A 72,089-nucleotide genomic window follows, 5' to 3' on the forward strand; every position below is an offset into this window, starting at 1 on the left:
TGCAGCGGGCGGCGGTAGAAGCCGTTGGCCGCCGCCCCATCTCCGGGGAATCGCTCGCCTATCGTCGCGGCTGGGCTTGGGGAGAGAGGGGAGGAACGTCGGCGGTGGCTGCGCACGGGGAGAGAGAGGCAGAGCACGGCGGCTGTGGGCGGGTGTGGCCGGAGGCGAGGGGGAGGCGTTGCTTTTATAGCCGGGCGCCGTGTGTACGCGTGGCGGGAGGGGGCCTCGCCGCGCCTCTCGTGAGGAAGCGCCGCCCGTGAAGAATCAATGGAAGGCTGACCGGCGGCAACCTTGGCATTGATTCCCCGCGGGAAACTGAGGCGTTGTGAGGACGACGAGGGGAGTGTCGCTGACTCGGTGGGCCCGCAGTTCGTTCAGCCAAAATCGCTTGCCCCGGCGCCCCCGGGCGCCCTCAGCGCGCGGGGTTCGGTCAGGGTCCGCCGGCGCCAGTTTCGGCCCAAACCGGCGAAAAACAGGCTCCTGGGGACGCGACTGGGCCGATTTTTGGGCGCCGACGCGAAAAAATTGCCCGGGGGGCATGTTGGGGGTGTGACTGGAGATGCTCTTAGGACCAGTTTGTGTGTTTGGCCTTTTTTTTTTTGAGAATTCGGCTATGTTTAACAGGAACTGCACCGCTCCGTCCTCTTGGTGGTTGTGCTCGTCTAATTTTTCTCGTATGGATCGGGTACAACACAGTAGCCCGCCAGCAAGTAGCTCTGGGCTGGCTAAGCCAATTTTTTATATTTCATATAAAACTACTCACAATTCTTTTTAAATTCGAATTTAGAAAAATATTAAAAAATGTTCATTTTAAAAAGATGTTAAAAAATTCTAAAATATGTACCATGATTTTATATTTTTCAGTCATAAGTTAATTTTAAAAACAACATGTGGGTGCGTGCCACAGGCGAAACAGGGTTTGCCCTAAGTTGGTTGTTCGGTGCTCTTGGTTATTTCGAGTTTGTTTGATTGTTGCAATTTTATTATTCTTTTTGTTTGAACACAGTACAATCAAAGTCGTACACATATACAAGCATACACTTACCCCATGAACGTACGCACGAACGCCCTATCTTTATGAGCATCTTTGAAAGACTGAACTAACATAGTATCTTGAGACTTTAAGGAAGTCACCATAGGCGTCTCGTAGTCGACGAGAAAGTCTCCTCTCACTGAACGAACATCCCCGAAAGCCTGAAATAAATTTAGAAATAATGCGAGCATCAATGTCAAGTCTAAGACTTGAATCTTTGTGGGCCGAGGATACCACTGTTCTCTTAACCATCCAACCGCATGTTGGTTCGCCCAGTTCTCTCTATTCAGGGGAAAGATGGTATATGCACTTGGTTGAAAAAATTAAGCCCAACTCAACCCATCATCACCGATGCAAGGATCTGACAATCTAAAATCGCATACACATTGCTCCACTGTAGCCAGGTGCAACAGGGCACACACTTCATCTAGTGTCATATTTATGTATGAGAGACAATTTTATCTGTACACGTGTGCTCCTGAAGATAGCCAGTTCACCATTCCGTCAAATTTTGGTTTGTGAAAATGTCAGTTACTAACTCAGACTGCAATCCTTAGTATTAAACTTATGGACCACACAACGGTGTAACATCCACATCGCAGCTGAAAGTTTATACATTGCCATGTTGATTTCATGATTTGATCATGACTATGTGCGCGAGAAGGCGCACGCCAAATCATAAGCAAGCATGCAACTTAGGAAAAGTAATTTTCAGCCGGTATGTTGGCGTATATAATGCTGCTGATGCAGCCCCGTTCTGCAGGATCTGCAGTTTGGCCAATATGGCACATGCACGGGGTGATCAGTATTTTAGCACGATCAAAGGATAAAGGAAATTTAGACAGGACCCAACTTGGGTTAAACCATCTTTATTCAACTCATATAATGTCTGATCGAACTAAACATGAATAGAAATGAACTAAAAAGGGTTAGGTGTAAAAGGAACATAGCAGTTGGATGTTCCATGGATTCAGCTCGACGACACCGACCTTGTTATCTCGAACCCGGTATGCTCTGTCGTGCAACACTTCGTCGATGATGAACGGACCCAACAACGACGACTTGAGTTTGTGGTCCTCCTTGTCTGAATGAGACGTAAGACGAGGTCGCGAATGTTGCGCCTCAGTGGCTGAAACCAGTTGCCACAACCTGGTTACCGACGCCTCCTATTCCCATTGGCCTGCCCATAAGACTCTTTGGCCTTTCTCATGTATCACGTACTTGATGAACTAACTTAGTTCTACAAAACAAGTTAAAAGAAAGTGAAACAAATGCACCATGTTATCTACTCCCGTTAAAACAAAGGGGCGTATATAATGGGGGAGGGTGATTAATATTCACATGGGTGATGGTAGGTGGAGCACTTATTTTTCTTATCTATATGTGATGAATTCCCCTTAAGTGACAATAGGTTTGTCATTAAATAATGTAGGGTGAACACATTAGAAAAGCCTATGATGATGCGGTAAATGGCTAACGTGCTACGTACTACACCATACAAAGTAACCACATGTAAGACTGAAGATTGACCGGACCCAGCTACGTGCAAAACAAGAAGTAAATACGTTACCAGCAATTGGGCCAATCCCTAGCAAACGATCGAACCAATATTCAACCATTGAATGGAATGTTTGGATCACTTAGATAAGTAGTGGCAATCTGAGCCCTCTCTTCTCTTCCTTCTTTTCGCCAGGGCTCTCACCCGACCAAATTTGTTTTTAAAAACATTTTGCTCTTGTAACCTTCTTTAACAACGAAGGAGACCCGAATCAGCTTTTCTTGTGCAAGGCCCCTCGCCAGAAATGTTACAATTGAACATATAAACCCTCCTAGACTGCTAGGCAGAACCGCGCCCTCCACGTCGCCCCATATAATCGCTATGCCACCGCTTGTAAATTCTGCACCCCGCCAAGGGCATTTTAGTCTTTTCAGCGGTCCAAGGGCATTTTAGTCTTTTCAGCGGGCAAAAAGGCAGGCAGCGCGGGCAGGAGCGAGACCGCGCAGACTGCGTCTTCTCCACGAACCCTAGCCGCGTCCTCGTCTCCTCCATTCGCGCGCCTCGGCGGTGACCCCATGGCGGGCTGCCGGGTCGGAGCGGTCCCCCGCGTCCCTCCTTCCCCGCTCGGCGCTCTCTACTCCCAGCGCAGCTGCCGCCTCCCTCCGCTCTTCCCATCTCGCCAGAGCCGCCGCACCCGGAGGCGACCGGCGTTGCTCCGTCTCGAGCTGCCCGTTCCCTTCTCTCCCCCGACGACCGGCGCAGGAGAGAGAAAGAGGAGAGGGAGGTGTGGCGGCGGACGGGAGAGGGTCGACCTCGCGGTCGGTGGCTGCTTGATCTGAGAGAAAGAGGAGAGGGAGGTGTGGCGGCAGACGGGGGAGGGCCAACCTCGCGGTCAGTGGCGGCTAGGATCACCGGTGCTGATTTGCTCCTTCATCTTCTGTTGTGCGTTTGCTCACTGTGTTTGTTCCTAGGTGAGCCTCTCTCTTTTTCCCATGCTCTTGACCTGCTCGATAAAATGCTTGTGTGGCTGCAAGCTATTTTCTACCTTGGGTTAGATTCCTTTTGGTTTCTTGACAAACATGTGAACTTCTCCTGAGTGAAAAAAATGAAGGTGAAGAGGAGAGGAGGAATCGCTTCATATGTTTAGGCAACACGAGATTTCTAAAGTTAGTTTACAACTTGTTAGCCAATTTTGGTTGTCTTGCAAAGTAAAAAAAATTCAAGTAAATAGTTTGCTTATTCGGTAAGTAAATCGGTGTTCTGTTCGTCAGGTCCATCTAATCACTTCCTCGTGCATCCAGGTCGGCACCGTTGTTGTCACCGGGCAGAATGGCCATGGGCAGGCTCAGGAATGAATGTTCTAGGGTTGGAGCCGAGGGGGTTGAGCAGCAGCTGAGCTTAGGTGAGTGCTCGGGTTCTATAATTGACTCTTCTATGGGAACAATGTGATCACCTTCACCAAGATCTTGGTGAATGTACGGAGCTAATGTTCAGTTCATTGTCTCAGGCATGAATTTACAGATTCAAGATTTTCTTACACATGGGGCTTTGCAAGTTCATTGTCTCACACATCCTTTATGTTGCAGTATTTTGTTTGGCGGAGGTATGTTCTTGTCTTGCGAGGTTCATCCATTACTTGCTAATGTCTTTCATAATATTCGCCTTTATTGCGTGCACAATGGGTTGGTGGTACCCAGCGGAGGTTGAATTGTTAGTACTTATGCCATTGATTTTGTGTGGTAGTTAGTGTATGCCTGCATGCCTCACTGGAAATATTAGTGCATGATACCATATATACAGTTCAGAAGATATTTCAGACATGCTTATGCTCTTGTTAGACCTTGGGTAAATGGACTGATCCTTGTCTATAAACTCTCTGCTGACATGCTTATGCTCTAACAAGTTCCTCTGCTTTCATTTTGCAGGTTGTCCGATCTAGAAGGTTGCAGCTTCTTTGTTCTCCTACTCAAGAATTGCTTACTTACTTTCTAGCTGACTGCTGCATCATTTACTTTTTCCTCTGTTCAAGGATGTATCGTACACATTGTCACCTTTGTCCTCGGTTCAGATATCGGTGTTGCCTAATTAAAAAATAAACAACAATACCAGTGGTGCCAGTTTGAAGTTTTTTCCTTTCTGAATTGAGTAGTTAAGAGTTCAGTTTTTCTATAGAATCTTCAGGAGTTTAGTTAGGCGTTCTGAAAAGGAGAAGCCGTGTTGATCGGACGACTAAACGCTCAGATCGCTCCTAAAGTTGATATAGTGTTTTCCTTTTGATATGTCTTGCCAAGCAGAGCATTCTTTATAATTTGTTGTGTTGAAAGAAATGTTGTTTGATATGTGCAGTTCAGAGCGACCAATGCAAGGAGGACCAAGATCTGAGATGGTGAGCTCGCCCTCATCTACCTCTTCCACCTTTGCCGCCTATCACGGAGGGGGAGAAGATTACAACATGATTCAGCTTTGACTTCTTTTTTTCTATTTCATCTAGCAACTCTGGTGGCAGAATGAAATTATCCAGTAAACTTAACTGTTTATAAGTGTCTTGGTTGTACTAGAATTTGCAGAATTTTGTCCAAAGTCTAATCAACACTTTGCAAAACTGAAGTTTTTCATTCTGAATTTTGACACCAGGATCAGTTGAGGGTCGAATGCTTCAATGGTTCCAGAAAGCTTCATCCACAATCATGACAAATATTTCCATTGATGTCACAAAGCATACCAAGAATTTGAATTGAGTATGTTTTATCCCAGCTAACCTGTCAGGCTGTCACCTTTTAGCGATGTCATGAAAAAGCAACATGTGACAGTCATTCATTATTAATCTTGTGGTGACATATGCATGTACTATTAGTAGAACACTTTGTAGTAAGTTGTGTGTAAATGCAGAGGGGAGAGGGCGATAGGGAGACTGACGGGGCATAGAGTGCTTCCGTGTTTTGGGTTATTCAGCTGATTGCTCATTTTGGGAGCACTCAATAGCATGTTGCATCTTTAATTTTACTCGGTCATGGCGACGGCACTAACGAGGACATGGCGACAGGTCAAGAGTTCATGTTCTTTCTATACATTTTTGCAGGCTTTGCTCTCCAAGTGCAGAACAATTTCCCACTCCCCATCGATGATGATCTTCTGTATGAACATTTTCATCTGTGCTCCCTATTTTCCTTGCTCCACTAAGAATTAAGCCATTAACTGTTGATTTTAATTGCAGGGGCAGCTCTTTTAGCACCACACAAGCTATTCCGAAAGGTCATTAAGCTTATTGTAGTGCCAACTTCTGTAAAGATGCTTGTCCTGTTTACAGTATGCTCCCTTTGACAAATCAACAGAAGTGTACAAATTCATTTGAATGGATTCGCAAGGTATTTTCATTAGCAATGCCACAAGGCATCAGAAAGCACAAGTAACGAGAACAATTAGTTCAGTTTGCATACCATAGTTTTACTCATCCTAAATTGTGTTAAATTAATCTGCTACAGTATGATGATAACAGAGGGGCACTATTTTTTTATTGTTCCAATTATATAGGGCCCTCTGCAAAGATATTGATATCATTGGGTGTAGATGTTTAGTTGGACAAATATTGTTCGTCAGTTTCTTAGTGCGTGCCTAGGTGTTTCCCCCTTTTACGTTGCTTCATTTTTATAGGATTTCTTGAAATATAATAACTTGCTTCAACAATTGTAGAATGATCATGGTTTCTTTGCATTCCTATACTTTCGTACGATTAAAAATTTCATGGCTATCCTGGTCCCGGGTAAGAAACAGACATCATTGGCATTAGCCAATGCATTTGCGTTAAATGCCCTCCTGGTCGTTCTTCTTTAGTGGGTGTTTGTATTTTCCAAAAAGAAGTTGGTGCACCTCATAGTTGTTTCGTAGCATGACTATTATGTCTAGATTTTGCTGTATAATACAAAACTAAGTAGTTCGCTATATCAGCTGGCTATGTGTGTCGCTTCATAGTTTAAAACTTTAGCTACAAGCCTACAATCATTAGTACCGTTCAGTTTATTTTTTATGGAAAAACAGGGTAGAGCTCTAACGACTACTCTCAGGCTATCTACGAGAGCCAACAGCCAAGATTATCTTTTAAGTAGATCCCGTATCTTTGAACAACGGATTCTGATTCTGTTAGAGATGTTTCAATGCATTTTTTATCAGTTGCGCTACTACATTTTACTACTGATTTGAGCTGCCTTATTCCCAGATAGTGAATATCTAAATTATTGACATTCACTAAAATAAATACACAAGAGTTGTATTAAAGGAAACCACTTATCTTTTTAATTAGAAATTAGAAATGCAGATGCAGTTGACCAATGTTTAGCGTCCTAACAATGTTCAGGTTGCACATGCATACCAGAACACTGAGGGGTGGTCTTACAAATGACAACTACTTTCATGTTAGTAATTTCTTCTGTTTGAGATATTCCACGACCCTGCTTTGCTAGCTCCAGTCATTCAATTTATCATTATATCCACCATATTTTTATGCTCTGCATTCCTAATCTGCCGGTCACAAGAAACTGTAGTATAATGTTAGGTCGCACATTCTTTTTGTTTCATGGTTCAGTAGAGGTCTCACGGTGAGCAGCAACACTAGGTTGCAGTATAATGTCAGCTAATTGCAACATCCTGAGTTATTTTATCAAAGTTTTTCATCTGGAAGCTCGAATATCTTTTGACTTTCAGTACACATCTATTCCGATTTGGTAGAGAAGATCAGAAGAAGCTTTTATATCATATTTTTGTGTGCTTTTTCTGTAGAAAAATTACCATGGGTTGATGGTTTTGAATCCAATTACTATATGATATAATTGACTGCTATTCCTAAGAATTGCTCCTGGACACAGTGCTCAATCTTATCATGTCTCACATACTATTGTGCTGCCTATCTGTATAGTTACTCGGATCATTTCTACAGATGAAAATGTTCATACAGAAGAAAATTTTCATCTGTGCTCCTGGACATTTTTGCAAGCTTTGCTCTCCAAGTGCAGAACAATTTCTATCTGAACACCCATCATTAGTGCGACAGGTCAAGGCTTATCTTGTGGTGTGTCGGCAGCGCGACTGTACGCCACTGTTACTAGGTTGTTTCATTTCTACAGCAACACAGGCAATGCTTATGTATTGCACATATTTTTATTTCTTTTGATTTTGCCTTGGTTGTTATTTATGCCTATAGCCTCATGTATGGGATCCTATTTCAGGGCACCGTTTTCAATGGTTAGTTGAGGTGCTTCTGGTTTTCTGAATGAGTACATAGGTAATGTTGAAGATGCTCTGTCCTTATTTTTTAGATGTTTACTTTGGTTATTGTTCTCATTTTGGTGCTCCTTGGCCTCTTTCTGTCAGTGCAGATCTTCTTTTTAAATAGCACGGATAGAGGACCAGAAAAGAGATACTTTTCTTGTTGGTGCACTTGCAAGTATATGCGGATCTGTACCTTAGATTTCCTTGCCTTTGGCTGGCTGTCCTTTTCTTTTGCTAGGCCATCAAATTGCTTTCAACTCGAGCGGGATTTGTTGCAACCTCCTATTTGTGACGTGGTGCCGCCAAAGGTATCTTTCTCTCTGTCCTGATTCTAATTCTCTGCCATCTCCATCTACATATGCCTGTGATTGCCTACTCTGTTTCTATCCAAACAACATATGTGTGTATGCTGGTGAAGTGAGAGAAAATAAGCGGGAGATAAAGAGTGAGAGACAAAACACTAGGGAGAAAGATAGCTAGACATCAAATGTTGCAGTATATAGGCTGTTAAAATCGATTGTTACTCTCCTGTTAATTAAATGTCCATGTGCTGATTTATGTTCTATGCTTTATATGCATCACATTATATCCTACGACGTTTACCTTTTCCTGTTCATGGAAAATGTCATAGTTGGGAGGGTTAACTGGAAAGCTTGAGTATATCTATCAATCTGATCTGCATAGAATAACTACACAGGACAGAATGTGCTCACATGATATTGATGCATAAATTTTATAATTAAACATAGGTTCAGATTATCTAGAGACCCAGAGTTTAGTAACTCAAGCGCATAAGACTGAATGCTATATCCATGGCAGGCAGTATCTTCTATGCACGTTGGTATGTACATGAGATGGGGGAAATCATGTTTTTAAGAGAGTGAGATGTGGAAGGTACTGTTTAAGAAATCCGGATGCTTGCTTGTAATATGTTTACATTGTTTACTCATGTACATGTTCCTTTTGTAGATGTTCCTTTAGGATTTCTAAAATTGTTTGTTTACTCATGTACATTGTTTGCATCTGTGAATATATTTTTATATTTAGGGATTATCCACTGCCTCTAGAAAGTTGTTTGTTTCATCCAACGCTTTTGTGTGGTTTTGCAACTACTAATTCCTGTTATCTCTATGTTTGTTGGTGTATGGCTGCTGCTTTTGCCTTCATGGGAAATGATTAGGCAGGCTGACTACATAGTAATTGTTAGTACTCTTTGATGATAGAGAAGTGAAGATCTTGTTGTTACTGCAAACTCAGGCTATGTTGTTGAAAATGACATCAGGGGACATGTATATTGAACATGTGTTGATCCACTAATGGCAAATCAGCTACCAGCTGGCTATCAAGACTTTGCTTAGGTGTTATTAGCCGCTACATCCTCCGCTTCATTGAGCCTCGACCCCCCACTCTTCTGAGGTTTCGTCAGGTGATTGCCTGCTTCAATTCTACATTCTGGACAAAGCTTGTAGGGTTAGCGACCTTGGTTGGGTGATTTTGACGATATGATGCATTTCTTAGGAAATAGCTCGAGAAGTGATGTGTGATGTTGCCTGCAAATTGGCTTGTTTTGCTTAGAGCTTTTGGCATATGTGGTGATTTATTACCGGTGGTTAGAATTTAGAAGCCTGCTGCTAGCCTCATGCTTGCTGTCATCATATACACATAGTATAGATGAAGTTGGATGATAATTCTCTCGTATCACTATGTGGGGCCTGAGCCTCATACTAATCTCGCACGGTCAAGTTTATTGCTGCAATTTGATGTTACGATTTATGCTAATGTAAACATGACCAAGCTAGAGGAGAGCTTTGGTTTTTTTTCGTATTTGTTCTGATAGCATAATGTCTCCTAGGTTCGATAATGTCTTCTCTCCAATCTTGTTCCCTTCCCAGCTTCCACCTATCTTCATGAGCAAGTGTAGCTCCATCCATGACAAAGGTATAGATCAGAGAGGTCTGAGGAGGGACAGGGTTGGAAGCTAGGAAGGGAAGTAAACTTCCTGAGCTTCAGTTCTAGGTGAAAAGAGAGTGTTTTTTATTTTGTATTTACTTATTTTTTTCTCCGACCAGAGAATTGTTTTGTTGGACTACGACTGGATTGAAGTTGCTAGCCTGAATGCAAATTTCCTTGAGATGGTTCATCACCAAAATCCTTAAGAGATGTTCGAAGGTGGGTCAGTGAGTGGTGATGATGTTCATGAGAATTCCCACACATTGGTAATTTTTATATGGAGGTGCAGAGTGCCACGATCTCAAATCTAGAGCAATCTTGTGTCAGTGTTCACGTATTGTGATTATCTATGTGGCATTGGGATAGTAAGTTCCCCCGTCCATACAAGGGCGCTATTTACAATATGAGGGAACTTATGATTTATAGGAGCTACAACTTATGATTTATAATGCTGCTATTCCATGGTTATATATAAAATAAAACAAATTAAGTTTTTCCTTTAGGTTTTCATCACAGTTCCTTTTCATGATTCTGTAGCACTGGAATGATTAGTTTGTTCTTCAGTAACTTCTTCTTCAGTATCATAGTTAGTAAACATATGAGGTTTGGCAAGTTAGTATTTACCATTGATGCTTGAAATAAATAGCATGACTGGTGTTGCACCATGTGTGTGTGTAGGTTTTTCCTTTTAGTTTACTTATATATGCCTCTCCTATATTCTAAAACAAATTCGAACTGTTAGTATTTACCTTAATCTCTTCCACATGGAAGATAGGAAAACTACATACGGAAGGATGAGTTCTATAGCGTATCATATTCAGGCATTTGCACTATTTTCTTGATTACCTCACTATGATTATTGTTGTAGACTTTTAGTATATTCCTCACAGGCGAATCCGTATTTTCTTCAAATCTATAGCACACATCTTTTTGCTATAGTCATTTCGCCATGGATGCAACAGTCTAGGAAAACAAGATACCTGTTTGTTTTCATTCATTTGCCTTTTTATGTGAGAAGTGCCTCCATGGGATTAGCAAGGTGTATTTATGCTTACCCCTTTTTAGTGTTTGGTGAAGCCGATGGACTGTGAACATTATGTACCACATATTGTGGCCTTTTGCCTTTTTATTACTTATAATATGTCATGACAATTTATTTTCCTGAGCCATTTAGTCAACTAGCCAGTCAAGGATAGCCAATGGTCTTTTGGCTATTTGTTTGTTCATTTCATTCAACATGCATGTTTCTGGAGTAGTCTTGGCGCAAGACACATAATCAAAGTTGATTTTCTTATAAGCTGATCATCACATAGCTAATTGGTAGTTACACTAGCTGAGCTTGTCCTATGCTCATTGTACAGGATAGATAAAGTGTATGTGATCTTCTTGATGAGGAGAAGTCTTTTTAGAGATTCCAATACAAATTACATACGGATGTATATAGACATATTTTAGAATGTAGATTCACTCATTTTGTTCTATATGTAGTCCGCATTGAAATCTCTAAAAGGACTTATATTTAGGAACGGTGGGAGTTGGATACAATTAAGTATTTAAATTAACCATATGAGCACTATTTCTTTGAGTGCCACAAGGATGTCATCTTTATTCACATGTTATGTGTTATGTGTTCACATCAACTTCTGCCCTTTGTTTTCTGCAGAACACGACAACTGTTCGTCACCTAAAAGGACAGGATGACACCAAAGGAGTTATGATAGCAGCACTTATAGGCATTGAGGAATTGGCAAAGAGATTACGCTTCATAGGTATGAAGTTAGAACAACGGCTGGAACTATGAAAGGCCGTTTCTAATTACCTTTGTTGGATCTGTCTTACCTACAATGCATGTGTGACCCTTGGAGAAGCCACTTTTTGTTTCGTCTGCAGTATACTCCATGTTTAGTTCCAATGATGCCCTAACCCTTTTGTTCCTGCTCTGAAGAATAGGACATGTATAGGCTTCAGATTTTTGTAATCATCTATGTGCTAAACATCCCTTTGTGGTCATGTGTTCTTTATGTAATCAAGTATCTATTCATGATGATATATATGCCCAGCTAATGTTTGAAAAGATCCATCATCTGTATCACCACTGCTGGATAACCACTATAAATCTACTAGCAGTACCGGTCATATAAAATAGCTACCGTTACCGATCATTTGTATTACCACTGCTGGATAACCATTATAAATATATCAGCTAATGTTTCTTTAATTTATTTGATTTAACTTTTTATTTTTTGATTTGACATCTTTTTTAGACAGAATAATTTAATTTAGTTGTTCCAATTCAAATTTACACCATGTTGTTGGGCTTAGAAAAAAGGTAAATAATAAATTAAGTTTTGTTGTGTCGACATGGGCACCAGACACGGTTGCTGATGCCTTGACCTTATCAATCCCCTTCTTCCCTCCGTGTACCAAACCTTCTCTCGCTCACCCTGTCTCTTCCAGACCATCGTCGTTGTTCCTCAACTTCGATTGCAATATCAACACGTCAGTTCCTCAGGTGGATCCTCACTGAATCAGACCGCTTAACAGGCGAACCTTTACCAACATGGTATTATTTCAATTTTGAGTTAGTGTTGTTCCTTAGAGACATGGTCAAAGATTGAGAAATTTTAGATTTGCTTGCATCTTGGTTTGCCCGTGACTGAAATCAATATTTCTTTGTTGCTAACAAGAAAAGATCAGTCGTCTCATGCAGATGCATACCCTGTTGATATGTTACTGCTCATTTCAAAAGTGTTTGATTCATCCTAGCTAATTCAAGTTAACCTGGGTACAACAATAGATAGACATTTATTTATGGACAACAATAGTAGTGAGCAGGCAATGTAAAATGCATTTCTGTTAGTTCGACGAAACTGACGGTACTTTCTTCTTGCTTCTATATTCTGATTTGGCAATTTTATGACCGGTCTCTAAATATTTCAACTTGCATGGTTTGAATTAGTTTCACATGCTAAAGTATATAGTTTGAACATAGGTATTCCTTAATTTTTCATATAAAAGGTTTAGAATTATTACCCTTGGTGCTTACTAAAACTCGAAGTTACTAACAAATGCAAAGGTTTCTGTTACAAAAGGTTTAGAATCATTACCCTTGATGCTTGAATTTGGACCTTGCACCTTACTTGGGTAACATAGAGCCAAATGGCACATTTTCCAAATACACGTTCAAAACACTTCGGGTTTGACATGGTCTCTATCCTCGATCAAACATAAAGTTACTATAAAAGGCAAATATTTTTCAACATGGACATGGTTTCAAATGGGTCTCTGCGCCATTTGGCGCACTGGGTCATCTAGTAGATATAAAAGAGGTATGACACTTTGGTCATTTCCTCTTTAGCATGGCTAGTTCAATGGACAAAGTTGCTCTATTAAAAGGAAGCGGGTTTCAAGGATGTAATTGTAGTTTGATCAAAGCTGGTTGTCTCTCATTTGTGCAAACAAGATGACCTATACTCTCGACGCTAGTTATGTTGATTACCGCACAATACTCCATGAACGGGTGAAAAATGTTTTCCCCGGCGTGCCATATAAAACATATCGCGCGTTATGGGAAGACCATGTTTAGTGAGGTCCTCTCATGAGTGACCAACCATAGATTTTTTTGCATCCAAGTGGAGTCCAAGACGGCTAAACCACCTTTGCCATGGGGTTAATGGTCAAAGTGTTAAAATATGATGTGTAATCTGACTTTGTCAATAAGACACGCTCGGATTCCCACTTCCATGTGAAAACATCACTGGTCTTAGGATTTAGGTGGATCTTAGACAGAGAATTCCAGAATTTAAGCACTTGCACAAAACCCCAGATATTTCACCCATCCCAATGTGGTTTGGTAAAACTTGAAATTGCAAGGATGGCTAACAATGGTCACTAATTGTTTCCTTGTTCTTGTGAAGCAATCACACCGCCAAAGGTTATAATTTCTGCAATGACAAAGATAAAGAGCATGCATCCTAACCGCTCGACGGAGTGACCATTACAACATAAGGCGGAAGAACACGTCGAGGAAAGCTGGCTGCTAGTTTAAACCTCCACATATCAAGTTTCATTGGAAAGATAAACACACCATGATACCGACGAAATAACTTCTAGTATAGATGGGGGAGAAGAAATCTCTAGTTTCGATGCTTCGTAGGTCGTTTTGTTTGGTATTAAATTGGAAGGTAGGTAAACCAATATCTAAGAAACAAGTTTCATGAAGTGGAGGTGATTTTCCCGTAAACGGAGTAAAGTTGATTTTTGGTGTAGTTAGTAGGAAAGCAAATGAACCAGGCACGGACCCCACGTTCTAAGTTCTAGTCACAAGTTCAAAGTTCTAATCCGAAGAGTCAAATAATCCTAATTATCAACTAATTCAACTCTAACCCATCCCTTTTATTTAATTCCTAACTCACCTACTCCCTCCAATCCATATTAATTGTCGCTGATTTTGTACTAAATCAGCGACAATTAATATAGATCGGAGGGAGTACTAAACTTCACTCCCAATAATCCATGTGTATTGAGAGGCTCGCAGCTAGTCATATCCCTAAATTTAAATCCCAATAATTTTATTTTATATTTTATAATTCATTTTAATATTATATTCATTCAAATCTCAACATTTCTGCTACACTCATCTCAACAACATTTAAATGCATAATTTTAAATTTCTTTGATTCAAATTGAGACCACATTTGCGCAAGAAATCCAACCCAAAGCAACAACATAGAAATCCAAAAGGCAACAATATATATCGTAGTTCACCATCATACTACATGCAAACTTGATTAATGTGTTGATCCATCGCAATATCGTGGGCAACCTTAGTCAATGAAAAATATGCAAGAACACCAAGGGTGTTATAGCTAAATGGATCCTTCGATGAATGCTTGCTAAATTCACCCTTGAGTGAATGTTTTCTAAAAATGCCCTTCAATGAATGTGTGCTAAAAAGACCCTCGCCATGGGGGTTTGTGAACTCCCACGCGCATTCGATGGGTTTGTGGAGTTGGGAGTTCCTGTCGTGCGCAGATGTATTTTACTTTGAAATTATCCTACCAATCTATCAATGGTGCGATGGTCTGGCATGACACCAGGGATCGATAATGATCCCTTGATTGTTGCCTACTTATAGAATCTCTGACCTGCCCTTAATCTTAACCCTCCAGAACTAAACCCCCCCGAAATCTAACAATCTTTAGGTATTGGGAGGCTTGTAACTAGTGCAATGCCTCATTTCTAATTGGCAAGCTATTACACTCATCTCAACAACATTTAAATGCATAATTTTAGATTTCTTTGATTCAAATTGAGACCACATTTGCGCAAGAAATCCAACCCAAAGCAGCAACATAGAAATCCAAAAGGCGATAATATACATCATAGTTCACCATCATACTGCATGCAAACTTGATTAATGTGTTGATCCATCGCAGTATCATGGGCAACCTTAGTCTATGAAAAATACGCAAGAACACCAAGGATGTTATAGCTAAATGGATCCTTCGATGAATGCTTGCTAAATACACCCTTGAATGAATGTTTGCTAAAAAGTCCCTTCAATGAATGTGTGCTAAAAAGACCCTCGCCATGGGGGTTTGTGAACTCCCACGCGCATTCGATGGGTTTGTGGAGTTGGGAGTTCCTGTCGTGCGCAGATGTATTTTACTTTGAAATTATCCTACCAATCTATCAATGGTACGATGGTCTGGCATGACACCAGGGATCGATAATGATCCCTTGGTTGTTGCCTACTTATATAATCTCTGACCTGCCCTTAATCTTAACCCTCCAGAACTCAACCATCCTAATGTGGTTTGGTAAAACTTGAAATTGCAAGGATGGCTAACAATGGTCCCTAATTGTTTCCTTGTTCTTGTGAAGCAATCACACCGCCAAAGGTTCTAGTTTCCGCAATGAAAAAGATAAAGAGCATGCATCCTAACCGCTCGACGGAGTGACCATTACAACATAAGGCAAAAGAACACGTCGAGGAAAGCTGGCTGCTAGTTTAAACCTCCACATATCAAGTTTCATTGGAAAGATAAACACACCATGATACCAACGAAATAACTTCTAGTATAGATGGGGAGAAGAAATCTCTAGTTTCGATGCTTGGGAGGTCGTTTTGTTTGGTATTAAATTGAAGGTAAACCAATCTAAGAAACAAGTTTCATGAAGTGGAGGTGATTTTCCCGTAAAAAGGAGTAAAGTTGATTTTTGGTGTAGTTAGTAGGAAAGCAAATGAACCAGGCACGGACCCCACGTTCTAAGTTCTAGTCACAAGTTCAAAGTTCTAATCCGAAGAGTCAAATAATCCTAATTATCAACTAATTCAACTCTAACCCATCCCTTTTATTTAATTCCTAACTCACCTACGCCCTCCAATCCATATTAATTGTCGCTGATTTTATACTGAATCAGCGACAATTAATATGGATCGGAGGGAGTACTAAACTTCACTCCCAATAATCCATCTGCATTGAGAGGCTCGCAACTAGTCATACTAAATTTACTAGTAAGTCACACGTGCCTTGCACGCAAGAGTGAAGTGTGACCCAATATCGACACACCACATTATAATAGACAAACATATACATTTGGAGTCACGCACAAATGAAATTTAAGTTGTAGGTCTAAGTCTCATCACCCTTCCCATTCGAAATCAAATTATAACTACATAATATTTGATGAATGTGGTATATACTGCACAAAACTCATGTGAAACATATAAGAACAGTTGGGTACTCCATTTGCAAAGAAAATTGGACTTTAGAAAGATGTTGCGTTAGCTTTGAACCAAAAAAAAAAGTAAAAATAAATGTCAATTCTTTTGGAAGAAAAAAAAACATGGGAGAACTGAAGTATAGAAGAGTCTAGAACAAATGAGAAGTGTATGTGTTATGTGCGTATTGTACAACGTAAATGATAAAATAATCATTAATTTCCATTCTTTTAACAGAGGAAAACATGAAGAATTGAAGTACGGAAGAATCTAGAACAAAGAAGAAGTGCCTTTATTTTTAGGTTTGTGCCTAAGCACAAGTGTGGAATCTTCTAGATTAGTAACACGTGGCAGAATCCAATATGATGGAAAGAATATCCAACGGTCAAGACTACTCGGATTTGCCACCTCCCAACCGTTGGATCGGTTTCATCCAACAGCCGATATTTAAAGTTATTCACACACTATAGAATGGTATAGAAATCCCAATATTTTTATTTTCTATTTTATAATTCATTTTAATATTATATTTATTCAAATCTCAACATTTCATTTCTGCTACACTCATCTCAACAACATTTAAATGCATAATTTTAAATTTCTTTGATTCAAATTGAGACCACATTTGCGCAAGAAATCCAACCCAAAGTAACAACATAGAAATCCAAAAGGCAACAATATATATCGTAGTTCACCATCATACTGCATGCAAACTTGATTAATATGTTGATCCGTCGCAGTATCGTGGGCGACCTTAGTCTATGAAAAATACGCAAGAACACCAAGGGTGTTATAGCTAAATGGATCCTTCGATGAATGCTTGCTAAATACACACTTGAATGAATGTTTGCTAAAAATGCCCTTCAATGAATGTGTGCTAAAAAGACCCTCGCCATGGGGGTTTGTGAACTCCCACGCGCATTCGATGGGTTTGTGGAGTTGGGAGTTCCTGTCGTGCGCAGATGTATTTTACTTTGAAATTGTCCTACCAATCTATCAATGGTGCGATGGTCTGGCATGACACCAGGGATCGATAATGATCCCTTGGTTGTTGCCTACTTATAGAATCTCTGACCTGCCCTTAATCTTAACCCTCCAGAACTCAACCCCCCCCCCCCCCCCCCCCGAACTCTAACATTCTTTAGGTATTGGGAGGCTTGTAACTAGTGCAATGCCTCATTTCTAATTGGCAGGCTATTTTTTTAATATTCTTTGCTATTTCTCCCACCTTTTGCACACATAAAACCTCATTTCTAATTAATTTAAAAAACATCTGGTCCAAAACTCAAACCACATTTGCGTGAGAAAATTCAACCAAAAGCACAACAAGGAGTATATAGAACATCCAAAAGCAACAACATGGATCATAGCTCATCATCATACCCGCACTAAAACTTGATTGCCGCAATGATCCACCATAGTACCAAATGCAACATAGTCTGTAAATACGAGATAATATCAGGGGTGTTACAGCTAAAAGGACCACACGATGAATGTTTGCCAAAAGCACCCTTTGCCATTGGTTTGCCAACCCCGTCGCGCATTCGGGGGTTTGTGGGGTTTCTGTCGTGTCGTGTGCCGAAGTGAAGAGGCGCCGGAGAAGTGGCAGGCAGACAGACCCGCCATGTGAGTGAGAGTGAGAGCGAGAGCCGGAGAAGCGAGACCACTCCTCTCCTCCGCCCCCGTCCCCCTCCACCATCCGCGGCTCCACACCATGGCCTCCTCCCTCTACTCCGGTCAGCGCCGACCCCGCGACCCGCCCGCTTTCCCCCCCTCTACATTTCCGCCTACTTTTTTCTTGGAATGTCCTTTTTTTTTCCTGGCCAAGCTTCGCCTATGCTCTGTGGACGTGCCCGCGATCCGCCGGCGGGCTCGTCAGGCGGCCGATTCCCGACGCGATCGGCGTTGATCCTGTTCTGCATGTTCTTTTGGGAGGGGGGATTGGCCCCTGCCCCCCGGGTCGGCTGCGAGCTAGGGCTTGTCCTCGAAAAGTCGAAATCGCGGCTATTCTTGCCCACGTCTGCGTGTTTCTGCCCGGTCCGGTCGCGGATTTTAGGCCGTACGATTCGCCATGGTTGGGATTCCTGCAATGTGCGCGTAGAATTTCACCGCCTGGTCGCAAACTAGGGCTCGTCTGTGGGTGGTCTGTCAGTGCAGTACTGTAGTATCGTCACCTTGATGAAATTGATGGGCAAGAAACGAGATAGGTTGCTCTTTTCTCGATGCTCTGTTCGTGACTTCGTGTGCGTGCGGTTATCGTTGCTGCATTGTGTTTCCTCTGCTTTTGGTAGATGGCATTTGCGCATTTACTTGTCAGGATTCACTAATGCACATATGATTTTTACTGTCCATAACCCATTTGAGAAGGGGTAAGGTTAGTCGGTTGCGCGCCGGGTTTCTTTGTCGCATTAGAAGTCGTGTCAGGCAGAATTTGGCTGACCGTTGAATGGATATTGGAGTTACCCAGCACATGATTCATGTTATAACGTGATCTTATTGCAATCATATGATTATTATTATTGATTTTCATCACCATTTGTGGAGAAATGCTATCCATTCCTTCTCAGTTAGTGTAAATTGCCCGGCGAGGACATGATCTCATTGGCTACATCCAGTGAGTAGTGCACAGCACATATTTTTTATGCCTGCATACATGATTAAACTCAGGATAATGCACATTATCACTGAAGACACATAAATAAATCATTTTTGGGCCATGTTTTCTTTTACTTCATAACGCCTTTTTTAGAAGAATAATGTATACTAAAGATGCACTGCACATTACTAATTCTGCTTCAGATAACATGTTCTCCTTTTAGTATAAGACATTATGTCTAGCCCGCAAGCTTATATGTATTTACTGTACCTTTAACTTAAGCCAACCAACTATTATGTTCTTGAAGAGATCTGCGATACTCTTACTGTTTATTTCCTCCACTATATGTTGGATAACATATTGTTGGTTACCAATCTACCACTACTTTGAGAATATTCCAAAAACAATTTGTCAGCAACTGTAACATTTTGGTTCTCCAGGATGTATTGCTGATCCAGATAGATGCCGTTTGCTGAGTGTCGATGCAAAGAGAGAACTTGTCCTTCAATTATCGAAGTGTCCGCATATTGCACTTGGATTGCTACATGAATGGACAAGCCATGATATCAAGCAGATTCTCTTCTCTGTGTTATGTAGAGAGAATAAATATGAAGGGGTATCAAAGAAAATAATGCTAAAGTATCTCTTCCAAGCTGTGAACGGGGAGCCTTCTGGCCGTGGTAAACGTGTATCCAAGTCAGACCCTGAGCAAAACTCAAGCACTCTCCAGTTCTCTCACAAAAAACTGAGAAAGAATGATGCTACACTGCTTCCAGTTATTGTCAGCACTCCAGTAACAGCTGGTGTAAGTGCACCAACAAACAGTGCATGCCAAAATTCAGCTTGCAGGGCTAGTCTTAATCCAGCAGATAAATTTTGCAGACGTTGCTCATGCTGTATCTGTTTTAAGTATGATGACAATAAGGATCCTAGCCTCTGGCTGTCCTGCAATTCAGACCAACCCTTGCAGGGAGAGTCATGTGGTTTGTCATGCCACTTGGAATGTGCACTCGGGGATGAAAGATCCGGAATTCTGCAGAGTGGACAGTCAAAGAAACTTGATGGTTCTTATTACTGCATCCACTGCGGGAAACAAAATGATTTACTTGGGTATTTCTCTGAAACACTTTCCAGTTATATGTTTGTATTCTAATGTTAGAATTACTCAGACGTATCTGTTTCAGTACTTGTGCTCCCAGTCTTACTTGTTAGCTGCAGTATCGCATGAATTTTATTCTTGCAAATCTCAAAATGATTGAAAAATTCAGGATGGTTCAGCTTTTAGCCTAAAATTTACGATATAAATAACCAGTCTAACATATATGTTGTGTAGAGTTGGTACGCGAGTATCGCAATAATGTCTCTTTAGTTGTCGATCTGAGCTGTCTAGATTCAGTACAGTGGTTAAGATAACTATTTGTTTCTGCTACTATAAGATTATTTCTCATTTATATGTTAGGCTTTTCAGTTATGGTAATTAAGTGAAATAAAAAGACGGGGGCCAAATTCCTACTATGCACCCACAGTAACTTTATTTTTTTACTGTCGTATTTTCACCTTGTGTGATTTATACTTGTTTGTAAGCACCCGTGAGGTTGTACTTGTTCGTAATCACCCCGCCCTGATTCATAATTTTACTTGGGGTGCTAGAGTGTCTTCCTTATACCTCTCTGTTTGTGAATAATAGTCAGGATACCCTTGCTATCTATGTTTCCATAAACATAATGTCAAAATGGAAGGAAAGAAACAGTAGTACTTGGCATGGTTGAATAACAAAGTTGGTCGGGGATGAGTTATTTTCTCAGCATTTTATCTGTAAACATCTGAATGATAAAGCGTTTTCAGGAATTTGATTTGTTTTTTCCAGTGGGAAATGGTCCTATCAACCGGAAGACCTAATCTGTATATTAGAGAGTGCAAGCAAGTATAGTTATTAAGGATGACCATGTAATTTCATTTTCTCAGGTGCTGGAAGAAACAACTATTGATAGCAAAAGATGCTCGGAGGTCTGATGTATTGTGCCATCGGATATCTCTTAGTCATAAGCTCCTCGTATCCACTAAGAAGTACTTGGTCCTCCATGAGTTTGTGGATACAGCATTGAAGAAGCTGGAGGGTGAGCTTGGTCCGATTACTGGCCTTGAAGATAAGGGTCGGGGAATTGTTGGTCGTCTTGTTGTAGGTGCTGAAGTTCAGAAGCTTTGCAGCTGCGCCATAGAGACTCTGGAATCTATGTTATCTGGTGCATTAACAGCTGAGTCGCAAACCCAGAGTAAGTTTCCATGCTTCCTTTTTTTTTTCTCATGTATGTATACCTGTAACTGAAATGGATGCTTATGCACATATCACTTGTAACTCAGGTTCTTGTGTGGTACCATCAAATTTCATAAGGCTTGAGGATATATCCCATGAATCTGTCACTGTAGTTTTTGACCTGCATGTATGCCCCATGCTCTCTCAAGGTTTAACTGGCTTTAACCTGTGGCACCGGAAGGCCAGCGAAGAACATTATCCCTCAAACCCAACAGGCATAGTACCGACGCCATCGACAATGCTAGTGGTCAGAGGACTTGCTCCATGTACATCCTATGTCATCAAGGTTGTTGCATTCACCAACTCAAAGGAGATTGGGTCGTGGGAAGTCAGGACAAATACCACTAACTGCCCCAAGGAACCAGATGCAAAAGATTCGATGCCCGTGGATGCTGGAAAAGATCTGAATAACACAAGCGCGAAGACAAATAGCAGTGGTCTGTCGAATCCTTCTTCTCAAGACGTGGAATCGTACAATGACAGTAGCACTTCTGCCGATCTCAGCAGGTCGCCGGAAAGCGACGTTGAATACTGGACAAGTCTTGGAAAGGCACCTCATCGCCGCAATGAAACCGACAGTGACTCACGAGATCTTAAAACAGGTGTTGCTGGGGTAACTAAAGCTGACGAGCTGGAGGAAGCTCCTAGGGGATCGCCATCAGCTCTAGATGACGACGACGACGACGAAGAGGAACCTGGTTCAGCTGCTGAAGCAGCTCTGCCAAAGAGGCCGTCAGAGTTGATGGTGTGTAGCCGGGAAGCTCTGAAGCAAAACCTGGCGACCATCTGCTCAGAGATTGCATCACAGGAGCACACTGGAAGCGAGTCGGTTGCTCCACCCGAACACCGCGGCTCACCGCCACGCGTGACACAGGAAGGGACTGAGAACCGCAAGGGGGTTTCTGCAAGGTGTGTTCAAGCAAAGTCCGATGACCATATTCCTCAAGATGACAGTTCGAAGGCTGAAATGGAGGACCCCGGGAGTCTGTCATGCAAAGGAACCCCTGGGAAACCTGAGAACAGTGGACACAATGATGGTGGACCTTCAGCGCCCCACACGTCTGCTCAAGCGCCTCCTCTTCGGAAGCCCTCGAACTTGCCGCAGCGCCACAAGCAGGGGATCGACATTGTACCGGAGAACGCGCCGGGCTCGCCGGTTCCCATGACAGGGAATGGGAGCAAGCCAAAGAACCATGGCCGTGTTCCTCAGCCTTGCCCTCTGAAACCTGGGCCAGAGCCAGGAAAACCCGAGGACGCCGCGCGCACGGACGCGGACGCCTATGTGTACTGTGTCAAGGTGATCAGGTGGCTGGAATGCGAGGGCTACGTCGAGGCCAGCTTCAGGGTGAAGTTCCTGACGTGGCTGAGCCTGCGGGCGACCCGGCACGAGAAGAGGGTGGTCAGCGTGTTTGTGGACGCCTTCATCGACGATCCTGCGAGCCTCGCCGGCCAGCTAAGGGACACCTTCTCCGAGGCGATCTACAGCAAGAGGCCGCCTATGGCGCCGTAGACGTAGAGTCTCTGCGTGGAACTTCAGCGCTGGGAACGGCGGGAGGTCTTCTTTTTTTGTGAATGGAATGATAAGGGGGGTTGCCATCATCTACTGTTAGATGTATCCCTAGCTCCATACTTCAGTACCAAGTAGCTTATACTGTTAACTAAGGTAACTAACCCTTGCACGTTATGTTTTGTTAACTCCCGCCCTCCCCCTCCTTTGAAAGTTAAACACACCTTAAGCAGCATGAAGCACCAGGAACTTTGCAACCTGGAACGGCGTTTATTTCGAAATCTTGAGGTGAGTGTGTGCTGCTGGTCAAGTTAAAGTTTGATCATTTCTCAAGCTTGATGATTGTCAAGTTTGAATGTGCTGGCTAAAAGCAGCATCAGTGTCATCAGTTCACCCAAGATCCGCAGGACAAATAACTACTAGGTTTGTGCCAGAAAAGCGTCTTGCGTGACGGGGAAAGAGTGGAAAAAGAAAGAGATTCATCAGCTATGGAATCTGACAGGTATCGGTATTGAACAGAGGGGGCTGTTCACAAAGCATCCCATGGATGGTAATGGTGCTTCCCCAGCTGCTGTTCCTACTCCTTTGGCTGGTGCCAAATTCATCAAACGCCCGAGCTGCCCGCCCGGTCACGATTTTTCGACCCAGACGGACGTCTCAAACGGGTCTCAAACGCCTAGGTTGACCGGCACCTTCATATCCAGCCCAAATATGGGGCGCCCGGGCATGCCTGCCACGTCGGACTCGGCCCATGCTGGCCCACCCGACCTCACGTATATTCCTTCCCAGCCGCTCGCCGGACCAAATCCTAGCCATTTCACTCCACTCCTCTCCGCCACCCGAGCTCACCTTCGGCGGGATTCGGCCGTCTCCGGCATGGCAGACAACGGATCTGACGTCGACCAGTCTGGATCCGTCGACTGGGGTGTCATCCCGTGCGGGTTGGAGGAGGCAATGGCGTTCTGCATTGCCTCCGGCGGGATCCCGCCGTCTCCGGCATGGCAGGCACCGGACCTCAAGTGGGGTGTCATCCCGTGCGGGTTGGAGGAGGCATCGTCGGTCCGCATTGCACTCTGCCGCTCACGGGAAGACATCGCCCGACCGATGGACGGATCTGTCGGCTGTGACTCCATAGCGTCGGCTCAACGGGCGCTCGAGTCCTCTGGGCCGAATCATCGCGGCCCTTCTCCTTCCTCATCATTGGTCGGGCAGATTATGAGTCCCACCGGGAATGAGCAGCCCGCCGTGGGAAGGAGAGGATAAGGGCCTCCGAGGCTCGTATCACGGCGGAAATGGCAGCGGCGGAGGCAGCTGATGCGGTGGCGCGGGTGGCTGCAGAGGAGGAAGCCATCCGCGCCCGCGTTGTGAAGAAATGACAGCGGAGGAACACGTGCGCCCTCGCCTGAGAGCAGAATCGGGCGGTCCGTGCCATGGTCGGACTGCCACCGAAGGAGAAGGTGAACAGTGACGGCGAGGACAGCTCTGGCGATGAGCAGATCCGGCTCGATCTGTATTGCGTCTTCGACCGGTACTTTCGCGAGAAGGACGGCAAGGGCGCCGAGAAGGGCAAGGGCAGCCGTGGATGATCTCCACCATAGCCAAACATGTCAAATTTTGGTAGTTCAATGACATGTTTAGTTAGTAATGATGAAGTAGCCGGACGATAGGTGTGCATCGGCGTAGTTGCATGAGTTTGTATCGATTTGAGATATGATAATTGAGGTCCGGATGTGGATTATATTATTTGAGAAATGCCCGATGAGTCTCACGCTAATAGGACTCTGTCTCGGTTGGTGCGGTGGATGGGGATCCCATAAGGCTGGTGGCTGCCGTCGCGTCGCTGTGGGGAGTCTCTCGAGGGATGTGGCTGGCCTGGATTGAGATCAAGGCTAGCGCACAACGTTTGCGCCAGGGGGGCGCGGCTCGGTCTTCTCCGGCGCTGGCGTAGCCGGAGAGCCGCCGGACCTCCTCGCTTGTGACTAATGAGTTAGTTGCGGGATGATGTGTTACGGAACGAGTAAAGAGACTTGCCGGTAACGAGATTGAACTAGGTATCGAGATACCGACGATCAAATCTCGGGCAAGTAACATACCGGTGACAAAGGGAACAACGTATGTTGTTATGCGGTCTGACCGATAAAGATCTTCGTAGAATATGTGGGAGCCAATATGGGCATCCAGGTCCCGCTATTGGTTATTGACCGGAGACGTGTCTCGGTCATGTCTACATAGTTCTCGAACCCGTAGGGTCCGCACGCTTAAAGTTACGATGACAGTTTTATTATGAGTTTATGTATGTTGATGTACCGAAGGAGTTCGGAGTCCCGGATGAGATCGGGGACATGACGAGGAGTCTCGAAATGGTCGAGACGTAAAGATCGATATATTGGACGACTATATTCGGACTTCGGAAAGGTTCCGAGTGATTCGGGTATTTTTCGGAGTACCGGAGAGTTACGGGAATACGTATTGGGCCTTATTGGGCCATACGGGAAAGAAGGAAAAGGGCCTCAAGGGTGGCCGCACCCCTCCCCTTGGTCTGGTCCGAATTGGACTAGGGAAAGGGCCCCCCTTCCTTCCTTCTCTTTTTCCCTTCCTCTTTCCCTATTCCTTATGGGAGGTGGAATCCTACTAGGACTAGGGAGTCCTAGTATGACTCCACACTTGGTGCGCCCCCTCCTAGGGCCGGCTTCCTCCTCCCTTGCTCCTTTATATACGGGAGCAGGGGGCACCCCATGGACAACAATAGATCCTTGAGATCTCTTAGCCGTGTGCGGTGCCCCCCTCCACCATATTACACCTCAATAATACCGTTGCGGAGCTTAGGCGAAGCCCTGCGTCGGTGGAACATCATCATCGTCACCACGCCGTCGTGCTGACGAAACTCTCCCTCAACACTCGGCTGGATCGGAGTTCGAGGGACGTCATCGAGCTGAACGTGTGTAAAACTCGGAGGTGCCGTACGTTCGGTACTTGATCGGTCGGATCGTGAAGACGTACGACTACATCAACCGCGTTGTGATAACGCTTCCGCTGTCGGTCTACGAGGGTACGTGGACAACACTCTCCCCTCTCGTTGCTATGCATCACCATGATCTTGCGTGTGCGTAGGAAATTTTTTGAAATTACTACGTTCCCCATCAGTGGCATCCGAGCCTGGTTTTATGCGTTGAACCGAGTGTGGCTACGCCCGGTCCTTGCGAAGGTTAAAGCAGCACCAACTTGACAAACTATCGTTGTGGTTTTGATGCGTAGGTAAGAACGGTTCTTGCTAAGCCCGTGGCAGCCACGTAAAACATGCAACAACAAAGTAGAGGACGTCTAACTTGTTTTTGCAGGGCATGTTGTGATGTGATATGGTCAAGACATGATGTGATATAATGTGTTGTATGAGATGATCATGTTTTGTAACCGAGTTATCGGCAACTGGCAGGAGCCATATGGTTGTCGCTTTATTGTATGAGATGCAATCGCCATGTAATAGTTTTACTTTATCACTAAGCGCTAGCGATAGTCGTAAAAGCAATAAGTTGGCGAGACGACAACGATGCTACGATGGAGATCAAGGTGTCGCGCCGGTGACGATGGTGATCATGACGGTGCTTCGGAGATGGAGATCACAAGCACGGTGCTTCGGAGATGGAGATCACAAGCACAAGATGATGATGGCCATATCATATCACTTATATTGATTGCATGTGATGTTAATCCTTTATGCATCTTATCTTGCTTTGATTGACGGTAGCATTATAAGATGATCTCTCACTAAAATTTCAAGATAAAAGTGTTCTCCCTGAGTATGCACCGTTGCAAAAGTTCTTCGTGCTGAGACACCACGTGTTAATCGGGTGTGATAGGCTCTACGTTCAAATACAATGGGTGCAAAACAGTTGCACACGCGGAATACTCAGGTTAAACTTGACGAGCCTAGCATATACAGATATGGCCTCGGAACACAGAGACCGAAAGGTCGAGCGTGAATCATATAGTAGATATGATCAACATAGTGATGTTCACCATTGAAACTACTCCATCTCACGTGTTAATCGGATATGGTTTAGTTGCTTTGGATCACGTAATCACTTAGATGATTAGAGGGATGTCTATCTAAGTGGGAGTTCTTAAGTAATATGATTAATTAAACTTAAATTTATCATGAACTTAGTCCAGATAGTATTTTGCAAATTATGTTGTAGATCAATAGCTCGCGTTGTTGCTTCCCTGTTTATTTTTGATATGTTCCTAGAGAAAAATTATGTTGAAAGATGTTAGTAGCAAAGATGCAGATTGGATCCATGATCTAAGGATTATCCTCATTGCTGCACAGAAAAATTATGTCCTTGATGCACTGCTAGGTGACAGACCTATTGCAGGAGGAGATGCAAACGTTATGAACGTTTGGCTAGCTCAATATGATGATTACTTGATAGTTTAGTGCACCATGCTTAACGGCTTAGAATCGGGACTTCAAAGACGTTTTGAACGTCATGGACCATATAAGATGTTCCAGGAGTTGAAGTTAATATTTCAAGCAAATACCCGAGTTGAGAGATATGAAGTCTCCAACAAGTTATAGCTAAAAGATGGAGGAGAATAGCTCAAGCAGTGAGCATATGCTCAGATTGTCTGGGTACTACAATCGCTTGAATCAAGTGGGAGTTAATCTTCCAGATAAAATAGTGATTGACAGAATTCTCTAGTCACCATCACCAAGTTAGTAGAACTTCGTGATGAACTATAGTATGCAAGGGATGACGAAAGTAATTCCCGAGCTCTTCGTGATGCTGAAATCGATGAAGGTAGAAATCAAGAAAAACATCAAGTGTTGATGGTTGACAAGACCACTGGTTTCAAGAAAAAGGCAAAGGGAAGAAGGGGAACTTCAAAAGAACGGCAAGCAAGTTGCTACTCAAGTGAAGAAGCCCAAATCTGTACCTAAGCCTGAGACTAAGTGCTTCTACTGCAAAGGGATTGGTCACTGGAAGCGGAACTACCCCAAGTATTTGGTGGATAAGAAAGATGGCAAAGTGAACAAAGGTATATTGGATATACATGTTATTGATGTGTACTTACTAGTGTTTATAGCAACCCCTCAGTATTTGATACTGGTTCAGTTGCTAAAGAATAGTAACTCGAAAACGGGAGTAGCAGAATAAACAGAGACTAGTAAAAGGCGAGGTGACGATGTGTGTTGGAAGTAGTTCCAAGATTGATATGATCATCATCGCACACTCCCTATACTTTCGGGATTAGTGTTGAAACTAAATAAGTGTTATTTGGTGTTTGCGTTGAGCATGAATATGATTTGATCATGTTTATTGCAATACGGTTATTCATTTAAGTTAGAGAACAATTGTTGTTCTGTTTACATGAATAAAAACCTTTTATGGTCACACACACCAACGAAAATGGTTTGTTGGATCTCGATCGTAGTGATACACATATTCATAATATTGAAGCCAAAAGATGCAAAGTTAATAATGATAGTGCAACTTATTTGTGGCACTGCCATTTGGGTCATATCGGTGTAAAGCGCATGAAGAAACTCCATACTGATGGAATTTTGGAATCACTTGATTTTGAATCACTTGGTACTTGCGAACCGTGCCTTATGGGCAAGATGACCAAAACACCGTTCTCCGGTACTATGGAGAGAGCAACAGATTTGTTGGAAATCATACAAACAGATGTATGTGGTCCGATGAATATTGAGGCTCGTGGCGGATATCGTTATTTTCTCACCTTCACAGATGATTTGAGCAAATATGGGTACATCTACTTAATGAAACATAAGTCTGAAACATTTGAAAAGTTCAAAGAATTTCAGAGTGAAGTTGAAAATCATCGTAACAAGAAAATTAAATTCCTACGATCTGATCGTGGAGGAGAATATTTGAGTTACGAGTTTGGTCTACATTTAAAACAATGTGAAATAGTTTCACTACTCACGCCACCTGGAACACCACAGCATAATGGTGTGTCCGAACGTCATAACCGTACTTTATTGGATATAGTGCAATCTATGATGTCTCTTACCAATTTACCACTATCGTTTTGGGGTTATGCATTAGAGACAGCTACATTCACGTTAAAAAAGGGCACCATCAAAATCCGCTGAGACGACGCCTTATGAACTGTGGTTTGGCAAGAAACCAAAGTTGTCGTTTCTTAAAGTTTGGGGTTGCGATGCTTATGTGAAAAAGTTTCATCCTGATAAGCTCAAACCCAAATCGGAGAAATGTGTCTTCATAGGATACCCAAAGGAGACAGTTGGGTACACCTTCTATCACAGATCCGAAGGCAAGACATTCGTTGCTTAGTATGGATCCTTTCTAGAGAAGGAGTTTCTCTCGAAAGAAGTGAGTGGGAGGAAAGTAGAACTTGATGAGGTAATTGTACCTGCTCCCTTATTGGAAAGTAGTTCATCACAAGAAACGGTTCCTGTGACGTCTATACCAATGAGTGATGAAGTTAATGATGATGATCATGAAACTTCAGATCAAGTTGTTACTAAACCTTGTAGGTCAACCAGAGTAAGATCCGCACCAGAGTGGTACGGTAATCCTGTTCTGGAGGTTATGTTACTAGACCATGACGAACCTACGAACTATGAAGAAGCGATGGTGAGCCCAGATTCCACAAAATGGCTTGAGGCCATGAAATCTGAGATGAGATCCATGTATGAGAACAAAGTGTGGACTTTGGTTGACTTGCCCGATGATCAGCAAGCAATTGAGAATAAATGGATCTTCAAGAGGAAGACGGACGCTGATAGTAGTGTCACTATCTACAAAGCTAGAATTGTCGCAAAAAGGTTTTCGACAAGTTCAAGATGTTGACTACGATGAGAGTTTCTCACTCGTATCTATGCTCAAGTCTGTCCGAATCATGTTAGCAATTGCCGCATTTAATGAAATCTGGCAAAGGGATAAACAAAACTGCATTCCTTAATGGATTTATTAAAGAAGAGTTGTATATGATGCAACCAGAAGGTTTTGTCAATCCTAAAGGTGCTAACAAAATATGCAAGCTCCAGCGATCCATCTATGGACTGGTGCAAGCATCTCGGAGTTGGAATATACGCTTTGATAAGTTGATCAAAGGATATAGTTTTATACAGACTTGCGGTGAAGCCTGTATTTACAAGAAAGTGAGTGGGAGCACTACAACATTTCTGATAAGTATATGTGAATGACATATTGTTGATCGGGAATAATGTAGAATTATTCTGCAAAGCATAAAGGAGTGTTTGAAAGGAGTTTTTCAAGGAAAGACCTCGGTGAAGCTGCTTACATATTGAGCATCAAGATCTATAGAGATAGATCAAGACGCTTGATAAGTTTTTTTTCAATGAGTACATACCTTAACAAGATTTTGAAGTAGTTCAAAATGAAACAGTCAAAGAAAGAGTTCTTGCCTGTGTTACAAGGTATGAAATTGAGTAAGACTCAAAACCCGACCACGGCAAAAGATAGAAAGAGAATGAAAGTCATTCCCTATGCCTTGGCCATAGGTTCTATAAAGTATGCCATGCTGTGTACCAGATCTATTGTATACCCTACACTGATTTTGGCAAAGGGAGTACAATAGTGATCTAGGAAGTAGATCACTGGACAGCGGTCAAAATTATCCTTAGTGGAATAAGGATATGTTTCTCGATTATGGAAGTGACAAAAGGTTCGTCGTAAAGGGTTACGTCGATGCAAGTTTTGACACTAAATCTAGATGACTCTAAGTCTCGGTCTAGATACATATTGAAAGTGGGAGCAATTAGTTAGAGTAGCTCCGTGCAGAGCATTGTAGACATAGAAATTTGCAAAATACTTACGGATCTGAATGTGACAGACCCGTTGACTAAAATTATCTCACAAGCAAAACATGATCACACCTTAGTACTCTTTGGGTGTTAATCACATAGCGATGTAAACTAGATTACTGACTCTAGTAAACCCTTTGGGTGTTGGTCACATGACGATGTGAACTATGGGTGTTAATCACATGGTGATGTGAACTATTGCTGTTAAATCACATGGCGATGTGAACTAGATTATTGACTCTAGTGCAAGTGGGAGACTGAAGGAAATATGCCCTAGAGGCAATAATAAAGTTATTATTTATTTTCTTATATCATGATAAATGTTTATTATTCATGCTAGAATTGTATTAACCGGAAACATAATACATGTGTGAATACATAGACAAACATAGTGTCACTAGTATGCCTCTACTTGACTAGCTCGTTAATCAAAGATGGTTAAGTTTCCTAACCATAGACATGGGTTGTCATTTGATTAACGGGATCACCTCATTAGGAGAATGACGTGATTGACTTGACCCATTCCGTTAGCTTAGCACCCGATCGTTTAGTATGTTGCTACTGCTTTCTTCATGACTTATACATGTTCCTATGACTATGAGATTATGCAACTCCCGTTTACCGGAGGAACACTTTGTGTGCTACCAAACGTTACAACGTAAATGGGTGATTATAAAGGTGCTCTACAGGTGTCTCCAAAGGTACTTGTTGGGTTGGCATATTTCGAGATTAGGATTTGTCACTCCAATTGTCGGAGAGGTATCTCTGGGCCCACTCGGTAATGCACATCACTATAAGCCTTGCAAGCATTGTGACTAATGAGTTAGTTGCGGGATGATGTGTTACGGAACGAGTAAAGAGACTTGCCGGTAACGAGATTGAACTATATCGAGATACCGACGATCAAATCTCGGGCAAGTAACATACCGGTGACAAAGGGAACAACGTATGTTGTTATGCGGTCTGACCGATAAAGATCTTCGTAGAATATGTGGGAGCCAATATGGGCATCCAGGTCCCGCTATTGGTTATTGACCGGAGACGTGTCTCGGTCATGTCTACATAGTTCTCGAACCCGTAGGGTCCGCACGCTTAAAGTTACGATGACAGTTTTATTATGAGTTTATGTATGTTGATGTACCGAAGGAGTTCGGAGTCCCGGATGAGATCGGGGACATGACGAGGAGTCTCGAAATGGTCGAGACGTAAAGATCGATATATTGGACGACTATATTCGGACTTCGGAAAGGTTCCGAGTGATTCGGGTATTTTTCGGAGTACCGGAGAATTACGGGAATACGTATTGGGCCTTATTGGGCCATACGGGAAAGAAGGAAAAAGGCCTCAAGGGTGGCCGCACCCCTCCCCTTGGTCTGGTCCGAATTGGACTAGGGAAAGGCCCCCCCCTTCCTTCCTTCTCTTTTTCCCTTCCTCTTTTCCTATTCTTTATGGGAGGTGAAATCCTACTAGGACTAGGGAGTCCTAGTATGACTCCACACTTGGTGCGCCCCCTCCTAGGGCCGGCTTCCTCCTCCCTTGCTCCTTTATATACGGGGGCAGGGGGCACCCCATGGACAACAATAGATCCTTGAGATCTCTTAGCCGTGTGCGGTGCCCCCCTCCACCATATTACACCTCAATAATACCGTTGCGGAGCTTAGGCGAAGCCCTGCGTCGGTGGAACATCATCATCGTCACCACGCCGTCGTGCTGACGAAACTCTCCCTCAACACTCGGCTGGATCGGAGTTCGAGGGACGTCATCGAGCTGAACGTGTGTAGACTCGGAGGTGTCGTACGTTCGGTACTTGATCGGTCGGATCGTGAAGACGTACGACTACATCAACCGCGTTGTGATAACGCTTCCGCTGTCGGTCTACGAGGGTACGTGGACAACACTCTCCCCTCTCGTTGCTATGCATCACCATGATCTTGCGTGTGCGTAGGAATTTTTTTGAAATTACTACGTTCCCCATCAGCCCCTTGGCCCCCTCTCCTCTTCCACCAATTGGGCCCATGAGTCCCAATAGCCTGGGGGGGGGGGTCCGGTAACCCCCCGGTACTCCGGTGTATATCCGATAACCCCCGGAACCATTACGGTGTCCGAATATAGTCATCCAATATATCAATCTTCATGTCTCGACCATTTCGAGACTCCTCGTCATGTCCGTGATCACATCCGGGACTCCGAACAACCTTCGGTACATCAAAACACATAAACTCATAATATAACTGTCATCGAGCTTTAAGCGTGCGGATCCTACGGGTTCGAGAACAATGTAGACATGACCGAGACACGTCTCCGGTCAATAACCAATAGCGGAACCTGGATGCTCATATTGGCTCCCACATATTCTACGAAGATCTTTATCGGTCAAACCGCATAACAACATACGTTGTTCCCTTTGTCATCGATATGTTACTTGCCCGAGATTCGATCGTCGGTATCTCAATACCTAGTTCGATCTCGTTACCGGCAAGTCTCTTTACTCGTTCCGTAATACATCATCCCGCGACAAACTCATTAGTTGCAATGCTTGCAAGGCTTAAGTGATGTGCATTACCGAGAGGGCCCAGAGATACCTCTCCGACAATCGGAGTGACAAATCCTAATCTCGAAATACGCCAACCCAACAAGTACCTTCGGAGACACCTGTAGAGCACCTTTATAATCACCCAGTTACGTTGTGACGTTTGGTAGCACACAAAGTGTTCCTCCGGTAAACGGGAGTTGCATAATCTCATAGTAATAGGAACATGTATAAGTATGAAGAAAGCAATAGCAACATACTAAACGATCGAGTGCTAAGCTAACGGAATGGGTCAAGTCAATCACATCATTCTCCTAATGATGTGATCCCGTTAACCAAATGACAACCCATGTCAATGGCTAGGAAACTTAACCATCTTTGATCAACGGGCTAGTCAAGTAGAGGCATACTAGTGACAGTCTGTTTGTCTATGTATTCACACATGTATTATGTTTCCGGTTAATACAATTCTAGCATGAATAATAAACATTTATCATGATATAAGGAAATAAATAATAACTTTATTATTGCCTCTAGGGCATATTTCCTTCAGTCTCCCACTTGCACTAGAGTCAATAATCTAGTTCACATCGCCATGTGATTTAACATCAATAGTTCACATCTTTATGTGGTTAACACCCATAGTTCACATCGATATGTGACCAACGCCCAAAGGGTTTACTAGAGTCAGTAATCTAGTTCACATCGCTATGTGATTAACACCCAAAGAGTACTAAGGTGTGATCATGTTTTGCTTGTGAGATAATTTTAGTCAACGGGTCTGTCACATTCAGATCCGTAAGTATTTTGCAAATTCTATGTCTACAATGCTCTGCACGGAGCTACTCTAGCTAATAGCTCCCACTTTAAATATGTATCCAGATTGAGACTTAGAGTCATCTGGATCAGTGTCAAAAACTTGCATCGACGTAACCCTTTACGACGAACCTTTTTTCACCTCCATAATCGAGAAACATATCCTTATTCCACTAAGGATAATTTTGACCGTTGTCCAGTGATCTACTCCTAGATCACTATAGTACTCCCTTGCCAAACTTAGTGGTAAGGTATACAATAGATCTGGTACACAGCATGGCATACTTTGTAGAACCTATGGCATAGGGAATGACTTTCATTCTCTTTCTATCTTCTGCCGTAGTCGGGCTTTGAGTCTTACTCAATTTCACACCTTGTAACACAGGCAAGAACTCTTTCTTTGACTGTTCCATTTTGAACTACTTCAAAATCTTGTTAAGGTATGTACTCATTGAAAAAACTTATCAAGCGTCTTGATCTATCTCTATAGATCTTGATGCTCAATATGTAAGCAGCTTCTCCGAGGTCTTTCTTTGAAAAACTCCTTTGAAACACTCCTTTATGCTTTGCAGAATAATTCTACATTATTTCCGATCAACAATATGTCATTCACATATACTTATCAGAAATGTTGTAGTGCTCCCACTCACTTTCTTGTAAATACAGGCTTCACCGCAAGTCTGTATAAAACTATATCCTTTGATCAACTTATCAAAGCGTATATTCCAACTCCGAGATGCTTGCATCAGTCCATAGATGGATCGCTGGAGCTTCCATATTTTGTTAGCACCTTTAGGATTGACAAAACCTTCTGGTTGCATCATATACAACTCTTCTTTAATAAATCCATTAAAGAATGAAGTTTTGTTTATCCATTTGCCAGATTTCATAAAATGCGGCAATTGCTAACATGATTCGGACAGACTTAAGCATAGATACGAGTGAGAAACTCTCATCGTAGTCAACACCTTGAACTTGTCGAAAACCTTTTTGCGACAATTCTAGCTTTGTAGATAGTAACACTACTATCAGCGTCCGTCTTCCTCTTGAAGATCCATTTAATCTCAATGGCTCACCGATCATTGGGCAAGTCAATCAAAGTCCATACTTTGTTCTCATACATGGATCTCATCTCAGATTTCATGGCCTCAAGCCATTTTGCGGAATCTGGGCTCATCATCGCTTCCTCATAGTTCGTAGGTTCGTCATGGTCAAGTAACATGACCTCCAGAACAGGATTACCGTACCACTCTGTTGTGGATCTCACCCTGGTTTACCTACGAGGTTCGGTAGTAACTTGATCTGAAGTTACATGATCATCATCATTAGCTTCCTCACTAATTGGTGTAGGAGTCACAGGAACAAATTTCTGTGATGAACTACTTTCCAATAAAGGAGCAGGTACAATTACCTGATCAAGTTCTACTTTCCTCCCACTCACTTCTTTCAAGAGAAACTCCTTCTCTAGAAAGGATCCATTCTCAGCAATGAATATCTTGCCTTCGGATCTGTGATAGAAGGTGTACCCAATTGTCTCCTTTAAGTATCCTATGAAGACACATTTCTCCGATTTGGGTTTGAGCTTATCAGGATGAAACTTTTTCTTATAAGCATCGCAACCCCAAACTTTAAGAAACGGCAACTTTGGTTTCTTGTCAAACGACAGTTCATACGGTGTCGTCTCAAACGGATTTAGATGGTGCCCTTTTTTTATGTGAATGCAGTTGTCTCTAATGCATAACCCCAAAACTATAGTGGTAAATCGGTAAGAAACATCATAGATTGCACTATATCCAATAAAGTACGGTTATGACATTCGGACACACCATTATGCTGTGGTGTTCCAGGTGGCACGAATTTGTGAAACTATTCCACATTGTTTTAATTGAAGACCAAACTCGTAACTCAAATATTTGTCTCCGCGGTCAGATCGTAGAAACCTTATTTTCTTGTCACGATGATTTTCTACTTCACTCTAAAATTCTTTCAACTTTTCAAATGTTTCAGACTTATGTTTCATCAAGTAGATATACCCATATCTGCTCAAATCATCTGTGAAGGTCAGAAAATAATGATACCCGCCGCGAGCCTCAATATTCATCGGACCATATACATCAGTATGTATGATTTCCAACAAATTTGTTGCTCGCTCCATTGTTCCGGAGAACGGAGTTTTAGTCATCTTGCCCATAGGGCATGGTTCGCAAGCATCAAGTGATTTCCAAAATTCCATCAGCATGGAGTTTCTTTATGCGCTTTACACCAATATGACCTAAACGGCAGTGCCACAAATAAGGTGCACCATCATTATTAACTTTGCATCTTTTGGCTTCAATATTATGAATATGTGTATCACTACGATTGAGATCCAACAAACCATTTTATTGGGTGTATGACCATAGAAGGTTTTATTCATGTAAACAGAACAACAATTATTCTCTAATTTAATTGAATAACCGTTTTGCAACAAACATGATCAAATCATATTCATGCTCAACGCAAACACCAAATAACACTTATTTAGTTTCAACACTAATCCCGAAAGTATAGGAAGTGTGCGATGATGATCATATCAATCTTGGAACCACTTCCAACACACATCATCATTTCACCCTTAACTAGTCTCTGCTCATTCTGCAACTCCCGTTTCGAGTTGCTAATCATAGCAACTGAACTAGTATCAAATACTGAGGGGTTGCTATAAACACTAGTAAAGTACACATCAATAACATGTATATCAAATATACCTTTGTTCACTTTGCCATCCTTCTTATCCGCCAAATACTTGGGGTAGTTCCGCTTCCAGTGACTAGTTCCTTTGCAGTAGAAGCATTTAGTCTCAGGCTTAGGTCTAGACTTGGGCTTCTTCACTTGAGCAGCAACTTGCTTGCCGTTCTTCTTGAAGTTCCCCTTCTTCCCTTTGCCCTTCTCTTGAAACTAGTGGTCTTGTCAACCATCAACACTTGATGTTTTTCTTAATTTCTACTTTTCGTTGATTTCAGCATCACGAAGATCTTGGGAGTCGTTTCCATTATCCCTTGCATATTATAGTTCATCACGAAGTTCTACTAACTTGGTGATGGTGACTAGAGAATTTTGTCAATCACTATCTTATCTGGAAGATTAACTCCCACTTGATTCAAGCGATTGTAGTACCCAGACAATTTGAGCACATGCTCACTGCTTGAGCTATTCTCCTCCATCTTTTAGCTATAACTTGTTGGAGACTTCATATCTCTCAACTCGGGTATTTGCTTGAAATATTAACTTCAACTCCTGGAACATCTCATATGGTCCATGACGTTCAAAACGTCTTTGAAGTCCCGATTCTAAGCCGTTAAGCATGGTGCACTAAACTATCAAGTAGTCATCATTTTGAGCTAGCCAAACGTTCAAAACGTCTGCATCTGCTCCTGTAATAGGTCTGTCACCTAGCGGTGCATCAAGGACATAATTCTTCTATGCAGCAATGAGGATAAACCTCAGATCACGGACCCATTCTGCATCATTGCTACTATCATCTTTCAACTTAGTTTTCTCTAGGAACATATATAAAACATAGGGAAGCAACAACGTGAGCTATTGATCTACAACATAATTTGCAAAATACTATCAGGACTAAGTTCATGATAAATTTAAGTTCAATTAATCATATTACTTAAGAACTCCCACTTAGATAGACATCCCTCTAATCCTCTAAATGATCACGTGATCCATATCAACTAAACCATGTCCGATCATCACGTGAGATGGAGTAGTTTCAATGGTGAACATCACTATGTTGATCATATCTACTATATGATTCACGCTCGACCTTTCGGTCTCCGTGTTCCGAGGCCATATCTGTTATATGCTAGGCTCGTCAAGCTTAACCTGAGTATTCAGCGTGTGCAACTGTCTTGTACCCGTTGTATTTGAACGTAGAGCCTATCACACCAGATCATCACGTGGTGTCTCAGCACGAAGAACTTTCGCAACGGTGCATACTCAGGGAGAACACTTATACCTTGATAATTTAGTGAGAGATCATCTTATAATGCTACCGTCAATCAAAGCAAGATAAGATGTATAAAAGATAAACATCACATGCAATCATAATATGTGACATGATATGGCCATCATCATCTTGTGCCTTTGATCTCCATCTCCAAAGCATCGTCATGATTTCCATCGTCACCGGCATGACACCATGATCTCCATCATCTTGATCTATATCAATGTGTCGTCACATGGTCGTCTCGCCAATTATTGCTCTTGCAACTATTGCTATCGCATAGCGATAAAGTAAAGCAATTATTTGGCGCTTGCATCTTATGCAATAAAGAGACAACCATAAGGCTTCTGCCAGTTGCCGATAACTTCAACAAAACATGATCATTTTGTACAAAAACTTATAACTCATCACGTCTTGACCATATCACATCACAACATGCCCTGCAAAAACAAGTTAGACGTCCTCTACTTTGTTGTTCCAAGTTTACGTGGCTGCTACGGGCTGAGCAAGAACCGTTCTTACCTACGCATCAAAACCACAACGATAGTTTGTCAAGTTAGTGCTGTTTTAACCTTCGCAAGGACCGGGCGTAGCCACACTCGGTTCAACTAAAGTTGGAGAAACTGACACCCGCCAGCCACCTCTGTGCAAATCACGTCGGAAGAACCAGTCTCGCGTAAGCGTACGCGTAATGTCGGTCCAGACCGCTTCATCCAACAATACCGCCGAACCAAAGTATGACATGCTGGTAAGCAGTATGACTTATATCGCCCACAACTCACTTGTCTTCTACTCGTGCATATAACATCAACGCATAAAACCAGGCTCGGATGCCACTGTTGGGGAACGTAGTAATTTCAAAAAAATTCCTACGCACACGCAAGATCATGGTGATGCATAGCAACGAGAGGGGAGAGTGTTGTCCACGTACCCTCGTAGACCGAAAGCGGAAGCGTTAGCACAACGCGGTTGATGTAGTCGTACGTCTTCACGATCCGACCGATCAAGTACCAAATGCACGGCACCTCCGAGTTCAGCACACGTTCAGCCCGATGACGTCCCTCGAACTCCGATCCAACCGAGTGTTGAGGGAGAGTTTTGTCAGCACGACGGCGTGGTGACGATGATGATGTTCTACCGACGCAGGGCTTCGCCTAAGCACCGCTACAGTATTATCGAGGTGGACTATGGTGGAGGGGGGCACCGCACACGGCTAGAAGATCAATTGTTGTGTCTCTAGGGTGCCCCCTGCCCCCGTATATAAAGGAGCAAGGGGGAGAGGTGCGGCCGGCCAGGAGGGGCGCGCCAGGGGAGTCCTACTCCCATCGGGAGTAGGACTCCCTCCCTTCCTTGTTGGACTAGGAGAGGAGAGGGAAGGAGAGAGGGGGAAAGGAAAGGGGGGGCGCCGCCCCCCTCCTTGTCCAATTCGGACTTGGGAGGGAGGGGCGCGCGGCTGCCCCTTGGCCCCCTCTCCTCTTCCACCAATTGGGCCCATGAGGCCCAATAGCCTCCGGGGGGGTTCCGGTAACCCCCCGGTACTCCGGTATATATCCGATAACCCCCGGAACCATTCCGGTGTCCGAATATAGTCATACAATATATCAATCTTCATGTCTCGACCACTTCGAGACTCCTTGTCATGTCCGTGATCACATCCGGGACTCCGAACAACCTTCGGTACATCAAAACACATAAACTCATAATATAACCGTCATCGAACTTTAAGCGTGCGGACCCTACGGGTTCGAGAACAATGTAGACATGACCGAGACACGTCTCCGGTCAATAACCAATACCGGAACCTGGATGCTCATATTGGCTCCCACATATTCTACGAAGATCTTTATCGGTCAAACCGCATAACAACATACGTTGTTCCCTTTGTCATCGGTATGTTACTTGCCCGAGAGTCGATCGTCGGTATCTCAATACCTAGTTCAATCTCGTTACCGGCAAGTCTCTTTACTCGTTTCGTAATACATCATCCCGCAACAAACTCATTAGTTGCAATGCTTGCAAGGCTTAAGTGATGTGCATTACCGAGAGGGCCCAGAGATACCTCTCCGACAATCGGAGTGACAAATCCTAATCTCGAAATACGCCAACCCAACAAGTACCTTCGGAGACACCTGTAGAGCACCTTTATAATCACCTAGTTACGTTGTGACGTTTGGTAGCACACAAAGTGTTCCTCCGGTAAACGGGAGTTGCATAATCTCATAGTAATAGGAACATGTATAAGTCATGAAGAAAGCAATAGCAACATACTAAACGATCGAGTGCTAAGCTAACGGAATGGGTCAAGTCAATCACATCATTCTCCTAATGATGTGATCCCGTTAATCAAATGACAACCCATGTCAATGGCTAGGAAACTTAACCATCTTTAATCAACGAGCTAGTCAAGTAGAGGCATACTAGTGACACTCTGTTTGTCTATGTATTCACACACGTATTATGTTTCCGGTTAATACAATTCTAGCATGAATAATAAACATTTATCATGATATAAGGAAATAAATAATAACTTTATTATTGCCTCTAGGGCATATTTCCTTCAATTCTCGTCATAGATCATGACCTAGAGAAAGCGAGAAATCTGAAATTAATTTTGTCAGCATTCGAGCAACTCTTAGGTTTGAAGATCAACTTTCATAAAAGTGAATTGTTTTGTTTTGGCGAGGCTCAAGACGAGGCCCACCTGTACTCAGAACTGTTCGGATGTGGGTTGGGCCAGTTTCTGATCACATATTTGGGGATACCGATACATTATCGAAGACTCGAAAATGCTGAATGGAAGAAGAGACTACAAAAAAGACTTATCAGTTGGAAAGGTAAACTGCTGTCTCTGGATGGAAGATTGATCCTCATAAACTCAGTACTAAGTAACATGGTACTATATTTTTTTTTTTGAAAATAAGAAGGTGGCTCGTGGCCGACCTTATATTTTAAAAGAGGCATAAGCCAGACAAAGTTCAGTTACATGGCTTGTGAAGTGCACCTAGGTGCAAGGCCACAAGCAGCCGGGAAGGAAGAAGAGAAGAAAAGGAAGAAAGAGCAGAAAAAGAAGAGTCAGAGCCTAGCCATTAAGCAGTGTGATCCATGTCTGTAGATCATCCTTGTCCCGTTGCTTGGTGGCTCGGTTGGTCCATAAATGAATCAGATTAGCAGCATGAAGCCTGACATATGACTCCGGCCAGCATTTAGCATTGAAAACCCGATCATTTCTAGCCTGCCAAAGTGTGATGGCACAGGCCGCAAAAGCAACATTCCATTTGGCCTTGAAAGGAAGATGGTTTGTCGCCTGAGAAACAAAGTACTGAATGTTGGGTGACTCACATGCAAACGGCGCCAGCGAGAGCCTATTCCAAAGGGCATTAACAGAGCGACAACAAAGAATGAGATGGTCAGCCGTCTCCAAAGCCGGACAAACGTCGCAACCGGCAGTCGGAGCAACTGCCGACCAGCCTTTTCGAACCATGTTAGCCTTAGTGTTTAAACGTCCCCAGAAAGCCAGCCACAAGAAAATTTTGTACTTGATAGGTATAATGGAGTCCCAAATCCAGGGCGCAGGAGTCCAAAGAATTCCCCGGAAGGTAAGCAGATAGTAGAAGTAGCGCGTGCTCAAAATGTTGCCTCCAAGCGCGGGGACCCGTGCATCCATGCGAGTACCATCCGAATTGACATTAACAACAAGCTGATTAAGCAGATCCAATTCTCGGGTTGCTGTCTGTGAGAGGTTGGGGTGCAACTGCACACTCCATCTCCCGTCTATAAACTGAGATTGAACAGAGCAATCCTGATTGCGAGCGAAGGAGAACATAACCGGGAAGACTTGCCTCAAGCTGCCAGCAACCAGCCGTCGGTCATGCCAGAAGGAAACATGCCTGCCACTGCCAACAGAACAGCGCGAGGAAGATAGGACCATAGGGATGCAACTCTTGAAACCCTTCCACATAGCAGTATCCTTGTGGTGCCCCTTGAGAGGCAAAGAATCCTTGCAATATTGGGAAGCAAACCAATTGAAACAAGGGATATCAGAGGATTGAAGGATTTTGGCCACAAACTTACAGAGCATAGCCTGATTGTGAGCCTCCAAATCTCTTACTCCCAAACCACCATTAGCACGAGGCAGGGTAACCATATCCCAAGCCATGAGGCAGTGACCTCCTTTAGTTTTATTCTTGCCCTGCCAGAAGAAGGCCCTGAGAAGAGCATCCAGTTTACCGAGGGTCTCCTTGGGCCATGGAAAACAAGTCATGAAGTAGCTTGGTATGCCAGCCAGGACAGAATTTATAAGAGTTAGCCTACCACCCCAAGAGAGGAGTTTTATATAGATTGGATTATTTCCGATCAAGATTCTTTTGGCAAGGAGATAGCGAGCGAAAGAAATATCTGACTAAATGGAGTGTGGTTTGCCACCCCAAAGACCAGGTCACATGCTCTAAAAGTAGGCTTTGGCTATGTAGAAATGATCAGGTTTTTAACGATAAAAGTACTTCTCTAATGCAGGTTATCTACAGATGGGACTCTTCGTTTATGGTCCTCTCTACAACGCGTGGAGAATCAAGACCTATTTACATAGGTGTGTACACGATTGGAGGATACGTCGAGGGATACTTTTAGAGCATGGTTAATAGTATAGCCAACAACCCGCATATGAAGTTGTCATGTCGCATATAGTCAACCTTAATAGCCAACATGTATAGTAGCTAGTTGCTACTCCCTCCTTTCCGGTTTATAGGGCTCAATTCAAAAATCTCACCAACCAAGGTAGATGGTGAGTGGTGGAATACTTTTTGTAATTTGCAAAAGCACCTAATTAATGCTCTTGTTTTCCTCAAAAATTTATGTTTACCAATGTATTAATTGCAATGCATGCATGCATAAAGTACATGCATTGGCCAATTTTCTCTTAATACTTGCATGCAATTATTTAATGCACCTTGGAATCTGAACTTGTGAGGGGAACAACCAAATTGAGCCTTATAAAATGAAAAAACTAAGATTTTGAGATAAGCCCTATAAACTGGAAAGGAGGGAGTAAGTAGTACTACGTTATTAATGCATGGTCCATCGTACACTCTCACAATGTTTTTTGGAGTCTGTGTTGCAGCCGGCTGTTAATCTACAGCCCGCTTCCCTTCTCTCTCATCCAACTCAGCACAAATATAATTGTTTAGTCCTTAACTCCTTATAGCCTGCTTACTGTACCTTATTATACTTGCTCTTACCCAACATGGGTGGCATCATGATTTTAGGATTGGCCCACCTCTGCTTTAGGCGTTATACGGACTCTACATGTTTCTTTATATTTCGCCTGTTTATTTTTTGTTTGTATAAGAGGACTTTATTTGGTCGTGTACAACTTAGTTGTGCAGAGGCCGGGTGTAATGCTTAAACCTTTTAAGTAACAAAGAGCTCCTTTTCGAAAATGCACTACTACTGTATTATCGGTGCACTATTGTCTCTATTTTTTTTTACGGTGCCTAGAGATGAGGATCTCAGAGTCTCATGCTGGATTAATCAAGTTTCTGAGATCGATCATACAAGGCAAAACCATGAAACTAACGCTCATAGGTACTTACGGTGCAGATTCAACTTGAGAATGAATCATCAAGCAGTCCAAAAATGAAACTTGAAGATCATCAAACTTCAACTTGACAAGCAGCACACTCACAAACACATCAGCCTTAATTTGTTTTTCCTTTTGAAATGATGACATTCATCCTTTTTCCCGAGGTACATATAAGTTATACCTAGCTGCATTCCAAACATGTTCCTTTGTACAAAATTCTTTGCTTTACCTTGTTTGTAACTCGTAAGCCCTATCTGGACTGGCAGCTTTAGGACCTGTTTGCACGTGTTGAGATACCTTGGTTGAAGATGGGGCAAATGCACTTGGAGGAAGGAATGTGCCTGAGAGCCATATGGATATATATGTGTACACTCTAATTGGTTTGTTCAGTCAACCACTTATAGCTTCTGCAAGTACCCATTTAAGTACTACGTAGGTTTTAGATTGTTGGTGTCCGGTCTGAAGCCATGAACACTAGCATATCAAACAGTGTGCATACACCAATAATTGTGGAGATACCTGGTGAATTAGATGAGTTGAGCCAAGCATCTCAAAAGCTGGAGACTGCTTACTCCAACATCTTTAACAAGATCCACAGGTTCCCGGCATCACTGCGAAGCCTGGATGGCGATTACATCGTCCCAAGAATGGTGTCCATAGGCGCTTACCACCATGGCCGCCCGGAGCTGCAGGGCATGGAGGAGATCAAGAAGGCGGCGGCACACCACTTCTGCAGGGACTCGGGCCACTCTCCCGAGGCCGTGTACGAGAAGGTCCTCGCCGTCGCCGGCGATGCTCGAAGCTGCTACACGGACGGCGGAGCCGCAGGCGCGCTCGAGGGCGATGACTTCGCGTCCATGATGTTGAGAGACGGCTGCTTCTTGCTGCAGCTCGTGCTCTGGTTCTTGCAGGACTGCTCCGGCGATGGCAAGCGTGGCCCTCCGCCGTTCACGTGCCAGGTCAACAGCCTGGCCCTTCTGAGGGACCTCTTCCTGCTGGAGAACCAGATCCCGTGGGCGGTGCTGGAGGCCCTCATGGCCTGCCGGGCGGCCGTCTTCCCGGCTGCGCTGTGTGAGTTCGTCGTCTACATGGGGAAGTTCTTCCAGCTGCACACCGACACCGATCTGCTAGCCAAGCCCCTGGACCTGGACGGGGGCTACAGGCCGGCGCACCTCCTTGCCCTCCTCCATTTCCACCAATCAGGCGGCTCGAGCACAACCGAGGAGCTTCGACTCCGGGGGCTCAGGTCACTGCCGCCGGTGGTCACAAACGCCGTGGACTTCGCGGAGATGGGCATCAAGCTGGCTCCCAGCAAGACGGCGGAGTTCAGGGACATGGCTCTCACCCAGGGCCTCCTCTTCCCGGAGCTGTCCATGCCGCCTCTGTACCTCGCCGAGCTCACCGCGAGCTGGCTCGTCAACATGGCGGCCTTCGAGGCGAGCACGGGGGTGCCTCACGGCGCCACCTCCGGCGAGTACACGGTCAGCTCGTACCTCACCCTCCTGTCCGCGCTCATGGACCGGGAGGAGGACGTGCGCGAGCTGTGCGCCAAGCGGCTCGTCCAGAGCGAGCTCACCGACGGCAGGACGCTCGCCTTCTTCAAGGGCGGCCTCACCAGCTACGCGTACGTGAACGACCGCTACATGGCCATACTGAGCCAGATTGCGGGGTACAGGCGCAGGCGCAGGCTGTGGATCGCCGTCCACAAGTTCGTCTACACCAACTTCAGGACCATCGTTACGTTGCTGTCCGTCGTCAGCGTGCTCGTGGGCCTCTTCAAGGCGCTCCTCTCTCTCAGCAAAGCCTAGCTATATATAGCGTGTGCGTCCGTTGCATTTGTGCAATTACTCGTCATTTCATTCTTGAATTTGTATGTGTGCCTTTTTAAGTATGCGGTGTGCTTTGCAGACGATGAATATGTGCACGACCACTGCACGATGAGCATCTAGCCGTCTGCTGCCTGCTGTTGCCATGCAATGGATGGAACCGATTGCATTGTCGTGCACACATCGTCTGCACCAATGTGGTCTGCACACTATCGTGCGTATAGAACTGCTCTTTTTTAAATGCATGAACATTTTCCAGAAATTTTGTGATAAAAACAAGTTTTGAAAATCATGAACCTTTTTTGAATTTCATTTTTTTGAAACCGATAATAATTTGGAAATTCCGAACAAATTTTGAAAACACAAACATTTTTCAAATACATGAACCAAAATTTGAAAAGCAAATAATTTTTGCATCTATGAACAAAATTTCGAAAAGGCGAACATTTTTTGAATTTGCGAATAAAAATTGAAAACAAGAATAATTTTTGAAAGGCAAGATGATCTTTTAAAGTCCCAATTTTTTTTTAGAAAAGTGAGCATTTTTGAATTTGAGAACAAAATTTGAAAATTTGAACATTTTTTAAGTTTAGAACAATTTCTGAAAACATAAAGAAATGCACATAAAGAAAAATAAACTTGAAAAAAGAAAAGGAAACAGTAAAAGGAAAAAAAGGAGAATGAAGAAACAGGAAAAAAAAGAGCAAAAAAATGTAAAAAGAAGAAAAGGAAAAAAAAGTTCAGGAACCTCCTAGAAGGATACCAAAATATAAAAAAACTGGTGGGATCCTTCTAGAAGGTTCAGTGGTAGAAAAAAGTACAGAAAATCCTGCGCTAAGGAAGCTAGATGGGTCATGCCCACAGTGTTACTCACTCGCTCATTCTATGCGTTTGGTCGACAACTTGACGCAATTAGCGTCAATTAGGGAATTCCGTATGTTTGGAGAGTAGCGTCAAATAGACGGCGCCACGCACAGGAGGCCGCCCGACTTGGCCAGCCCATTGTCACGCGCGGAAACAGAATAACCATTCGGCAAAATAACAGTTTTAAGTAACCGTTTCAAATTATGATTTTATTTTTTCCCTTCAAATATTTATTAAATGCTTAAAAAAGCATTTATTATTTTCAACTTTATCTCTTCATATTTATTCAAATTATGATTTATTTTTTCCTTCAAATATTTATTAAATACTTAAAAAACATTTACTGTTTTCAACTTTATCTCTTTGTATTTACTAGTTATGTTTAAAAATAAAAAATAAGTTTAAGTGTCTGTTTTATCTATGATTTTAAATGCCTTTTTCCTACAAAACTAGGATGGATGCCTATCATGGGCATACCCACCTGCTGGCAAAAGTTTGTGTCATTTCAAGAATGTCCAAAAACACACCATGTTCACCGTAGGGTGTCCGGGTAGGTCAGAACTCAGAAGGCTCAGTTTGAGAGCACATGGTTTCTCAACATCCGTCAGAGAACCCTATTTTTTCATAGCCTTGTATGTTCAATTCAAGGTACCATGACAAATTGTTTGGGTTGTTGACAAGTCTTGCATTTTCTAGAGTTTTTTCGGTAAAAAATGTCAATAAAGGGCCAGACGTGTCGCAATGTGCATACTATGTTGGAAATTGTTCAAACCACGCATGGATACCTACCATGGGCATGCCCACCTGATGACAAAAGTTGGGTTCATTTTAAGGATCTAAGTTCAAGGTAGGGTGTCCGAATAGGCCAGAAGGCTCCATTCGAGAGCATGTGTTTTTTTGACATCTATCAAGCGACTCAAATTTTTTCTATGGCCTTTTTTGAACAATTTAAGGCCCCAATGCCGAGTTGCTTGGGTTTTCAAGAAGTTTTACATTTTTTGAAATTTTCTTGGTCAACAAGGCTGATAAATGGTCAGACGTGTTGCAACTTGTATATGGTATCGGAAGTCATTCAAACCTCGCATGGATGCCTACCTTAGGTGTCTCCACCTGGAGGCAAAAGTTGGGGTCAATTCAACAAGGTCCACGAAAATACCATGTTCAACGGAGCGTGTTCGGATAGACTAGAAAGCTCCGTCTGAGAGCATGTTATTTGTCGACATCTCTGAAATTGCTGCAATTTTTTTCCTGGCCTTGTGTGACAAATTTAAGGTACCGTGCCAGGTTGTTTTGGTTTTTAGCATTTTGCAATTTTTAGAGTTCTCTTGGTCAAAAATGCCGATAAATGGCCGGATGTGTCGCAACATGCATGTGATGTCGAAAGCCGTTCAAACCTGATAGGAATACCTCATATGTCCGTGTCAAACTGCTAGAAGAAGTGCGATCATTTATGCTAGTCCAAGAAAACCACAGGTTGAGAGAAGTGTGCCAAACTAGGGCACACGGGTGCATCTGTGAGCATGTACTTTTTTTTTCTAATTTATGTGCTTCTCTTATTTACGATTTTCGTCATTATCAATCAACAAGAATACTTTCTTATGTCCTGATCATTTCTCAAATTTGTTAATAATTTTGGAATTCCAAATTGTGTATAATCTTTTTTACAAACTTGAACACTCTTTTCAAAATTGTTAACAAATACCCAACAATTGATGAAAATTTTGAAAACAAATTACAAACTATGTACTTTTTGAAATTTATTAATTTTGTTGAAACGCAAACATTTCTAAATTTTAAAACATTTTTTGGAAAGGGAAACATGTTTTGAAATTGCAGAACATTTTTAAAAATTGTAAACAATATTTGGAAAAAGAGTTTTTTTTTGGTATTTCAAACATTTCAAACTTTTGAACAGGTTTAAAAGGAGTAATAAAGTTCAAAATGAATTAACGTGAGAATAGAAGAAAAAAAAGCTTAGGTCTTGGCCCAACTAGGTGACTAGGGGTGGGCATAAAAACCAACCAACCAGGTGCCGAACCGAAAAAACCAAATTTCCACTTTTATTGTTAGTACAGTTAAAATCAGTTTTTGGTTTTAATAACCGAATTCAAATCAGGTTTAATATTAAACCGTATTAACCGAAAGAAAAGGGGTGTGTTACATGTCAACCCGATTTGTTGATGGAGCTGTCCATCTTGTTTCTCTTCTTTATTTTTTCTGCAACAAGATTCCTGTTGCAAAACCTTGTATTTATTTATGTAACACGACCTTTGTTACAACATCTTCACTTCTCTAATTTCTTGCAACAAGACCCTTGTTGCAAAATCTTCAAATCTCTAATTTCCTGCAACAACACCCTTGTTGCGAAACCTTCTTCTCTAATTTCCTGTAACAAGACCCATATTGCACAACCTCTTCCCTCATTGCAAAAATTACAATGACATCTCCACTGCATCTAATTTTCTGTCACAAGATTCATATTGCAAAAATTACAACATCTTTAGCCGCGTCATGCACTTGCGCAATCCTCTTTCGCTGCGACCGTTCTGCAAAAGGTAAGATGAGGGAGAGAGGTGTGTGCTCTAGTAGGCGGCGGACGTCCCGCGCTAGATCGGCCGGGTGTTCATAATCATTTCCCAAAGAAAAATCAAAGTGCAAGCATCCACTACGAGGCTCCCTCACGCGTGTCGCCTAACATCGACGGTTTAGTCGCACGTGTGCGTCCAGCCACGTAGGATACGAACGGCCCAATGCACGCTTTGTTTCCCATGTAGAGCTAAGCCAACTAAGCTACTGCCAGGCGGGGACCCCTATTTCTCGCGTTAGGCGAGACGAGAGGTTTCTCTCGCTGAAGAGCGTCCGAGCTGGGCCGGCGCACGAGTCCGGGAGGCCACAACCTTTTTTCCTTTCTTTTACGTTTTATGTTTTCTCTTTTCTCTTTTAATTTATTTTTGTACTTTTGTTTATACTTTAAAACAATCTAAATATATATATTACAAAAAACACTCATCAATTGTTTTTGGAAAAAGTGTTGAAAAAGTATTAAAAAAATGTTGAAAAACTGAGAAAATGTTGATCATGTTATAAAAATGTTGATTATGTACATAAAAATGTTGAACAACTATTTGAAAAAATTCTGAAAAAGTATTTTAAAAAATGTTGATCATGTATATAAAATATTGAACAAGTATTTGAAAAATGTTGAACAAGTATTTGAAAAATGTTGAACGAGTATTTGAAGACATGTTAATCATGTATATAAAAAATTGAACAAGTATTTGAAAAATGTTGAACAAATATGTGAAAAAAATTGATCATGTATAAAAGAATGTAGGATGGAAAACAAAAAGAAACTAAGAAAAAAAATCAAAGAAAAAAGAGAAATCAAAGAAAAGAAAACAGAAAACAGAAAACAGAGAAAGAACAGAGAAAACCGGCTCCGATCGGCTCTAGTAGGTCACGATCCTACTACTAACAGTAACTGGACGTGGGTGCAGTGGTTAGTTGCGTCGGTGTTCCCCCTCACGACCAGGGTTTGATTCATGGTGTGTGCTCCTTTTCTTCCCAAAATTTTCAATCTGCACGTGCTTAAATGGACTGGCCCAATACTGTTTGCTTCAACGTGAGAATTTCCTCTCGACTCTCTTAAGGCGAGAAATAGTCGCCGCGACTGCCAGGCTTCGTAAGGCAACTACTAGTACTTCTATGGGCTGACGGAGCGGCAACCGTCTTATTTGTGTAGTGCCACATCGCCGGTATGCTCAAAGGGTAAAGGTGCTAGTGGATATAAGATGACGGCTCATAGGGGAAGCACTCGCAGCTGGGTCGTAGCTTGTAGATATACGCTACAAAAAGGTTTTCGATATAAACTAAAAACCACACCGAATCAGTTGGTTAACTGAAATATCTGTTTGTTGTATTGGGTTGTCATTTTTGGTTTGCTAACCGAAATAACAAAAGAGTGGTAAAAACCAAATTTTCGGTTTCTACCGAATGCTCACCCCGATAGGCGACGACATCGCTCCAGTCGGGCACCTGTTGGGCCGGCCCAAGCATTTGCGGATTTAAAAAAAGATCATCCATGTTGAAAAAAATGTTCAAAAAATTTCACTAAAATAATTGCAATAAAAGTTTGAGAAATTGAAATAGATTCATAAATTTGAGAAAAAAAATCACGGATTTGTTTTTTTTATTTTAAAAAGTTCACGCATTTGAAAAAGAGAAAAAGGAAACGAAAAAAGAAAAAAGGAAAAGAAAACAAAAAATATACTAAAACAGAACAAAACCTAGTAAAAAAAAATGAAAAACCAGCCTGAAAATTTAAGAAGGTACATTTGCCACATAAGAAGCCAAAAGGAAAACAAGTGGGCATTATTATAACTTGAAGTGAACTTTCAGGGTTGGAGTTTGAATCTCCCGTGGTGCAGATTTTTTGAAGATTAAAAAGAAAGAGAAAAAAAAGGTTGAGGTCGCCAAATAGGGTTTGGGTATGCCACGTGCGCCGGGCCGTGTACGGGCGGTATGTACATAGCATACGTATCGGCGCGAGCGACATTTTTTTTTTAAAAGGCCATCCTATGAAGGGGTATGGAGATATCTCCTCTGTTGATTTTTTTGGGGGGTGGGGGTGGGGGTGGGGGGGGGGGGGGGGGGGTTGTTGTTGTACCAAGGCAGAAGTGTTTACGATTTTGTAAAGGAAACATATGGACGAAAAGCTGATAGAGGCCTTTTATGCGCTTCTCTTACAAGCTCATGGAGAATAACTGTTCCCAAACATGAGCAATAACATGCTAAATTTTGCTAAAACCGGCTTAGGACAACAACAACAAAAGGTGGAACATATTTCATTAATTTGATGTAGCTGATGGATAATCAGCCTTTACCATAGAAACAAGTTTATCTCCACTGATCTTAACATCAGAAATCTGCACATCGCTTTGAACAATAAAAAGGCCATGATCCTTCCTCACGTTCCAATTCCAACCATATGGACATATGTGGTAAGCAATTTAAATTAATCCAAAAAAATATTCCAACCATATTTGGCATTTAACAGTTTCGGTCGCATCAAACCTCCTGGTCTATGATTAAGCGAACTCTAGTCAGCACTGTGGCTGAACTCGTTATGGTTATGTCTATTGTCCGGCTTGATCGGTTTATGTATGTATCCTCACCAGCACCCCCTTCACTCAGCGCGGAAGGCTCCTTAGGCTCCGTTGGTAAGCTCATGCTTTCAGAGGTCAGCATTGCAGCAACATCCGTCATGGCGGGGCGATCCACTGGATCTTCCTGAGCGCAGAGCAGCGCCACCTGAGCGTACATCGCTACCTCGGCGATGTCGTATCCATGCCCTAGTGATCCATCTACGAGCTCATGCAGCCTTCTGTCCTTCCACATACGCCAGGCCTGAAATGTTTTTTTAATACAGCTGCCATTAAAGAAATGCAATCTGAATCCAAATTCATACATATATGGTCCAACTATTAACATTTTAACAAGAACAATCATAGAACTGTAAGTGATGTCGCCTGAAATTTATATTCACTCACATCTCATACAAGATCGCCGCCGACGGTATCCCCTCGGTTGTCGAGTATGGTGTTCTTTCGTCCGCTAATGGTCTCCAGAACCAAGATGCCGAAGCTGAACACATCCGTCTTCAGAGAGTAAACCCCTCGAGGTGCATACTCCGGGGCTATGTAACCACTGAAAAGAGGGGATGAGAAAACTGCAATATTAGCACATATGACCCAGTGACTGAAAAATCAGGAGGCAGGTAGCTTCTTACCTAGTGCCCACCACCCTGCATGTATGCTCTTCTGTTACGTCTGGACTCAGGGTTTTAGCTGATCCAAAATCAGAAATATTCAGGGTCATGTCACATTCCAAGATAATATTATTTGGTTTCCAGTCCCTATGGACAATAGATAGCATGGGGTGCTTGTGCAGGTAAACAAGCCCCTCTACTAACCCTTTGATTATTTTGAGTCTCTTAGACCAGTCTAGTAATGGCCCTTTTATTCTGTCTGCCAAATGTTGAAACAACAAACTTTCAGATAAAATAAGATTTATATTTTGCTCTAAATCAAATCAGAATAGTTTTTAAATCAATTACGGTAAAAAAAACAAGCACATCACTTACCTGTAGATAAATTTGTGCACATATATACTCGGAATACAAAGAAGCATGTCTTATAAAATAAATTGGATGATAGGGATAACATACCAAATATGTGATGGTCCAAGGCACCATTGTGCATGAACTTGTAGACCAGAATCCTTTCTTCTCCATGGATGCACCACCCTAGTAACCTTATTACATTTGTATGCCGAAGCCTAGCAAGCTGCAGTTCATTGCTGAAATCAGATAACATTGCACGGTGATCGAATCTCTTGATACCAACCACAAGTCCATGGGGCAACTGACCCTGCAACGATTACAAATGGAGTATAGACATCTTAGGCATTTACATAATTAGTTAGTTCCTTTCTATTGGCTTACAAATACCTTGTATGCTGTAGCAAATCCACCAGATCCAAGATATCTCTTCTCTCAGAAATTATCTGTAGCATCCACGATCTCAAAGTAATTGAACACTGTGAATCCTGGGTAATCTTCTCCTGTGTGCATGCAAAGTTCCACTAATTCTTTGTTGTCGAGGGTTTTCTGTATTCTGTTCTTGCAGGCCTGCTATTCCAGAGTCATGAACAATATATCCTCGTCACTAATGAAATTGCAATCAACATTGATATGGCTAACAGTATACAAATATAATATTAGGATCTTCCATTTTCTTTGTCATGCAGATCATCGATTCATCATTTGTAGAAGCCGCTAGCTTATGAACTTGAAAATATACTAAAATTTAATAGAAGCTTCATGGATAATATTGTGTTGTCTCTCACTGAAGTCCTATCTTTATAAAGCTTCAGATGAGGTATGATGCATTGTAATTCCCTTAACTCAGGGGATTCATGCCAATGAATATGTTAATTAAATGAAGTAAGCACCATTGCTGGCCTGGCATATACAGCAACTGTACTAAACGAAATCTGTAGGAGTTGCAAAATTCAGACAGCAAGTATACATGAGCACTTGGCAACAATGATGCATGTATGCATCAGGATTCAGGAGCTCAGGAGACATGCTTTTTGGCGCCTTCCTGATGCGACAAATAAATTCTGAATTGTTGTGGTATAAAATTTTCTAGACGGGGACATATATCTGTTCTTCTCCTGAAAAATAACAGTGATTTGGAATAGTTCAAGCACAGCAGTAATCTTCTTTGTTCATGAAAAGAATTGTTATTAGGAAGGAACATACAACACATGAAAACGTAGAAAGAGATCCAATGTTCTTCCTGATGCCTCAGTACACACTTTCCCGACTAGAGCAGCAGAATGCTTTAAGAAGCCACAGAAGCATACAAGAATAAATAAGTACGAAAAGATTACTCAAATGCTCTGCAAAATTCAGACCAACAATTTTCTCATTCATATCCAAAATTGATTACAGTATGACTTGATAGTCGGTACATCAAGGACTTGCTTAGCTCAAAGCTTCACTCACACATACACACAAGAGTTCACCAACCAATGCTACTCGTTAGAAACTGCAACTTTAACTCACCACGACGCCAATGCCTAAGAATCCAAGTCAGCCAAGATTAATTTTACAGGAGGGTCAGCATAGTCTCCAGACGCTAGGCAGCTCACATGATTACTGTGTGTATCGACAAGTTCAATTCTACTCCTTTTTTCCTGCTACAAGCCGGGTAGCAAACGGGCGTTTTGGATTTTGCGGCGAGTGCGTTTTACGCTCTGTCTCGTGCCGGAATTGCAGTACATGAGCTTCCTTTTTAGGCTCATCTGCTTTACTTTGATTTATTGAAAATGCCCTTTATTTACTTAAACCCTTACTTAGGACCAGGTGTGGATGTAGTGTAACTATGCCGTACACATCTTAACAAGGTTTTTGCTGCCTAGCTAGATGGAGACTCTGCTGACACTCTTGTAAAATTACTAATGACTGAAAGGGATTGAAAGAACACTAGAAATCTTGGTGATTAAGTGCAGAACCTAGAGATGCAAAGATTAAATGAAACTCATGTGTGAATGGTTTAGGAAGGACTAACTTAATCGAAGGCTCACCCACACGGACTCAAGAAAGGAATTGGTTCCTCTGCTTCCTCTGATGCAAGACTAGCACCAAGAAGCTGCTGATGATTTCTTCCTCTGCTTCCATCACCCGTGGATTGCAGTCATCCGTGGATTTGCATCGCTTGAGCAAAGTCCCGTCGACGAGCCATCTCGAGGAGGTGAGCTTGATAACGCCATGCGTGCTGTCTTGCTTTGAGCAGCTCCTCAGGGGACTTGGTCACGTCGGAGTGATGGATCCAGGGGTCGTTGAACTGCACCGTGTCCGCCATCTGCTCCACCTTTCGCCGGGCCTCTGCTCTGCTGCGCTCGATCTCCTGCCGACGGTTGGCCTCTTCTTTGGAGGCAGAGCGAGCCTTGTCGAGGCGAGCCATGGTGAGGCGAGCTTTCTCGATCAGTTCGCGCATGCTGATCTGCGGCTTCGGTTGCGTCGCGCTCTCCGGAGATTCGGCGACCTGGTTCTTGATCCCGGAAGGGTGGAGGCACGTCGGAGTCTTTGGATCCTTGCCTCCGCTGGGACACGGAAGCTTGCTGCTGCCCTTGATGTTGACGGGGACCACGACATGGAGCTTGCCCCCGGAGCAGGCACCGCGAACGCGCTTCGCCGGCAGCTGCACGTCGTGCACGGATCCGGGACGCTTTGGCCTCTTGGCAGCCGCGGGGTTCGCCATCAAGGCGGGGTGTACGCGCACGCGGGAGGAGCAGGAGCGCAGGTCGGCGGCGGCGGCGGCGGCGGCGCTACGGCGCGGGAGCAGAGACTGCGGAAGCACCGTGGTGCCGGCCATGGTCGCGGCAGCGAAGTCGCGGGAGCAACGATCAAACAACGATCGCGAGAGCAGGGATCCGGCGGGAGGGAGGAAGAGGATGCGGTGGAGAGCGAGGTGAGATAGATCGGGAATTCGGGAGACGGGGGGCGAGCAAGAAAGAAGAGACGCGGCAAGCAATTTGAATCCGAGTCGCAGTCGCCCAGGCATAGCTAAAACGCGCGCTTTCGTTTTTGAATCCGAGTCGGCCCAGGCAATGGCTAAAACGCGCACTAATGAATCCGAGTATAAGATGAATCTTTCCATCTTTCCAACTAGCACTAATGAATTCCGAGTATTAGAAATCTATAAACGCGCACTAATGGCTTCTGATTACTATGTGTCGTTGCTTACGTCTCTCTGCTTCAGTTCAGAGTTCAGAGTTCTATGGCACACACACACACACACAAAGAAGACCACCTTCAGTTCAGAGTTCTTATATTGTACGTTACCTGAGCATGGAGATCTTCAGGTGCATATTTGGAGATCCTGATGTGTTTCTAGTGTGTACAGTTACAGATCTTAACTCTGACCTCTGTAGTTGCTGCTTGTCAAGTTGAAGTCTGATCATGCAACCTTTGGTCCTTCCACATATGCCAGGCCTGAACGAGTTTTTCAACAAGATTGACATGAGAGAACTGCAGCGCGAAAGAAGGAAAATAATCTGGCAACAAAAGTAAACATCCCATGAATGTGAACTAGTATAAGAAATCTTGCTTTAAATATATATGTTCAGTTCACTCACATCTCGTACAAGATCACCAACAGTATCCCCTCGCTTGTCGAGTATGGTATTCTTTCGGCCACTAATAATCACCAGAACCAAAACGCCAAAGCTGAACACATCTGTCTTCATTGAGTAAACTCCTCGAGAATCGAGATGCATAGTCCGGAGCTTTGTAACCACTGAAAAGTGGAACAAAAGATATCAAAACTGTAAGATTAGAACATCTGTAGACAAAGTGAAACAAAAGATATCAAAACTGTAAGATTAGAACATCTGTAGACAAAATGGTGGGAATCTGTGATGATTGATATATTAGGTAGCTGATACCTGGTTCCCACGACCCTACTCGTGCGCTCTTCTGCTACATCTGAACTCAGTGCTCTAGCTGATCCAAAATCAGCAATCTTTGGGATCATGTTACAATCCAAGAGGACATTATGTGGTTTCAAGTCTCTGTGGACAAGCCAGAACATGAAGTGCTTATGCAGGCAAACAATTCCCTCTGTTAACCCTGTAATTATCTTGAATCGCCTAGACCAGTGTAGCAACGGCCCTTTTGTTCTGTCTGCAAAATGTTCGAACAATGATGTGGAATTAGGGTTGTTGTAGCCTTGATTTAATTGTAGACGGTTTGCATTCGTGCACATACATACTTGGAAGTAAATGAGGCGCGCTTGGAAATAACTTACAGTAGGGAAAACTTACCGCATAGGTAACGATCCAAGGAACCAATTTGCATCAACTCATACACTAGAATCCGTTCTTTCCCATGGATGCACCACCCCAATAACCTAATCACATTGGCATGCTGAAGCTTTGCAAGCTGCAATTCACTGTTGACTTCAACCATTGCTGCGTGCTCATCAGCTCTTTTGATGGCAACATTAAGTCCACCAGGCAACTGGCCCTGAAATTTTTACTAAGGGAGTTAAAATTAACTTTCTCTAAGCGAACATCCACGCTATTAGGAAGACAAGTGGGATATGTATTCACTTTGTTAACTTGTTTCTATGTTGGCTTACCTTGTACACCCTCCCAAATCCTCCCCATCCAATTATCATCTTCTCTGAAAAATTCTCTGTAGCATCCAAGATCTGACAGAAATCGAACCTTGTGAATCCCGCGCAAGCCTCTTCCATACGGGTACAAAGCTTCACAAGTTCTTCAATGTCAACGATATTCTGTTCTTGCAGGTCCACTTTTCCTGACTCACAGATAATCTATCATTGTCACTAATGGAGATTTAACAAACGTCGACACTACTAAAAGTATAAAAAAATATTGAGAAAATGATCCAGTTTTTTTGTGTTTCATGTGGTTACTAAGGGAGTAAGTATGTGCTAAAGGAATTTCTCAAGTACAGAACTCAGTGTTCGGTCTTATATTTGTTTACAGAGGTAGTATCATACATACTCCCTCCGTTCCAAAATAGATGACCCAACTTTGTACTAACTGTGTACTAAAGTTAGTACAAAGGTAAGTCATCTATTTTGGAACGGAGGGAGTATATGATTGCTTCCAGTAGCTAGTGCTCTTTCATGACGTGCTAATTAACTTCTATTTTACTACAGTTAAATTCTATGTGGTGACAGAATATTTATTCATGAAAAAGTAACATGTGTAACAAAAGTCATATCAAAATCATTCATATGGATACAATGAAGCAATCCGAAATTCTTGAAGCATATAACATTGACATGAAACCTCAGTCAATTAGTTTCCACATCTGAGTCCATGATTAAGCGCATTAGGATATTCACAGAAGTAAGAGCTTACCTACAAATGGGTGTTCTCCAATATCGCAGTGTTCTGTAGCTCCTTTGTTTGGAAGCCTAAATATAGGAAAATTTCATCATTCTTGTGCCACCCATCTTTGGTTTCAACAGTCATAAGTGGGAAACTTCATGCATTTGAGTCTGTGTAACTGAACTTATGGCATTTATAGTACATAACTTGAACATGACATTAACTCAACTTAACAAGGAAAAATCATGCTTATATTGAATATGGCAAATCATTTTGTATCTTAAGTCAAACAAATTCATAAATGTGGCGTACATCCTGGAATAATAAGCTACATAATGGAAGAATAATCTGACCTGATGTGACGATTTGAACTATCTGTGACTACAGTGAGCACCCCCTCATCAGCCTGCTAGACAATATCAAATATCATCGTTATTGATGTACAACTAGCCAGCACAGATTGTATGATTGAGGTTTAGCTGTAGCCCCTCACTCCCCCAATCTACAATCCTATTGGTCCACGATTAATTAGCCCGCTAAACCAGTAAACAATCCCCCGTAGCTCTACCATTACTCACTGTAAATTCATATCGAATTGTTTAACTGGCAATTAACAATCTGCAATTGGACCCCAATTCAGACTCAGTTCGACCGAATTTAAGTAAAATCGCTCTGAAATCAGTAATTTTCCTCAACCAGTGAGGTTTCAGTTTTGATATCAGCTCTGAAAATCAGTGGTTGCCCCAATTTTGATACTACTAACCTTGACACGGCGACTATCTGCAGTAGAATTGTCGACGAGGGCGATGAGCGGGATGAGGCCGATGAACATGTCGATCTCGTGCTGCGTGGCGCGGAGCTCGTCGGCCATCCGGAAACCCAGCAACAGGCGGCGCAGGTAGCCGCAGTCCTGGCACGCCGTGACGAGCGCGTAGCACCGCCGCAGCGCGCCGCCGAGCTGCTCCAGCGGCCGCCTGGTGGCCTCCCGCCGCATCAGCTCCGCGAGCTCCAGCTCCCTGAGCAGGCCGCCGACGAGCTCCACGTGCTGCGCGAGCCGCACGCAGGCGTCCCGGTGGCGGCGCGCCGCCAGGGCGGCCTGCACGACCATGGAGACCAGCCCCAGAGCGTCCACGCCGACCAGCTGCGCCACGTTGGAGGCCTGCCCCAGCGTGCCCCACGGGCTGCTCGAAGGGCTGTCCCACGGGCTCGCCATGCTCGCTGCTCCCCGCTCCTGCGCTCTGCGGCCTCTCCCTCTCCAGGCCTCGTTGCCGCCATTGACACGTATCTATCGGCGTGTCTTTGTGTCGCCGGCGACTTTGACTAAGCGTGGACTTCCGTTGCATTCTAACGCCACATTTCTTGTTTTAATTTTTATAAAGACACAAATGGCGAAAACTGCTTTTGGAGCTCGACCTCCATCGAGGCCCCCAAATTCAAAATTTAAATTTCATCAAAATTCATATATTTACGTTTCAAAAAATTCTGAAAAAAATTACAGATATGCATGAAGGCATAACACACATGTGATCAATTTTCAGGCAAAATACATTGAAATGAAGGTTGTGCAGAAAAAAATCTAAGACTTTTTAACACGTGATACTATTTATCCTCCCACCATAATTTTGTCTTTTTATGTACAGATCGCATTTCAAGATATTTCATTCTAAAAATTTATACACATACACATAACATCGCACAATTTTTTTAGATTTTTTTGAAATCAAAAAGTTTGAATTATGATTTTTTTTTTCAAATGTTTTGAGCTCTAGTGAGCTTGCTTTCTACTAAGGCCTGTTCTATCCTAAACTGGCAGCTAACCGTGGAGTACTTGCCAATCCATCAGCTCGGTCACTAAAACGACATTCTCCACAAATGGCCTTTATTTCTTTAGAATGTCACATTGGCATTCTATGGTTACAAATGAACTACACATACAAATCCACAAATCAACTTTTACCATCGTTGTTGACAAGATCCCGCCCTAGCGCCGCCTTCCCCTCGGGGGGGGGGGGGGGGGGCTCCTTCCCCCTTTCGCCGCCGGCGGGCGCCCCCGGCTTTGGCCCGGGTGGTGTCGGCGGCGGCAGGATCTCATGTACCCGCGCGAGCGTCTCCCCTTCCCGGGTGTTAAGGCATATCTCTCTAGATGTAGTTTTGGTGATTGATGACAACATGTTTGCGGACTAATCGTGTGCTTTGAGCATTTCAGAGATTCATCATTTGGCACGAGACGATTTCTTTCCCCTCGGAGTGTCATTCAAGACGGTGTAGCTCTTTCGCTTCTTTTGGTGGATTAGTTTCGTAGGAGTCACCGTACTATCAAGAGGGGGTCCGCTTTGGTAAGGCTAGGGTGGAATTAACACGTACACATCCTCTTTGCACCCTCTGAGCCTTTCCGCTTCATTGGAGTTTTCTTTCCTCTCTCTTTGGGCCGAGTCTAGTCCCAGCGGTAGTACCGCGGTACCCAGCGGTAGTACCGCTTAGGGGTCACAAGCGGCAGTATCGCTCCGCAGCGGTAGTACCGCTGGTGGGTCCTCAGCAGTAGTACCGCTACGGTACCAGGCCCCTACCGCGTCGACTCAAGGGGTCTTTTTCGTGCAGATTGTGCGGTACTTCGCATCGGCAGTAGAGCGGCAGTACCGCTCTTAAGCGGTAGTACCGCCCTACCACCGCGGCAGTACCGCCCATGTCCGTATCTCCCTTGCCCTCCAATCTCCACGGTAGTGCCGCCGTGGGAGCGGTAGTACCGCTGGTCTCAGCGGTAGTACCGCTGCCTTATGCGGTAGTACCGCCCTCTGCGGGGCTGTTGTGGGGGGTAACGGTTGGATTGTTCCCCCCACTATATAAAGAGGTCTTCTTCCCCATAGTTGAACTATCTCTTCCTCCAAAAGCTCCATTGTTGCTCCAAGCTCCATTTTTGCCCGATCTCTCTCCCTAGCCAATCAAACTTGTTGATTTGCTCGGGATTGGTTGAGAAGGCCCCGATCTACACTTCCACCAAGAGAAATTTGATTCCCCCCACTTATCCCTAGCGGATCTTGTTACTCTTGGGTGTTTGAGCACCCTAGACGGTTGAGGTCACCGCGGAGCCATAGTCCATTGTGATGAAGCTTTGTGATGTCGTTGGGAGCCTCCAATTAAGTTGTGGAGATTGCCCCAACCTTGTTTGTAAAGGTCTGGTCGCTGCCTTCAAGGGCACCAATAGTGGAATCACGGCATCTCGCATTGTGTGAGGGTGTGAGGAGAATACGGTGGCCCTAGTGGCTTCTTGGGGAGCATTGTGCCTCCACACCGCTCCAACGGAGACGTACTTCCCCTCAAAAGGAAGGAACTTCGGTAACACATCCTCGTCTTCACCGGCTCCACTCTTGGTTATCTCGTCCCTTTACTTTCGCAAGCTTACTTGTGTTAAATCCCTTGCTTGCTTGTGTGCTTGTTGTCATTGCATCATATAGGTTGCTCACTTAGTTGCATATCTAGACAACCTACTTTGATGCAAAGTTTAAATTGGTAAAAGAAAAGCTAAAATTGTTAGTTGCCTATTCACCCCCCCTCTAGTCAACTATATCGATCCTTTCAATTGGTATCAGAGCCTCGTCTCTTTATTAAGGACTTTACCGTCCGAAGAGTATGGTTGACATCGTAGACGGAGTGGAGGAGCACTCCGGTGTGAATCCGGTCTCGTCTACGGGAGATGGGGGGTCCGCGGTCTCTCGTGAGGAATTAAATGTGGCGTTGGACACATTGAAAACCTCCATGACTACCGAGGTCGAAAGCATGTTCAATAAATACTTAGAAGGGCTTAAACTTTCCACCGCACCGTTGAAAGTGGGTGATCCCGCCAACAAGGTGACGGATGCTACCTCCGACAAAGGGGAAGCTACTAGGGAGAAAGCTCCTTCTTCTAGTGGTAAAAATGGCACCGGTATCTTTGCCCATGTGGAACCTCCACCTGTCTATGGTGGACCGCTCCCTTCCACTCATTTGAATCATGCCGGCCCGGCCCCTAAGATTGAGAAGAATGTAGATTTTGATTCTTGGGTCTATCGTTTTAAGCGTCATTTAAATCATGTGAACACTAACCTTTGGAGAATCATTGAAGAAGGTTTCTATCCGCATGACCGAAGTAACTTCACTCCTAGAGAAGTTGTGGATCATCAATTCAATGAGAATGCTCTCTTCATCGTCCAAGAAGCAATCCCACCCGAAGATCTTCCTCATCTCTGGCCCTACACCGTGGCCAAAGATGCTTGGCTCCAAGTTGTTTCCCTCTATCGGGGAAGCGCAAGCATTCAACGCTCCAACTATGAAGTGGTGCAAGATGAAGCCGACGAGTTTGCTATGAAAGAAGATGAAGAACCTCGTGAGCTTTTTTGGAGAGTAACCAAACTCGCGGTCTCTCTCCGAGATCATGGAAGTAAGGACACAGATGAAAATTGGATCAAGCGCAAATTTCTCAAGGCAATGATGCCCTACCACAAAGCCATGTCCTCCGTCATTCGTCAAAGGCCGGACTTCCACACCTTGTCCTCAAGTGAAGTGTTGGATGAGTTCGTTGCTATGAGCATCTTGGACAAGACCGCCGACAATGCGGTTCTTCGCTCTCAAAGAGTAAAGAAGCCCAACCTTGCTCTAAAGGCCAAGGTTATTATGGAGGAAGAGGATGAAGAGGAAGAAGAGGAGGGCAACCTCGAAGATACGAAGTATGCCTATCATGAACACATGGCTCTTGCTTCGAGGCAATTTTGGAGCAAGAAGAACACAAGGCCAAACTTCAACAAGAACAATTAAAGTGGCGCAAAGGGCAAGCAACGAGTGAGGACTTGCTTCAATTGTGGCAATGTGAGCCACTTTATTGCGGAGTGCCCTTACGAGAAGAGGGAAGACAATGGTGGCAAGCTCATTCGAAAGGATAAGGCCAAGTCGTTCCCCAACAAGAGCAACTTCACTAAGAAGACTCCTCCCAAGGCATTGGTGGTACAAGAAGAGTACAATGAGGATGATGACGATGATGAAGATGGTGAGTCGGTTGCCATGGCCTCCGTTGCCATTGCGATGACTCCACGGATGTCTCTCTTCGACTCACCCAATGAGAACATCACCGCCAAGTGCCTCATGGCTAAAGCCACCAACAAGGTAACCCCCAACATCAAAACTACCATCATTAATCATCCTTCTTCGACGGATAGCATTGATGAACATGAGGGGACAAATGTGGAGGAAAATGAGTTTGAGGCCTTTATGGGTAAACTCAAGGGTAAATCCAAGAAGCACTTCGTTGCTCTCTTGGAACAACTTGGTGAAGCCAATGACATGATCGAGGCTCACGAAGATACCATCTCTAAGATGGAGGGGCATAGTCGTGACTATGACGATGAGATTTCGGATCTTTCCAATGCTCTTGATGAAGAGCGTGGTCTTCGTTTGGCTCTTGAGGAGTCATACAACGATGATCATGCTAAGTTAAAGAAAGATCTTGATCATGCTCTTGTTGTGTCTCGTGTGCTAAACTCCGAGAAGGAAAAACTTGGGGTTGATCTTGCTAGACTCAAAGAGGAGTTTGACATTCTCGACAAGGCTCACAAAGTCTTGAAGGGTGTTCATGCTAGCCTCAAGGAGTCTCATGATCAACTCCAAGTAAAGCTAACTAAGGAGAAAGCCACCTTTCCTCATATGGTGTTAATTGATAATGCAAATGCTACTAACCCTTGTTGTGAGCATGTGCATCTTGTTGAGGAGAATGCTAAGTTGAACGAGCAACTTGAGAAAGGCCTTTTGTCATGCATACAAGGTGAGAAGAACCTCAACGACCTTTTGAGCAACCAAAAGGAAGTTGTGGCCAAGGAGGGGATTGGGTTCGCACCCAAGCCCAAGAACAAGAAGAAGAATGACAAGACCAAACGACCTCTTCCTCTCAAGCAAACTTTTGTGAAGGAGGGAGAGGGTGCTTCCAAGGAGAAGAAGAACAATGCGAAGGGTGGCGGTGTCAAGAAGGGCAATGCCACCCCATCCAACAAAGCCGGCGACTTTAATCCTTCTTATGTGTTATGCCGTGCTAGTGATGGGCATGTTTATGCCAAATTTGTTGGTTCTCCTCATGAGTACATTGAATGGTCTATTTGGGTTCCTAAGACCCTTGTTACTAACATCAAAGGACCCATTACAAAATGGGTACCTAAAACCAAGCATTGATCTCTTGTAGGTGTTTGCTTCCGGTGGGGGATCATGGTTGCTCGATAGTGGAGCTACAAATCATATGACCGGAAGCAAGGACTTGGTGGTGGACGTGCACAAGATTCCATCTATGCCCACCAATGTCGAGTGGGGTGATGCCTCGTCCTCTAAGGTATTGGGACTCGGCAAAGTAGTCATTTCTCATGATCTCACGATCGAGAAAGTCATGCTTGTTGAGTCCCTTGCATACAATTTACTTTCCGTTCGTCAACTTGCTATCATGGGCTTTGCCACCTTCTTTGATATTGATACCGTGGCCCTCTTGTGGAGCAAGACTCTTAAAGTAGCCTTTGTTGGGCATGTCGAGAACGGCCTCTATGTGATTAACTTTTCGGAGTGACCCACTAAGACCGCGACATGCCTAATGGCTTAAGTTGACGTGGGATGGCTTTGCCATCGCCGTTTAGCCCATGTCAATATGAGATCTTTGCAAAGTCTTCTCAAGGGGGACCATGTCCGTGGACTAACGAACGTTAGTTTTGCTAAAGATCGTGCTTGCAGTGCTTGTATCGAAGGAAAGCTTCATGAGAAGGCTCACCCTCCCACGACTCTCATTTACTCGAAGAGGCCTTTGGAGCTCCTTCATTTGGATCTCTTTGGGCCTCCATCCTTTGATAGTCTTGGGGGTAGAAAGTATTGCTTGGTAATTGTGGATGACTATTCAAGATACACTTGGGTTGTTGGAAATATGCCCTAGAGGCAATAATAAAATGGTTATTATTGTATTTCCTTGTTCATGATAATTGTCTATTGTTCATGCTATAATTGTATTAACTGGAAACCATAATACATGTGTGAATACATAGACCACAACATGTCCCTAGTAAGCCTCTAGTTGACTAGCTCGTTGATCAATAGATGGTTATGGTTTCCTGACCATGGACATTGGATGTCATTGATAACGGGATCACATCATTAGGAGAATGATGTGATGGACCAGACCCAATCCTAAGCATAGCACAAGATTGTGTAGTTCGTTTGCTAAGAGCTTTTCTAATGTCAAGTATCGTTTCCTTAGACCATGAGATTGTGCAACTCCCGGATACCGTAGGAATGCTTTGGGTGTACCAAACGTCACAACGTAACTGGGTGTCTATAAAGGTGCACTACAGGTATCTCCGAAAGTGTCTGTTGGGTTAGCACGAATCGAGACTGGGATTTGTCACTCCGTATGACAGAGAGGTATCTCTGGGCCCACTCGGTAATGCATCATCATAATGAGCTCAGTGTGACTAAGGAGTTACTCACGGGATCATGTGTTACGGAACGAGTAAAGAGACTTGCCGGTAACGAGATTGAACGAGGTATTGGGATACCGACGATTGAATCTCGGGCAAGTAACATACCGATAGACAAAGGGAATTGTATACGGGATTGATTGAATCCCTGACATCGTGGTTCATCCGATGAGATCATCGTGGAACATGTGGGAGCCAATATGGGTATCCAGATCCCGCTATTGGTTATTGGCCGGAGAAGTGTCTCGGTCATGTCTGCATGGTTCCCGAACCCGTAGGGTCTACACACTTAAGGTTCGGTGACGCTAGAGTTGTTATGGGAAATAGTATGTGGTTACCGAAGGTTGTTCGGAGTCCCGGATGAGATCCCGGACATCACGAGGAGTTCCAGAATGGTCCGGCGGTCAAGATCGATATATTGGACGAAGGGTATTGGAGTCCGAAAGTGTTCCGGGGGTACCAAGCTATGGCCAGCATGACCGAAAGGTGTTTCGGGAGCCCCGGCAAGTGTTGGAGGGCCTCATGGGCCAAAGGGGAAGGGGCAAACCAGCCCACTAAGGGGTGGTGCGCTCCCCACACCCTTTCCCACGTTACTTGGGGAGGTGGGGCGCCTCCACCTGGCTTGGGAGGCAAGCCTCCACCTGCTTGGCTTGGGGGGCAAGTCTCCCTAGGATTTTTCCTAGGGAGATCCAATTTGCTTGGCCGCCGCCCCCTAGGGGAAACCCTAGGGCGCCTCCCCTCTCCCCTTGCCCCTATATATAGTGGAGGGGTGGGAGGGCAGTTGACCCTCTTCCCTGGCGCAGCCCTCCCTCCTCATACACCTCCTCCTCCTCCTCCTCCGTAGTGCTTAGCGAAGCTCTGTCGGAGAACCACGAGCTCCATTGCCACCACGCCGTCGTGCTACTGGAGTTCTCCCTCAACTTCTCCTCTCCCCTTGCTGGATCAAGAAGGAGGAGACGTCCCCGGGCTGTACGTGTGTTGAACGCGGAGGCGCCGTCCGTTCGGCGCTAGATCGGATCTTCCGCGATTTGAATCGCTGCGAGTACGACTCCATCAACCGCGTTCTTGTAACGCTTCCGCTTAGCGATCTTCAAGGGTATGAAGATGCACTCCCTCTCTCTCGTTGCTAGCATCTCCTAGATTGATCTTGGTGACACGTAGGAAAATTTTGAATTATTGCTACGTTCCCCAACAGTGGCATCATGAGCTAGGTCTATGCGTAGATTCTATGCACGAGTAGAACACAAAGTAGTTGTGGCCGATGATTTGTTCAATTTGCTTGCCGTTACTAGTCTTATCTTGATTCGGCGGCATTGTGGGATGAAGCAGCCCGGACCGACCTTACACGTACTCTTACGTGAGACAGGTTCCACCGACTGACATGCACTTGATGCATAAGGTGGCTAGCGGGTGTCTGTCTCTCCCACTTTAGTCGGATCGGATTCGATGAAGAGGGTCCTTATGAAGGGTAAATAGCAATTGTCATATCACCGTTGTGGCTTTTGCGTAGGTAAGAAACGTTCTTGCTAGAAACCCATAGCAGCCACGTAAAACATGCAACAACAATTAGAGGACGTCTAACTTGTTTTTGCAGGGTATGCTATGTGATGTGATATGGCCAAAAGGATGTGATGAATTATATATGTGATGTATGAGATTGATCATGTTCTTGTAATAGGAATCACGACTTGCATGTCGATGAGTATGACAACCGGCAGGAGCCATAGGAGTTGTCTTAATTTATTGTATGACCTGCGTGTCAATGAAAACACCATGTAATTACTTTACTTTATTGCTAACCGTTAGCCATAGTAGTAGAAGTAATAGTTGGTGAGACAACTTCATGAAGACACGATGATGGAGATCATGATGGAGATCATGGTGTCATGCCGATGACGAAGGTGATCATGCCGCGCCTCGAAGATGGAGATCAAAGGCGCAAGATGATATTGGCCATATCATGTCACTTTATGATTTGCATGTGATGTCTGTCATGTTTACATCTTATTTGCTTAGAACGACGGTAGCATAAATAAGATGATCCCTCACTAAAATTTCAAGAGATGTGTTCCCCCTAACTGTGCACCGTTGCGAAGGTTCGTTGTTTCGAAGCACCACGTGATGATCGGGTGTGATAGATTCTAATGTTCGCATACAACGGGTGTAAGCCAGATTTACACATGCGAAACACTTAGGTTGACTTGACGAGCCTAGCATGTACAGACATGGCCTCGGAACACAAGAGACCGAAAGGTCGAACATGAGTCGTATAGTAGATACGATCAACATGGAGATGTTCACCGATGATGACTAGTCCGTCTCACGTGATGATCGGACACGGCCTAGTTGACTCGGATCATGTATCACTTAGATGACTAGAGGGATGTCTATCTGAGTGGGAGTTCATTAAATAATTAGATAAACTTAATTATCATGAACATAGTCAAAAGGTCTTTGCAAATTATGTCGTAGCTTACGCTTTAGTTCTACTGTTTAAGATATGTTCCTTGAGAAAATTTAGTTGAAAGTTGATAGTAGCAATTATGCGGACTGGGTCCGTAAACTAAGGATTGTCCTCATTGCTGCACAGAAGGCTTGTGTCCTTAATGCACCGCTCGGTGTGCTGAACCTCGAGCGTCGTTTGTGGATGTTGCGAACATCTGACATACACGTTTTGATGACTACGTGATAGTTCAGTGCGTAATGTTGAACGGTTTAGAATTGAGGCACCGAAGACATTTTGAAACGTCGCGGAACATATGAGATGTTCCAAGAGCTGAAATTGGGATTTTAGGCTCGTGCCCACGTCAAGAGGTATGAGACCTCTGACAAGTTTCTTAAGCCTGCAAACTAAGGGAGAGAAGCTCAACCGTTGAGCATGTGCTCAGATTGTCTGAGTACTACAATCGCTTGAATCGAGTGGGAGTTAATCTTCCAGATGAGATAGTGATGGTTCTCCAAAGTCACTGCCACCAAGCTACTAGAGCTTCGTGATGAACTATAACAAATCAGGGATAGATATGATGATCCTTGAGCAACTCGCGATGTTTGACACCGCGAAAGTAGAAATCAAGTAGGAGCATCAATTGTTGATGGTTAGTAAAACCACTAGTTTCAAGAAGGGCAAGGGAAAGAAGGGATACTTCATGAAACGGCAAATCAGTTGTTGCTCTAGTGAAGAAACCCAAGGTTGAACCCAAACCCGAGACTAAGTGCTTCTGTAATGAGGGGAACGGTCACTGAAGCAGAACTACCCTAGATACTTGGTAGATGAGAAGGTAGGCAAGGTCGACTGAAGTATATTGGATATACATTATATTAATGTGTACTTTACTAGTACTCCTAGTAGCACCAGGGTATTAGATACCGGTTTGGTTGCTAAGTGCTGGTAACTTAAAATAAAAGGCTACGGAATAAACGGAGACTAGCTAAAGGTGAGATGACGATATGTGTTGGAAGTGTTTCCAAGGTTGATGTGATCAAGCATCGCATGCTCCCTCTACCATCGAGATTGGTGTTAAACCTAAATAATTGTTATTTGGTGTTTGCGTTGAGCATAGACATGATTGGATTATGTTTATCGCAATACGGTTATTCATTTAAGGAGAATAATGGTTACTCTTTCTATTTGAATAATACCTTCAATGGTCTTGCACCTAAAATGAATGGTTTATTGAATCTCGATCGTAGTGATACACATGTTCATGCCAAAAGATATAAGATAGTAATGATAGTACCACATACTTGTGGCACTGCCACTTGAGTCATATTGGTATAAAACGCATGAAGAAGCTCCATGTTGATGGATCTTTGGACTCACTCGTTTTTGAAAAGATTGAGACATGCGAACCATGTCTATTGGTATATATGCATGAAGAAACTCCATACAGATGGATCATTTGAACTCACTTGATTTTGAATCACTTGAGACATGCAAATCATACCACATGGGCAAGATGACTGAAAGGCCTCGTTTTCAGTAAGATGGAACAAGAAAGCGACTTGTTGGAAGTAATACATTTTATGTGTGCAGTCCAATGAGTGCTGAGGCACGCAGTGGATATCATTATGTTCTTACTTCACAGATGATTTGAGTAGATGCTGAGTATATTTACTTGATGAAACACAAGTCTGAATTATTGAAAGGTTCAAGTAATTTCAGAGTGAAGTTGAAGATCGTCGTGACAAGAGGATAAAATGTCTGTGATATGATCATAGAGATGAATATCTGAGTTACGAGTTTGACACACAATTAAGACATTGTGGAAATTGTTTCACAACTAATACCGCCTGGAACACCATAGTGTGATGGTGTGTCCGAACATCATAACTGCACCCTATTGGATATGGTGCATACCATGATGTCTCTTATCGAATTACCACTATCGTTTATGGGCTAGGCATTAGAGACAACCGCATTCACTTTAAATAGGGCACCACGCAATTCCGTTGAGACGACACCGTATGAACTATGGTTTAGAGAAACCTAAGTTGTCGTTTCTTAAAAGTTTGGGGCTGCGACGCTTATGTGAAAAAGTTTCAGGCTGATAAGCTCGAACCCAAAGCGGATAAATGCATCTTCATAGAATACCCAAAATAGTTGGGTATACCTCCTATTTCATATCTGGAAGCAAAAGTGATTGTTTCTAGAAATGGGTCCTTTCTCGAGGAAAAGTTTCTCTCAAAAGAATTGAGTGGGAGGATGGTGGAGACTTGATGAGGTTATTGAACCATGACTTCAACTAGTGTGTAGCAGGGCACAGGAAGTTGTTCCTGTGGCACCTACACCAATTGAAGTGGAAGCTTATGATAGTGATCATGAAACTTCGGATCAAGTCACTACCAAACCTCGTAGGACGACAAGGATGCATGCTACTTCAGAGTGGTACGTAATCCTGTCTTGGAAGTCATGTTGCTAGACAACAATGAACCTACGAGCTATGGAGAAGCGATGATGGGCCTGGATTCCGACGAATGGCTCGAGGCCATAAAATCCGAGAGGATCCATGTATGAAAACAAAGTATAGACTTTGAAAGAACTACTTGATAGTCATAAGGCTGTTGGGTACAGATGGATTTTAAAAGGGAAGAAAGATAATGATGGTAAGAATCTCCATTAAGAAAGCTCGACTTGTCGTTAAGATGTTTTCTGACAAGTTCAAGGAGTTGACTACGATGAGATTTTCTCACTCGTAGCGATGCTAAGAGTCTGTTGGACTTATATTAGAAGTTACTGCATTATTTATGAAATCTTGCAGATAGGATGTCAAAACATTGTTTCCTCGACGATTTTCTTGAGGAAAGGTTGTATGTGATACAACCAGGAGGTTTTGTCAATCCTGAAAGATGCTAACAAGTATGCAAAGCTCCAGCAATCCTTCTAAGGACTGGAGTAAGCATCTCGGAGTTGGAATGTACGCTTTGATGAGATGATCAAAGATTTTGGGCTTATACAAAGGTTATGAGAAACTTGTATTTCCAAAGAAGTGAGTGGGAGCACTATAGAATTTTTGATGAGTATATGTTGTTAACATATTGTTGATCAGAAATGATGTAGAATTTCTGGAAAGCATACAGGGTTATTTGGAAAAGTGTTTTTCAATGCAAAACCTGGATTAAGCTACTTGAACATTGAGCATCAAGATCTATAAGGATAGATCAAAAACGCTTAATAGTACTTTCAAATGAATGCATACCGTGACAGGATTTTGAAGGAGTTCAAAATAGATCAGCAAAGAAGGAGTTCTTGGCTGTGTTACTAGGTGTGAGTATTGAGTAAGACTCAAGACCTGACCACGGCAGAAGAGAGAGAAAGGACGAAGGTCGTCCCCTATGCTTTAGACGTAGGCTCTACAGTATGCTATGCTGTGTACCGCACCTGAAGTGTACCTTGCCATGAGTCAGTCAAGGGGTAAAAGAGTGATCCAGGAATGGATCACATGATAGCGGTCGAACTTATCCTTAGTAACTACTGGACTAAGGAATTTTCTCGATTATGGAGGTGGTGAAAGAGTTTGTCGTAAAGGGTTGCGTCGATGCAAACTTTGACACTATCCGGATGACTCTGAGTAGTAAACCGGATTCGTATAGTAGAGCAGTTATTTGGAATAGCTCCAAGTAGCGCGTGGTAGCTGCATCTACAAGATGACATAGAGATTTGTAAAGCACACACGGATCTGAAAGGTTCAGACCCGTTGACTAGTAACCTCTCTCACAAGCGAGATATGAACAAACCCCATGGGTGTTGGATTCATTACAATCACATAGTGATGTGAACTAGATTATTGACTCTAGTGCAAGTGGGAGACTGTTGGAAATATGCCCTAGAGGCAATAATAAAATGGTTATTATTGTATTTCCTTGTTCATGATAATTGTCTATTGTTCATGCTATAATTGTATTAACTGGAAACCGTAATACATGTGTGAATACATAGACCACAACATGTCCCTAGTAAGCCTCTAGTTGACTAGCTCATTGATCAATAGATGGTTATGGTTTCCTGACCATGGACATTGGATGTCATTGATAACGGGATCACATCATTAGGAGAATGATGTGATGGACCAGACCCAATCCTAAGCATAGCACAAGATCGTGTAGTTCGTTTGCTAAGAGCTTTTCTAATGTCAAGTATCGTTTCCTTAGACCATGTGATTGGGCAACTCCCGGATACCGTAGGAATGCTTTGGGTGTACCAAACGTCACAACGTAAATGGGTGGCTATAAAGGTGCACTACAGGTATCTCCGAAAGTGTCTGTTGGGTTGGCACGAATCGAGACTGGGATTTGTCACTCTGTATGACGGAGAGGTATCTCTGGGCCCACTCGGTAATGCATCATCATAATGAGCTCAGTGTGACTAAGGAGTTAGTC

General features: G+C 43.4%; 2 protein-coding genes, 1 long non-coding RNA gene and 1 pseudogene across 4 annotated transcripts; 3 read left to right on the forward strand and 1 right to left on the reverse strand.

The window, feature by feature from the left end:
- Positions 1-3,080: 3,080 nt before the first annotated feature.
- LOC109770843 (uncharacterized) lies at positions 3,081-11,883 on the forward strand. Of its 2 annotated transcripts, XR_005762302.1 has the most exons (12): positions 3,081-3,502; positions 3,833-3,933; positions 4,039-4,134; positions 4,457-4,473; positions 4,878-4,917; positions 5,166-5,269; positions 5,611-5,665; positions 5,746-5,896; positions 7,462-7,806; positions 7,901-8,101; positions 8,974-9,219; positions 11,407-11,883. It is a non-coding gene; the product is annotated as an uncharacterized lncRNA (long non-coding RNA). The 2 variants fall into 2 exon arrangements; XR_006666349.1 differs by having other exon boundaries at positions 5,746-7,806.
- A 6,199-nt stretch (positions 11,884-18,082) lies between these two features.
- LOC109770842 (VIN3-like protein 2) lies at positions 18,083-23,069 on the forward strand. The gene is made up of 4 exons (XM_040394653.3): positions 18,083-18,206; positions 19,507-20,176; positions 21,032-21,339; positions 21,428-23,069. Exons 1-4 carry the CDS (start codon positions 18,185-18,187, stop codon positions 22,888-22,890), a joined length of 2,463 nt encoding a protein of 820 aa, XP_040250587.1. The 5' UTR covers positions 18,083-18,184; the 3' UTR covers positions 22,891-23,069.
- Positions 23,070-44,088: 21,019 nt separating this feature from the next.
- On the forward strand, positions 44,089-45,429 carry LOC109770836 (UPF0481 protein At3g47200-like). Its single transcript, XM_020329546.3, has one exon. The coding sequence runs from the start codon at positions 44,089-44,091 to the stop codon at positions 45,427-45,429; it is 1,341 nt and encodes a 446-aa protein (XP_020185135.1).
- Positions 45,430-51,139: 5,710 nt separating this feature from the next.
- On the reverse strand, positions 51,140-59,090 carry LOC109770840 (putative cysteine-rich receptor-like protein kinase 20; annotated as a pseudogene).
- Between the last annotated feature and the right edge of the window lie 12,999 nt (positions 59,091-72,089).

The sequence above is a fragment of the Aegilops tauschii genome, chromosome 7 (genome assembly GCF_002575655.3).
Source record: "Aegilops tauschii subsp. strangulata cultivar AL8/78 chromosome 7, Aet v6.0, whole genome shotgun sequence".
Taxonomy (NCBI): domain Eukaryota; kingdom Viridiplantae; phylum Streptophyta; class Magnoliopsida; order Poales; family Poaceae; genus Aegilops; species Aegilops tauschii.

Bases quoted from the DNA above. Each gene is read 5' to 3' on its own strand.
- LOC109770842 (XM_040394653.3), top strand. From the start codon at position 18,185: ATGGCCTCCTCCCTCTACTCCG. The intron at 20,177-21,031 runs GTATTTCTCTGA...TCATTTTCTCAG, and splicing joins AAACAAAATGATTTACTTGG to GTGCTGGAAGAAACAACTAT. The intron at 21,340-21,427 runs GTAAGTTTCCAT...CTTGTAACTCAG, and splicing joins AGCTGAGTCGCAAACCCAGA to GTTCTTGTGTGGTACCATCA.
- LOC109770836 (XM_020329546.3), top strand. From the start codon at position 44,089: ATGAACACTAGCATATCAAACAGTGTGCATACACCAATAATTGTGGAG.